Source organism: Pieris brassicae, chromosome 6 (genome assembly GCF_905147105.1).
Source record: "Pieris brassicae chromosome 6, ilPieBrab1.1, whole genome shotgun sequence".
Classification (NCBI taxonomy): Eukaryota; Metazoa; Arthropoda; class Insecta; order Lepidoptera; family Pieridae; genus Pieris; species Pieris brassicae.
Window position 1 is genome coordinate 5,911,956 of NC_059670.1, and position 72,089 is coordinate 5,984,044.

General features: G+C 31.8%; 1 protein-coding gene across 1 annotated transcript; it reads right to left on the bottom strand.

Annotated features, from left to right (window-relative positions):
- Nucleotides 1-418: 418 nt before the first annotated feature.
- LOC123711090 lies at nucleotides 419-52,224 on the bottom strand. Its single transcript, XM_045663500.1, has 7 exons — nucleotides 52,161-52,224; nucleotides 9,224-9,432; nucleotides 8,457-8,592; nucleotides 3,567-3,700; nucleotides 2,032-2,147; nucleotides 1,421-1,524; nucleotides 419-1,159 (listed from the first exon to the last, which is right to left on the bottom strand). Exons 1-7 carry the CDS (start codon nucleotides 52,219-52,221, stop codon nucleotides 1,059-1,061), a joined length of 861 nt encoding a protein of 286 aa, XP_045519456.1. The 5' UTR covers nucleotides 52,222-52,224; the 3' UTR covers nucleotides 419-1,058.
- Nucleotides 52,225-72,089: the final 19,865 nt, after the last annotated feature.

The window sequence follows — 72,089 nt, forward strand, 5'->3', positions numbered from 1 at the left end:
ATTAATATATGAACTAACAATATATAAAGATAATTAAAATAATTACAGATAATATATATTTACAGATCATCCACAATTTATTCTAATTGTAAGCCCATTAAATCTAAGACACTTAGAAATAGAATAAATACTAGTACTAAACTGACACCTGAAACAAGGACCAAATATAAGAAATAACTCAGTCTGTTATCTAAGTCCTTTACAATTAAAAGGTTTAATTTTATCAAAATGAAAGTTATGACATGCGATTTGTCCTGTGTAGACTTTAACTTTTTAAAATTTATTACAAACAGCATTACTATATGTATAAAAAAAATTAAGCCAAAACAGAGTACATGGCGTATCAATTATTTTTTATACTGTAACGCACCTACGATCATCTTTTCGATTTTCACATACCTCAAACATTGTTCCTTTATATGTGTGTCAGATCAATGGCGTTCCTGTCAGCTGCCTTTGTCATTATATGTCATAAAGCTTATAAATTAATATGTAATATGCCAAAATGTAGTGTTGGCTTAGTTGGTTTCACGGTGTAACTGTCATCCCAGAGATTCTGAACTCCGGCCGTTCACCAATGGACTTGCTGTGTGTGTACACATCGAACCTTCAGTTGTACGGTGAAGGAAAACATTGTGAGGAAACTGGCTGCATATCTCAGATCCAAAAAGTGTTGACTTATTATGTTTGATATAAGGCTGTCTATAAAATAAATATGATTAAGAGTTCTCTGAGGCCACCCACACAGGGTTGTAGTACCACTGAATTATTATTATTATGCTACTATTGGCAAACCAATAGTTTTGAACTCACGTTACATTTACTTACTGCTTTATTAATTGTGTTAATAAGATTTTAGTTACATGCGTTTAGTCTATTTTGTTTAAAATGTTTTTATTTTTAATAATAGATCTCAGTTAAGTTTATAAACTTATATTGTCATCAAAACATCGTTAATAATCAACGTACTTAGACATTTTTACAAATCTACAAAACAAGCATTATGAACAAACAAATTATTTTAAACCCTGATTTCTACATGTATAACTAATTTGAAGCTATCTTATTGATGTTTCCGTGTAATTTTGTAGTAAAAACTGTAAAAACGACTGCAGAACTAGAACAAGTATACATGGTATACACGTTTCTGTGGCGCCACCTGTAGAAGAAATATTACATTAATTTTTACAAATTGTTAAAAATAAACCGATTTATTATATAATAAGAATGTTCAGAAACATTTAAAAGTATAAAAAAGTTTGTATCATACTAGAAGGCTGCATAACTTATAAAAGAAATTATTTGAGTCAAACAAACCACTTGTAATCTATAGCTGGAGTACACGAGAAATTCTACGACGTAGCATGACTTTCTTGTAGCACCTCTACGTCGCTAAGGCTCACATAAAATTCCAATATACCTGTCAAACTCCGTCCCAACGCTGAAACCGGGTTCGCGTTCCGTTCCCTCAGGACAACAGCGTGGCTTGCTGATTTCCACACGTCGAATATTGACGCTTCGCAACTGCAATAATATTATTCTATTCATATTGCATTCAAATTGGAACTCAGTGAAACATTTCACGCACGGCGATAGGTGTGCGCCGTGACTGAAATTATTTGAATTGAGATCAATAGGATTGAACTCTTATTGGTATTGTGTTGAATATTTGTTGTTTAGTATTGACATAATGTTTCCAATAGTTCTGTTATTCTTGGAAATTGTGAGGTTTATAGTAACACATATACAGATGTATGACGAAATTGACAAACAATAAAAGATCTTTTTAATCTTTATGACATAAAGCATTATAAATAAATATAAATAATCATTTTATATCTAAAATAAAAATTACTTGTTGATGGTTTGTTTGTTATAGTAGTTTTATAGGTACGTTGTAAGTAAATATTTTAACGATAGGACACCTTAACACCCATTCCATGGTTATAAATACGTAAATATTTTACAGATAGGTTCAATATGGCTAAGTTGAACAATAGCAAAGCTAAGATAATAATGATAAGATCTTACCGTATCATAAGCATAGGAAGAGGAGATAACACAGCTGTCTCGAGCTCCAAAGTAGACAAACTCGACGCATATCCGTTAGTAAAGTTCGTCACGTGGTTCGCCGTGAAACTCGGCACCTGCGGCAATTTACACCAATTAGCTTAAGTTTGGAATATACGCCACTTATAAACTCCTACACTGCTTTAGCAGGGAGATTAGCAATCGAACATTTGGGATTGTTTAACTAATATATAGTTCTAAAATTTCACAATTCAATGTATATGGACACTTAATTTTTCTTGATCTACTTCAAAAATTTTAAATGTAGAACATGAAATTATTACTAGTCCTAATAGATAAGTATTTTGTACGATTCATTTAAAAGGCTGCACATTTTGCTCAGTCATGTTTTTTTCTTCTATAAACGCGGCGATTACCTAAATCGTCGGAGTTACGCCCCACGAGTATAGTGAGAAGCAGGCACTCTCTTAAGAATTTAATAGCATTTAATCATTTAGCATTAATTTAATCTTTTGTTATACTGGAGTGATTAATATAGAGCGAAATTTCTCTATAATTTAAATCCCGTTGCCCCGCAACCGTACAGTCCTTAACTAAATAGGTATTAAATTGCGTTGCCGAGTTCCATCCCTATTTAGGTAAATGTGTACTTTGATTATTTCAACTATGATAGCTAAAAGGATAATATTCTTAATTATTTAAAGAATCCCATTGAGTCAGAAACCGTACAGTAAGAATATTCAAGAATTTAATTTAATATAATGACGAAAACTATAGTATTTTTATTAATATTTAAAGTCAACTATAACTATACTTTAGTAGAAATATTTCATAGAAATAACACATAAAATCGTCAGTGTGGTTATAGGTACCGGCTGAAAATTTAAAAACCGCAGTTCGACCTCTGTCATACCTTACGTAACATTACGTTTCCATTTTATTACGTTAAAAGTGTGCCAAGTATCATTAATTGTTAGAGCCTTAATTATGAGTCAGCATAATTTTAATGTGGAATAATTCTCGAAAAAGCTGGTTTAATTACTCATGTCATATACATTGTCGTAATGTTCGTTATTTTAGTTATTTTGTTGACATTAGACGATAAACGTGTTTATTATGTATTAAATATTGTAACGAGAAGTAAATTACTTTGTTATTTTTCAGGTTCTTTTATAGGTACATTTTATTAAAACATTAAATCGCGAATTTTTCACTGTGACATGTTTATTACCAATATCAATTTAAGTTATATTTAAATGTAAATTTGTTTTCTATACCAGTGTTAATTTTTACTTGATATATTGTATTGTATGGATAAGTTAGTTTGAAACTTGTATTTTACGTAAATAACATGTGCCAGCTAAGATAAACATTGTCTTAAATGCGACTTAATGATGGTAATAATTAAGGCCGGCAACGCACCCGGCAACTGGCATTAAGTGTTCATGGTCGGCGTATCACCTAACATCAGGTGAGCGTCTTACCCGTTTACTCCCTGTTCTATAAAAAAACCTTTATTACTATGATACACTCACCATTTGCTCATTCACGTACCACGTGATGTTAGCTGCGGGTAGCGAGGGTGGTGATGAGCAGTTAGCCTGAATGTGATCTCCTCCCACATATGTCATCCTATCCGATGTTATGTTCGGGCCGATTAACGGAGGCTCTGTAACAATATAATTAATAGCTATATTATGGTACGAGACATATAAAATAAATAAATATATATATTTAGATATAGATGATATATATAGATGCACGCAACACTGGAAGATGACTGGACCAATTAGAGTTTTTATAGCGGAATATCGAAGAGCCTCTATGCAAAATGTTTCATATGTAGCTATGAACCTACTAAAAAAGTAGGCTAAGTAAAAAAACATATTAAGGCGAAAGAAGTTCGCGAGTGCAGCTAGTTTAAAATAGATAAACCTGACCTATTAATGATGTTAATGGTATGGTGATGAATATGAAGATACACAAATGTATGTATGTAGTATAGCTCTCTTCTGTTATGTGTTGAAATTTCTGCAAATAAATGGAACTTTATTAACGCAATGGATGTTTAAAAATATATATAATGAGGAGGAAGGACGTTTTACTGTTCTTCCAACCTAAAGGAAGAATCTTCCAACAGTTTAAAGATTGACTGGTCGGCGCTGGAAGGACTGGGGCTAAGGTATTCTTACCTTCTGTTCTGAAGAGAACTTCTGTTCTATATATCCGTAGCGGCCGGAATAAGTTCGTTAGCGCATTTTAAGGTATGACAACGTCGCTGTGATTTAAATGGAGATTGTCGCTATCGGAACAATAATATCCTCTGTATACAATATTAAATAATGCCGTTTAAAAACCCGATGATAGATACTTTGTCAGACTTTGACTTTGTCAGTGGCTACTTCAAAAAAAAACTTATTAAAAACCCGTTTTTTTTTTCACCAATTATTTTAATCATGAGTTCCTAAACGAGGAAGCACAGAATCAGCACGTACAGTTTCATTTTAAAGGAAAATTTCAGTAAAAATCGGAAAATACAATGGCTTTAAACCTGGTTTAAACTTTGTAATCCCGTCGATTCGTTTATCTGGGAAGCACGTTTGCACGCAACTGTATTTTTTCTTGTTTTTAAAACGGTCATCCCATTGTCGATAAAGACAATACCTTGGGGCTATACATTTAAGTTTTGCGATTCCGGTTTTGAATAATATAAAGATGTTAATAGTCAACAAATTGTTTATAGAAGTTAATTATTAAAAAAAAAAATCTAAAGCTTTATTTTTCTCTCTACATTTCTGGCTAAACACTATGTCGAATAGTTATCAATGTGTAATGGAGATATATTTTAAATAAATTAAAACTAACGTAAAAGTTGACAAACTTTGTTTTGGATGGTATCAATTATGTATTAAAACCAGTATGCAATTATTGTGGGACCTGGGACTTTAACCCAAAGATCTCAAGAACTACTAAACCACGGAATATGTCTTCTAACAATATTATTTATATCTCGCAGATTCGAAGCGATTATTATTAGCCAGATAGTTATCACTATGATCATCTTACATTTGGATTTTATTTTAAAATAAGCACATCCGGCGCCGGCGCCGATAAGGGAGCAATTGAACTCAACGATTGATCCAATGTATTACTGACGAATTTACTTTGTAAGTATTTGTATCATAGACATCTTGCAGCGTGAACAACCACATTAATAATGACTGGATATATAAGAATGAAAAACACGAAACCAAAAAGGTCTTCATTATAACTTAAGTCTGACCGAACTCATCCGTCTTTCGTTCAGAAAACCGTACAAAATATATCTACTAAAACAACATAAAGTTTCCCTAAGCATTTTCTGAACAAAGAAAACGAATGATTTCCATTCAAGAGTGGACTGTATTGAGCGAATTCGCATGAATGAGTGGGATTGAATGAAATCGGACCTTTTAGTAAATTTACGAACAAATAGGTTGGATATGAATTAAGTTGCCATAGTGATTAATTAATTAGTATCTACATTGTGTATAGTTAAACACATGGATTAAAATTAGTTAACTGTAAAAGGGTTTCTATCAAATAAATGAAACGATTGAAAAATACTGGATACACAACCAACTCTCTTTCAATATTTTCTTGTATTATTTTTAATCTGTACCACAGATATGTATTCCGTTAACGTAACTTTTATATAGTACTTGTATACTGTCAGATTAAAAAAATATAATATTTGATTTAAAACTTTCTTCCAATATTAGTCAATAAGAAACTGCCACATCAAGTTGATAACTATTTGATTTTACGATTACAGTACAGTGAAATAGAGTGTACAGTGAAGAAAAGTGGGTACCAATACCGGCCGGTAACACAGGCTGAGACCTCTGGCATTAAGTGTCTATGGGTAGCGTATCACTTAACAGCAAGAGAGTCTCCTGCTCGTTTGCCCGCTTTCATAATTAGTGCCAACGATAGTCGGGAAAATGCAATATTCCGCTGGAGTCTTATATATTAAAATCCATTCGGACTTAAGTTCGGAAGTCATGCTTAAGGCCGGTAACACAGGCCGAGATATCTGGCATTGAGTGTCCATGGATAGCATATCACTTAACAACAAGAGAGTCTCCTGCTCGTTTGCCAGCATTCATTATTAATTGCAACGATAGTCGGGAAATTGCAATATTCTGCTGGAGTCTTATATACTTAAATCCGTCCGGACTTAAGTACGGACGGCGCGTCGGTCGGAGTTTAGATATATAAGGTAGGTAAATATATAAATATGCTTAAATAACTTTATTTCTCATTACATAATTGTATTTTATTTACATGAGAAACATTACGTATATACGAGCGAGATACACGTCCCAATTTCAGTCTAGTAGATTCACTCTATTATTAATGCCTAATGGGTAGTTTTTAATCCCTTTGGAATTTGTTAAACGCGCTAATATTGCGAATTAGATGGTAATTGATTAAATATATCTATTGGTATGAACCTAATTGACCTCTTCAAATAATTTATGCGCGGCTTCTGAAAGATAAGCAAACTCGCTCGACGAGTATTGCGTGTAGTGGTGTGTTTGATTTTTTTTAAAGATAAGCTGAGTGACTATGGAGAGTTATTTTTTTTTTTAAATTAAGATACAGGTGCTATAAAGATATAGTTGTTTAATCGTCATAATTTTGGTTTCTAAATATATAAGATAGGGATTAAACCAATATTGTTAAGAGACATGGTGCGTTTCCAATCAACAACATATTCTATTCAAATTTCGTATTTAAGGTAGATCGGTCTAATAAAAAATATATAAAATCTAAAGCGTATCGCACTGCTTGTCAAACCCGACAAAGGCTAGTTGAAAAACAAAAACAGATTGAAATCGAGCCGGCCCGTTTGTTTTCGGAGGTTCGACAAAATGCCAGCTGGTTCTGAATATGCAATATTTCACGTTTCTAATAAAAAAATTAGGTAACGACGAAACTAGGAATTCAATCGTATTCAATGAATTTCAGATTTTGTCGGATTTGTTCATTAATATATATTATTACTGATAAACTTAAAGTATATTATTCCAAAGAGTCATTACCTTATTGAGACTTGTGGAGACTTAAGTGGTCATTTTATACAATTGCAATTTTAACAAAATTGTATTGGTGACCGAGTGGTTAGTAGTAGTTGTCATACACGTGCCGTTACGTATTGCGTTACAGCCAAGACGCGGTATTAAAGGGTTTATTTTTACTAAGAACGCAATAAACACTTGTTCGTATTGTGAAGAAAACCTTAGGATACAGCCACAGAGATTAGGCAGATATAGAGAGCTATGCGTACTAATATCTAATATATAAAATTCTCGTGTCACGGTATTTGTAATTAAATTCCTCCGAAATGGCTCGACCGTTTTTCGTGAAATTTTGTGTGCGGTTATGTTTGTGAATCGGGTAACATCTATTTTGCATCCCCATAAATGTTAAGGGTGTTTCACGACACATTTTTTTATGACACCGCATACAATAATAAAACCCTTAATTTTTACGCCTCTACGATTAACCCATATTTTTATTTGTAATTTAAAAACTTATGAGTTGAACTCTGAGGGAATAAAGACAAATTCACAGGAAAACCTAAAAAGTTTTCATTCCGAAGAACCGAATAGTCTCTAGGGTAGCATAGCGAAATGTTCCATGTTGGTATGTACTAAAAAGGTAGGCTAAGTAAAATGACATTAAGGAGAAATGAAGATCGCGAGGCAGCTAGCTAGCTAGACACAGAAATGTATCATCCTCTTGCCTCTGGGATTTCAGCACTTCAAGAGTCCGAGACATTTATTCTAACGCTAAGTTAGAATAATAAATTTATTATTTAAAAAAATCAATGTTTCGTTGCTACTAAAAATCATATCGAAAACATACTTGCAAATAAAAAGTTTATACAAATTAAGCATCCATATTGTACCAGTTTTCTTTTAATAAATCAAAATTTAATAAGCAAGCGAACATGAAATCAAAGAAAAACAAACAAATCGCGAAGCCCATTAAATCGAAACAAAATGAAAACGATTTAGTATGCACAAGTCATTCCGTACGAACGTAGAGCCAAGTAATTATTCATGTAAACACTGTTGATTTTCTTACGTTTTTTTCACTCGCAAATAGATTAAAATTCTCGACGGCGACAGGTGCTTGATTGTCACCGTATATAATTTCTTTTATAAACATGTATTACTCCAAGTTTTGGATTTTAACTTATTATGCAAATTATTGCATTTTAAATAGCAAATTATTTCGTAGGATTTTTTCAACAATCCATATAGTCAAGACTTCTCCAGTTAGACGTTGGCCGTAGACAAGCGTTGGTCATTGGAAACTAGTGAACCTTTATTTTTTATGTACTTATAACCAACTTCAAAAATAATTTTACATACCCACAACGACCATTTCCGATGCTTTGATGTCTGTATGAAATAGAGGTGCGTCAGCCGAAACTTCACACTGGTACTCGCCAGTTAAGGTTCTGTCAACTTCTGTTAGCACTACGCGATTTTGATCTGATCTTGCCACCTATAAAGAATAACAATTAAATTACACACAAACAGTAACAATACTTTTTGATTTACACAAGGAGCTTAAATAATGCTTCAATTCATCTACATTATTAAATAGAAAGACATACAATACTGAAAACGCCAAGAAGCTACGATCCCATTTACATTATTCGACTTTATTAGACTTCTGTGTTAATTAAAGATCTGTATTAAAATGAAAACGATTATTGTTTTGACAGGAGGCGATACTCAAGTGATGGGAGGATAATTTACCGAGGGGATACCGAAGGTAAACTCGAGGTAGCTCGTAGCAGGGCCTACGTCAAAGGACAGCCTGACGAAATAACCTTTTCTAGCTAAAAAATATAATAATTTTATTCTAAGAAATACAAAGAGTTGAATATACAACATTAACATTCAGTTTTTCTTTGTATATTTTAAGTAGACAAAGGTTTATCTAATATTGGAGATCCAGATTATGTACTTTAAAACTAAAGCGTATCCCACAGATAAAGTAAATAGTATAACTCTATAAATCGGCTATTAACTATTTTAAAATCCATAAATTCAACCACTTGAGTCACTGTTACAGTTCAAACTAGCAAATTATTATACGTTTATATAATATATACAATACATGTACTCACATCGACTTTGATCTCAGCAACAGGAAAAACCTTGGTCGCAGGCGACTCCTTGGGCACGTACCGATAAAATTCTATCATATTTCTATACCATCGTATAGAGTAAAGCTGCGCGCCTTCTAACTCGTAAGTGCACATGAGTTCTACGTTCTGCCCAGTTAGTACTGCCTTCGGTACGTGAATTTGCAAGAACTTTAGCGTGCTAACTGTACCTGTAACAAGGATTTTATAGCATTTACATATTTATTTGTAGAACGTACATATAGAACGTTACTTTTTATCCAAATTTTGAATAACTGTACATCGATAATAATTAAACATTCGTATGTTATTGAAAATTTTATTTAGTAGGTCATCAGTCGAAACTCGAAAATCAGTGAGTTCATCACTGATTTTCGAGCCTAAGATGTGTTTGATTTCTTACGACCTTTAATTAATTAATTTATTAACACTTTGTTACATTATAATATATAATAAAATTAACATAATTAGTTAAAAGGAGGCCTAATCGCTTTCGAGCGATCTCTTCCAGGCAACCACTGTGAGTAAAGAAAAAAAATGTATTAAATATGCCATGATTAATGCCTATGGACAGAAAACAGTGTGGTTACGCCTGCAGACTTACATTGGACGACATTAAGATTAAGAATTTCATGCTTATCCACTAAGCTAACACTTATCTGAGTAAACGATACTATGTTATTTTATAAAACAATGTGTTTATTTTATTCGTACTGTATATGGATTAAAATAAGCTCAGATATAAGAAAGGACCATGTTATAAAATTACAATTGCTGTAAGTTCAAATTAAATTTCAACAGAAAAATTTCACTCATGAAATATAGAAAAGTTTGAAAACATATCAGTACATTTTCACGATAACAATCCGTAAAACGTTGACAAAGAACTTAAATTCGTATCAAAAGTTTGACATTTTCGACTTGTTACACTTTACGATTTCGTGCTTCGAAAGGTAAAGTAAATATCGAGTTTATGATCCTCGTTAGAAGTTCGCTCGTAACGTTAAACGGCAGGTTATTATGGCTTCTCAAATCTTAATATTCTTTGCAGTTATTATCGCCTCGTACTTAGTTCAAGTATGTCAAGCCCTCCGATACTTTTTATCAGGAAAAATCACTAGGGTTTAATTTGTTTATTCTGGTTTAGTCATTAAAAATGTAATAAAGGTAAACTTCTGGTTTCGAATAGAACCTAGACTCAATTAAAGAAATATATGATCCTTAGTAACTATCAATATTATCATATATTACCTAAATAGCTATCAGTTCGGTTTATATATACACCACACTAACTTATAAACATGTTAATATAATATTAACAATAAAGCTAATCTTTATAACAGTAACAATACCAAACAATAATTAATCAATTATTGTTTGGTATTGTTACTATTATAATTAAATAATTATAATTAATTATAAGTAAATTGCATAATTATGTATGGATTGTCTAATTATAGGTTGTTTTAGTATAAGCTTGTTTATGTTACATAATTATATACTATAAGGATTATAGTATGTGCGAGTCTCCACTTAAGACAAACACGTGAGACCGTGTTGATCAGAAACCGAAAAGGAAATGTATCGAAATAAATGAAATTATTCGATATAAAATAAAGGATACCTCGAATGCTCAATGACGCATTCAGAACGAAATAAATGTCACATTCAATTGTTAAATTCTTTCTCCTTTGTTCGATTTATAATCCATCTTAAATGACGCCTTTGTCGCCTAAGTCGATTCTGAGCTTTTATTTTATTTTGTGCTTAATAGTGAGTATTTGGTAGTATTTATGTATGTCAACGATTTTAATATCTTTAAAAAAAAGTTTATAATTTTACATGCATATTTTTCTATTTAGTTATTTTATTATCATTACTTGAATATACATAAACGGCATTAATAACCTGACTGTCTTCTTGATATATGTATAATTAAGATTTTTGTAAATCATTTTGTGTGTTCTTTAACAATGATATATAGTCATATAATATGGACATATGAAACTACATCAACATTCAATCATTTAAGAGTGTAAGTGAACGAGTATAAAATGAAGCCAATATTCCGTAAAACCGTACTATACCAATATTTACATATTTCCAATACATTTGTCTTCATACTCATGTTTACGACGCTGTGGACAGCGCGGCCCACATTTTTATCGCATTAATACCAATAACACCCGAGAGATTAATTAATATGCCAACGAAAAACAGCTTTATGAAGATAATAATGGTTCAATTCCATACGGATATTACTGTTTATGTTTTTCGTTCTTTATGCTAGATTTTATCATAAATATTTTACATATAATGTTTTATTTGTTGGGTGCACCTTTTTAATCTCTTTCGCCTGCCTGAGTTTGTGATGAAATACATAAGGCAAGCACATCTTGCTTCAAATATTTCAGTAGTGATGTATAGGTTATGAAAATTGATAAAAATAAGCTTCGGTATTTATTTATCAAACGTGAGCTTTGTGTTTCCCGGTGGTTATCTCTTTAAATTTAATAGTTTAAAATTGTTATATTTTTTAAACTCTTCGATATCGTTCACAACAAACGCTTTATAAACCTATATATATCCAATCAGACCCGATATTTTCAGCAGTTTTCACGATTTCAACGCACTCAAAACAGTGTTGTTCTACGTCGCCAGATAAAAGCGTTTTAAATCTTCAAATTTATGGTTTGTTTGTTAAAACGGAATCGTATTTGTGTAGAGGGCGTTATTTAATATGGAAGAGCAGTTTATGCACGCTCACGGGCTTGGATCGGTAATGTTTACAGATTTCTTACATGAATAAATGTATCAGTCTCGAGATGGTTATCATAGTTTCCTGGTAATTTTATGCGACTCCTTCTTAGATATATTTAATTCGTTTACTAACAGGATTTTTATATATTTTTTTCATGAATACAATTCATGGATACTGGTGCAACTGCGCTTACACTGCTGGTACATCAACTAATTTCGTTTTTTTCAAGTATACAAAGCAAAAAGTATCAAAAATTTGGTTATTACAATATACACGATGTACTTTTTACATGAATATAAAATACAAATAAATTAATAAAAACATCTAATCGAACAAAGAAGTCTTGCACAATTTTGAGTTTTTAAAAGCGCTGTTGGCTTCGCTAGGTTTAGTGAACTACGTTAGACATTGTTGATTTATTCTACATTGTAACCCTAACTTTTTAAAAAGATTTTTAAAGAAACAAGTAAATTTACTAAAATGCGGTCTTACTATACTACTATAGTACACTACTAAAATCGTAATACTGTAACCCATGAACCTTTGAGCGCCAAACAAACGCATACTAACTATGCCATGGAGTCACATATTAGTTTGGAAAAGTAGAATAAAATCCTTTCTCTCTTGGACAAGTAATGCTTATCTATACGGAACAAAACTTTTGGCAATGAAGTTGGTATCGATATACGAAACTTGCAACATCGTATAATATCCAAAACAGACAACTGTATAGTTTTATCAAACTAGTTTTTTCGGCTAATACAAGCTGTATTGTTAGTCTTTATAGTGTAGTGGTTGTTTGATTGCGTACAAAATTGTTAACTAAGATAAATTTAATTTGCAGATCTTTTATTAACTCTTAAATTTTACAGTGCATTTATTATTTGGTTAATAGTATTTGTTTGCGCTAAATCGGTTAGTCAAAGAAGGATGACAATTGTCGAGTTTGACTTAGTCGAACGAACCGGAGGCCTACCGGCTAAATGGCGCTAGGATATACGTATATAGTTAAATTTTTAACCGAGTATATACCACATACAGTATCTCATTTACTCTTATTCCTTATTTAAGGATCCAGTGCTTGGATTGGGACATACCACAGTTTATGGTAAGTGCCAGTCTTAGTCTGGTCGATTATTGGATTCCTTTTTTTACTGACACGTGACAGCCGAACCAACGCATAGTAATTTACCGAGGGAAGAGAGCATCCTGGATATAGCCTCCGGATACCCGGAAGTGACTCTTCCATTTCCTTTCTATGTCTGATTTTGGTTTGGTGCTAATCTAGAAATGTCGTTGACATTTATTAAAATATAAACGATCATCGTGTACTTAGTGCCTTTTTATTATAAAGAATGTTGTTACATTAGAAAAAATGCTAACATTTATATTCACAAAGAAATATTGAACACAAATCTTCAAGACTTACAGAAAACTGGTTGAACGGAAAAATTAATTGAATAGACTTTTTCAATTAAAATAAATCACTAAATAAGCCTTTGACCGCATTTCACGGAGAAATTAAATACTTTATTGGCATAAAATGCTTCAAAGTAAGGACGCTTTGAGCGATATTCTTTCATATACTTTTTTATTCCGAATGTAAATTGTGCTGTAGACATTTGCTATTGAAAACATTATTTCTAGAATGCTTTAATATGTTAATACGAAGGGGAAAATACTATCTTTGAAATACAATTTTAACGACTAATCTAAGTCGATAGACTCATACAAAGTTTAGAGTAGAAAAATTGTTGGCCATTCACAAAGGCTGCCGTTTCTCTACTGTTTTATCTTCTGCTTTATATTCTTAAAAGTGGAATTTTTATAAAAATTACGATGAAATAATTACGAAAATGTGATAATTTATTTGCATTATAATATTATATTTGGTAAGCTAATGATTATTTAAACGGCAGTGTTGGCCTAGTGGCTTTAGCAAGCTACTCTCGTCCTAGGATCGTAGGTCCCATAGATGATAATAAACAACAACGTATCGTTTTATCGTTTAAAAACGTTGGCTTGTATAAAATATAATTTATATTAATAAACTATCTTAAAGGGAAACGATTTCTTTCGAAATAAAATAAATTATAGATCCATCTCAGTATTCCAAGTCAGTGAGATAGCACATCCAAGTGTTAACAAACAACTAGTGAAGTTAGAACTTGTATCGGACGCAATAAATACCAGTTAATGCCGAGCTTTACTGAAAGAGTTCAGAGCGAGCCCCGGTATAAGCTTTGATTTAGATTCGCAAGTCTTAAATAAAAACTTAAGCATTTGTCGGGAATGATTTTGTTTTATATATAATATAAAAACAATTTTCATCAACAATCAACAATTCAGCAGTGTTAGCCTAGTGGCTTCAGCGTGCGACTCTCATCCCTGAGGTCGTAGGTTCGTTCCCGGCTGTGCACCAATGGATTTTATTTATGTGCGCATTTAACATTAGCCCGAACGGTGAAGGAAAACAGGAAGGTGGGGAAGGTGAGGAAACCGGCTTGCCTAAGACCCAAAACGTCGATGGCGTGCGTCAGGCACAGAAGGCTGATCACCTAATCCCTATTCGATCACTACCTATTCGATTAACAAATGGTCATGAAACACATACAGAAATCCTATACAGAAATCCTATAAAGGTTGTAGCGACAAAACAATTTAGATTTATTATATAAAATGTTAGTATTAATGTCATCGATATTCAGATTGAGCATTCTAATGAACGAGCTAAGTCTGCATATTCATAGTTTTCTCCCATCACACTTTGAAATCGATTTCATTTTAGTTTTTATAAGTCAATTGTTTTGTTGTATATTTTTATTATGTCTTCGTGTACATACACGAAGTTGTACATTTTACGTTTGCTTGTCAACTTAGAAATTGTAGTTTATTGTTCTTGTAGTTAACCAATGAATCGCGCGAGGCGTTGGCGAGCTTTTATATATAAATTATATTGATGAAACATAATTAAACAATCGTCCAAAGGCTTGGTTGAGAGGAATACGTAACATTTTTAATACATATTTTTAGTTGGATTATTATTTAAGCTAAGTTTCTTATAGTATATACCTTTATAGAAAGAAATAATACGAAGTTAAATTAGGTTAAAATTGTTAAATATATATCTGTTGTTTTCCTGATTTGTCTATTGAATACAATAATTTTAGAACGTATTATTATGTTAAAAAGACGCCTTGTTATCTTTGACATTATTTAAGCGATTATAGTTTATATCATATAATTAGATTTTTATGTCATTAAGATTACGAGAAATATTTATTAAAGTCCTCGTAAAGTTAAACTTTCTTTAAGAGTCAATGAAATATTTAAAAATACCATTAAATCAATAAATTTTTAAGAATAATCCTAAGTATGGCTGTTAATATTTTTGTAGAATTCTTACGCAGTTGATATGCTTATTACGTTATAAATAAAGAATTCATACATTTGAGCTAAATCGATGTGGACGGTATTAATATGATATTCATTGAACTGAAACTGATAACTCACGGGAAAATAACGTGATATTATTTTATTGGATAGGCAGTTTCCTATTCCTAATTATTATAGCCGTTTTCGTTGTTTTTGTGGTTATCGTACACCGCGTATATCTCGGACTTAAACTGGGTTCAATTTGCAGCAACAAATGTTTATTCGCTAGAGGGTAATACTTGCTTTGAAACATATCAATGAAACGAAAACAAAGTGTGTGCCTCGTTCGAATACATTTATATTATTTTACAGTTTGTTTTGTCCGTACTTATGTGAAACTTCATAGTAAATTCTACTTGTAACAATGATAACTATGATATAAAATGACTTTGTATCTAACGGGAACTCAGTCGAATTCTAGATATTAATATTAAGTATGGAATTAATGCTGGAAGTTAGCCAAAGGACAATAAAATACTGCATAGGCGTGGCAACAAGACATAACATACAAGATGTGTATAAGTTATAACATAACACACAAAAGTGTATGTTAAAATGACAGTAGCGCTTCAATCTTTCAGGCCTTAGATTTATGCATCTGTTACGGGATTATTTGTTTTTTCTAATAGGCAAGAAGTTGATTATCGTTTTGTACGTTTTACACGCTGTCGACTTCTTCGGTCCGACAACCTTCTTTTCTCGGTTTAACTCAAATATGAATCAGTCTCTTTTATGTGTTAGCAAAACTCATTAGCCGTTAAAATAACTTTATTGAGTTAGTAGAAAACTATCTACTTCAATTTTAACTGCTTGATAACTAAAAGTGAATAATAGAGTGAATATAAAGCATCCAAGTTACTTTGAAAAAGATTCAAACTAAAAAATACTGAATAAAATTTGCATCATAGTGAGAAAAAGTTATGAAAATATAAGTGAGATTTTCAGTGACTTAAAGAAATGTGAGTTGTTTTTCGTCTTGGAAATCGATAGCTGATGTCTTTTTCACAACGTTTGTATTTGTAGTTGTAAACAGTATATCATCAGTAGTTGTAAATCTTGCTTAATTTATTTTATTACAATTGAACATTATTTGGTTTAATTGAAGTTCTATTTGGGTGCGAGTCAGATAAGTTTATACATATTTTTGTACACATACAAGATACGTATTGATAAGATACCCGTTAAAAATGGTTTTCTTTCGAGATGCGTATTATAAACTAAATACCTTTCTTCAAATTTAAGAATATATTTAGTTACGGGATTGTTTTCTTTAATCTTACAACATGTATGTATTTGTATGTCTAGTAAATGACGTACATTTGTATTTTAGGCAAGTAGTCTGTTCAAGTTCTGTCAAGTTCTGTGCCTGTATACGGATATCAGGGATTCGATTTATGGCTAAAATAATTCTAGTTACTTTAATACAATATGTGTACCCACTATTGGGTAGTAAAAATCAGCAAGCAAAATGAGCAGAGTTGGCCGAATGGCTTTAGTGTTCGGCTCTCATTCCTGATCCTGGTCCTGGTCGTAGTTTCGATCCCTGGCTGAGCACCAAGGGATTGCGCACACATAAATAATTCTATGTTAACGTTTGCTGGTACGATGAAGGAAAACAGACCTGTTTACTGACTTTTTTGCGCCTAAACCTTTCTGAAATGGCTAGGCTAGACTATTTAATATATACATAATTTTTAATATTAAAAAATTGAATTGGTCCCTTAAGAACCTGAAGTTTAAGGAAGAAATTACTAGAAGTTTTTTAACGATTAACGACTTATGTCAGGCACCGGAGGCTCATCACCTACTTGCCTATTAGATTGACATAGACCATGAAACAGAATCTGAGGCCCAGACCTAAAGAGGGTTGTAGGGCCACAATTTTTTTTATTTAATGTAAAAAAAGATGGAACTTTAAATATATTTTCTTATTCTTCGACATGGGCGACAAACTGAACACAATATTAATTATCTTATAGTTTTAATCAATATATATTGTAATAAAGATTTAAATCAAATTCTCGCCTTTGTTCCTCTCAATTATCGGTAATGAAAATTATTGGACGTGTTCAATATTCCGAAATCCACACTTGATTGGTTTATTCCAACTGTCAATTAATTACGATTAATCAGACAACAAGAGAAACACAATGAGGGAAATATGAAACGGATTGCTGTGACTTCGTTTGTACAAAAATAATCTTAATTTTATGACAAATAAAATATTGTTTGACAGCTCATAAAAGCTAATCAAAAATTTGGTTTTAGAATTAGCACACGTAATAGAGATCTTTTAGCATTCTGAGGTTATTGGTTCGATGCCTGGCTGTGCATAAATTGACTTTTTGTTTATGTGCGCATCTAATAAGACTTGCTGGTACGGTGAAGGAAAACATCGTGAGGAAACCGGCATGTCTCAAATTATAAGGAAGTTTTTTAGACATTGCTCCACCACGATGTATGCAAAAACTGTTACGCCATGGTTATAAAACCATTTAATCACCTTCCTAGAAGTTATAGATCACTGCCGTGTAATTATTTCAAGGGGAATAATTTTTTTAAAGACAAGGTGCCTCATTGCTTAGGCGAGTATTTGGACCATAGATTTGACACCAAATGTTAAGGTTAAGGTATTTAACCTTAACTTTGACATTATTTTATGTTCTTATTATAAGACATTGTAAAAATTGATATAACATTTGAATGCCTATTGTGGCTGATTGTGCGGATATTTGTAATTGATCGATCTCACCACTGTACCACTATCTTGGCAAATAATTATTATTATGCATTTAGAAAAATATTAAAAAATGTATATCGCTTGCTTTTCCGCAATATTGTCGGATTATTTTAATTCGACGTTTAGCCCAAGTCCTGTTTCTTAATTGCTCTAAATCACCTATCATTTATACGTAATATGCTAATAGGAAGGCCACTGTCAATACATAATAAATTACTTCTTTATTTTTTTATTTCTTTAATTGATAATGCCTGTGTAGACATATGGCATTCAGCTTTGGGGCTGTACAGCGAAAAGCAATTTAGAAATAATACAACGGTTTCAGAACATGGTCCTTCTAGACATCGTCAATGCACCATGGTACATTAAAACTGAAAGTATCCACAAGAATCTTAATGTATATACAGTCCTAAGTACGGCGAAACGGTTTGCCTTAGCTCACTTAAACAGGCCATATAGCCATGTGAATGCTGAGACAATCCAACTTCTAGACACGACAGGAGTAAGAAGCCTAACGAGAACTAAACTTTTTGAGTTAATAGACTTAGTGTTGTGAATATAAGTGCAGGTGCGGTATATCGGACGCATGAACTAGTGTCAAAACATTACAGAACACTAAGACTAACAGTCTGACATGAACATTACCTTAGTTTAAGCTATTCATTAGCATTGTAGAAAATTAAGTCAACATAATATTACCTATTAGCCATAATTGTTGTATATGCTATATTGTAATGCATGTAAAGTCGCACTCTTTTTATGTAAACTTTATTGCAATAAAAAAAATATAACTAAAGGAGAGTTATCCGCACATAATATGGTGATCGGCACCTTTACTCTATAACTTCCAACAGCGACTACCGACCCGATTGCTAATGTCGCAGCTTTAAGATCACACGGAATAAATGCTCATTATTAGAATTGGTAACGCTATTGACAGATGACGCAGTATGCATTAAACCATGAATAAGCCTAAATCGCGCTTTCATAGACGTAATGTAGCTTGAATTGGTACTAGTTTCATATTGATAGCAGTGTTGGATTCAGCGCGCGACTCTCATCCCTGAGGTTGTAGGTTTGATCCCCGGCTGTGCACCAATGGACTTTATTTTTATGCGCGCATTAAACATTCGCTCAAACGGTGATGGAAAACATCGTGTGGAAACTGGCTTGCCTTAGACCCAAAAGTCGACGGCGTATGTCAGACATAGAATAGGTATATTAGATTAACAAATGATCATGAAACAGATACAGAAATCTGAGGCTCAGAAAAGGTTGTAGTTCCATTGATTTATTAATATTTTATTTTATTTTATTCATATTGATACTTGGCTGAACACATTATCTACAGTACCGATGGTAACCGGATACGGTGTCAGTATTAGAAAGTGAAACAAAAAATCATATTGTGAGAACTAGAGATGTACACTCTGTTGTCAATGAAGTAAGCGAACGCACAATTGCTTCACTTTTAATCATGAAGCAAGCAAGTGCGTAGGCAAATATTCAAGCATATACAAAACATAAATCAGTTTTATTCGCATAACACACAGATTAAAGAGATGTTTCGCAAATTCTGGTGACAAAGAAAACAAGAAATTATATAAATTCGCTTTTCCGAGGTTGAATCGTAAATTTCATATTCCATTTGGTTTAGCGAGAAATAAAATTTCAACTTCTTTACAACATTCATCAAGCCGTCATGGGCAAAGCTTTTGAATAATAAAATCTTCACCGCTAGCCGCCAGCGAAACTCAAACCTGGACCACTTTTATGCTCTTAGCACAGACTAACGAAATCAGTTCATAACACTAAACGTAATACGTTTCTATCTTATTCATAGGTACAGCGCCTGTACTCTGTAATTTCCACATGACAACGATGCCAATCTTTATCTCAATAATGAGTTTTGTTGCGTTTCGTTGAGTTGCGATATCAGCGCTACGGATATTGAGAGAACTTCACCGAACTTTCATATAAAACGTCTGGCTATTGGAAGTAATAGAGAATGGGCAGGTTTGTGTTATAATATGTTAATAATACAGAAGTGGCTTACGATGAAAATAAGAAAGGAACACTAGCTTTCACTTACAGTTAAAAACATTTCAACCTCATACAAAAAATTACTCAGTACAGTACAAAAAAGAGAGTAATTTTCTATGTTACCCAACATAACAAAGTAGTATTTTAGTATGCTATATATGCAACTTGAATACTGAAAGTCGAAATAGCTTGCGATGGCATATATCAAAAATATAAAAAGAATAAACTAAGTTTGGCTTTAACCGTTATTGGTAACGGTTTGCTAGTGACAGTTTACAGACTTTAAGAGTCTTAATCACTCGTTATGTATATATGATTCTTGTCCATATATTCAACTGTTACGTTTATTCTGTGGGTTTTGAAATTCTTTTACGATCTTAACTTTAAACCCCATTCGAATTTACTTTTTCGGAAAACGTATTAGCTTTATTGAGTTTCGCTGTTTGCGCAAAATTTAATAGATGATAAACACGAATATATAAATTGGATTAAAAATAGTGCCGTTTTGGTCCATTCCTATGATGTTATCTCCATATAATAAATTATAACCATGGTAACGAATACCGTATATAAATCGAATAAGACCATATTACGTTGCAACCGTCACTGGCCGATGATAAGGGCATAGCCCACGATGTTACCCGGCGACACTCGGCCTTCAAGAGCGAACACTGTTATTTCATCCACCGTGGATTTTTAGGTAGTACGGTACAGTAAGTAAATCCCAGATATTCCAGACATGTAATTGCGTCGCCTTTGTGGACTATAGAACCATACTTTACACCAATTCTAATTTTGTTAAAATTTGTAATTTTGATTGTGTGTAGGCGTGTAGGCGTGTTGTAAACCTAACCAAATAGAACTTTTATTTTTTCCGTTTTTAGTATTGCTTGATTTAATGTAAATTGATGTATTTTGCTGCGACCAGTTCTAAAACTTAGGCTGTAAGAAAAAGGACTAGTTTACTACCATTATTTTCAAGCGGAAGATTCTTCGAAGAATTTTCGACGTCAATATAATTCATAAAATGCAACGGACTCAAGTGGTTCAGACAGGTGCATCTGACGACAGAAACTCAAAGTCCTGTGAACTGAACCTGAACCTACCTGAAAGAGAAAACTTGGTTAAACCGAGTCTGTGCTGGTGAGATGGAGTTGGAGGGCCTCTAAACGATAAGTATTCGAAGTTGGACGCAAGAAGGACGAAATAGATTGCGATGACGAAAGCCTACAAGGGGCTGTATAGCAATTAATGATGATGATAAAATGGATATTATTTTTTTATATTAAGAAACTGACTACCCTGTGCGATGTCGTTATAATTAAAGAAAATATTTTAACAAAATATTTCATTTTCTACGAAATTCATATAGCTTAGTAAGGCCGACTTTCGGGGCTAGTAATTTGTATGGACAATAGTATAGACACGTGACTGAGTATTTCATATATTATTTATTTCACAAACTAAAAGAAATCATATACAGCGTTAAGAAGCTCCATATAAATTATGAGAGTGACATTAGCACCCCAAAATATTCGGATCGTAAAAGTTGTTCGGTGTTCGCAACTCGTGAACAATAGTTAATCACTTAAGTTCAGATACTGTCTCTATGTATTATTCCTTATATACTACACGCTTGCCATTAATATGTTTAATTCAAACAGTGTAAGAATTCAAATTTTGGTTGTTATAAATATTTTACGTTAAACTATAAATACAACATTGAATACAATATTGTTATTAATAAAACAATATTGGAGATGTTAGGACTCTTAAGTATTTTTAGACTCAAAATATAAAAGCATTTGAAATAAATTTGACATTTGACACATTTCAAAAAAATAGATTTAATATGCAGTAAATACTTACGTGTTACGTAAACTTAAATTTAAGATCGATTATACAAAAGCAGAAATGGAAATGCCTTTCCAACATCAAAATATTAAAGCGTTTCAGCTTAATTGAGGAGAGTATTCAATTTTCAACATTTTCCTTGTAAAAACATGAACTCAGTCCAGGAAGTGTATGTTTCTCTCGGAGTTTGCGACAATATTTTTATGTGAAACGTTAATTACACGCTCTGCAGGAAGCCACTGTCGCTTTTGCGCAATTTATTAGCACACACTGCGGCTTTTCGCTATTATTATGGTTATTTTTTTGATGTAAAACGCGTGACATAATGAGGATTATGTGTCGGATGTGAAAGGTTTTTCTGAACAATTTAGAAGGATATAAAAGCATTGTTGTATTTGTAAATATTTTAGCCAGTGTTGACCATGTGGCCTGCGGCTATCACCTTTGAAGCGGTAGTTTCGAACCACGATTCAGAATTGGACTATCTAAGTGCGCAATTAATAGCTAGCGCGGTGAAGAAAAACATCATGATGCCAGCATGCCTTAGTGAGTTTAAGATTATATGTGGGCTCAGCTGATCATGCTTGCCTATTTGAAAAAACAGACCATTTGTTTTAAGCCTAAAAGGTTGGCCCGGTTGGAATCCTGTAATTACCGTAACTTTAATTGTTTTAAATTCTGCTCCTGTGATAAAGAGACGCATGTAACATATTCAGGGCGGCAAAGTATTTTGGGGTTGATAGAAACAAATTATTATTTATTAGTGAACTAATTGTCTTAAAATATTTCAGCAAAATAGAGTCCATGCTCATTGGAAAATTACGAAACATCTAATGTTATCAAATCATCTGTAAAACGAGTTATTTTCTTCCCTATATAAAAAAAATCATTGTACAATTAGTAAATATGTTTTAAATCTAAACAACAATAATATTCCCATAAATCTACACACAATCATAAATTATCTGCACATTACAGAATTTAGCAACAAATAATCATATCATATTGAAAAATTCTATAATAAAAATATTAAATTTATTTCTTATATAAATATTTTGTATTACCCTGTCAATGGTAAATGGTTTTCTATTTAAAATTGTTCGAGAAAATTCGAAAAATAGAAAGTTGGTATAACTTTGTTAGCCGACTAAAACAGTTTTTCGCGCCATTTTATCGGCTTGCCTCTTTTGGATGCACGTTTTTCGAGCGAACATTTTTAAATAAAATTGTGTCATGCAACAAAAATAAATGTTTTGAGTTTTTCGTTGGCTGGTTTTTATCTGAGGTATCATAGAGTAAGCCGCAATTTTTTTTTAACATTTGTGAAAAATAAACTCTCGTTTTTCGTTTTATTACATGTATCATTATTGAAAATTTGTCTACGAAGAAACAATTTTTTTTAAATCCTTTCGCTTTAATTAAACACTTAATACTTAATCCCACGAGAATGTAAGTGCGTGCTCCTATTTAACCATACCTCCTGTTGATGTCATGTGGAACATGGTATGATGGTTGCAGCTCCTTACAAACGTTTTGTGTAATACAAAAAAACTTGGCTATTAAAAAGAGTGGCGGAGAGTTTATTGCCAGTCCTTCTCTTCCGTTCTACGCCCTTGATTTGAGAACTGGCAGTAAATATAAAATTAGAAGCATTTAATGTATATTTATTTTTTATTCATAAGTGTACATTGTGTTACTAATATGAATAAATGATTTTTGACTCTGACTTTGAATAACATATATAGGGAATAGATTAAAAAGTAAGAGCCACAGAAATGAGCAGCTCCTAAATAATTGTGAAGGTAGGCAAAGGATTCCATAGAAACTGACGATGGACGATAGGAATATTGTAGTCTAACGACAGGAAGGCAAAGACAGGGGCAACCTGTTATTGAGAAAAAACGATAACCTGATAAATGAATCGAAAGAACGACCTGAATTTTTAACAAAAACAGGACCTGCAGATAAATTATTGAAGATAATGACATCAATTGCTGATGCCAAAAATTTGTTTGTTGGTATCAACTAATTAATTTCGACATAAGCGTCTAGTTTTTAAAAGCTTTTGCATAGCTATTATTCAATCGAACTGAGGGCCACATTCTTTTTGTATTTTGGGATGGAATCTTGCTGTTGGCCTTAAAGACCCTGACAGCTAAGCTCGGGCTGCTTTGGAGAGCGTGGCTCACCCGGAATGTGCTTTTACCCGCGACTAACGCGAGATTGTCTCCTAATCTGATTTTCATTTTGTCATTGTCTACGGTGATTGCATTATCTGGATCTGTTAAGAGATATCGGGGCCTGCTACGGGACTCGTTTGTCGGGACTTGATGTTTTTACGTACCACCGAGTTAGGATGAAGTGGCATGTCGAACTTCATTCATTGGGCTACGGTAGGGCGGCCGTACCAACCAGTTACTGTATTTATAGCCACCAGAATTTGTGATAAACAAGTTTTGTGGCATTTCGTGTACTCGTTCCGTAACTGAACCTGAAACAGCTACAGAGTCAAACGGCAGTCATAGAAACAAGTGTGAAGATTACTTTAATATTGATTGTCTTTAAGTTTTAAAGTTATGAAAAATTACTTTTAATAATAATAAAGACTTTGACGTCAATATTATTATCAACCATTGAATAGTCGTTAATTAATAGATCTAGCAACATTGACAAATCAATAAAACCACTAGTATTAACGTATTTGAACTAATAGGGCTTTGATGTTATTAAATTATAGTGTCAATGGCAGCTGACAGTAACACCCCGACATTAATAATAATGATTATGAAATTACTATAACTAGACTATTAAATAATAGATAATATGTAGATCTCGTAGTGTATGTAGTTCATATTGGCAAATATCGGAATAAACCACAAATATTAATGCTTATAAACTGTTTAGAGTTTGACGTTGTTAATTTACGAGCTCTGTGACATATAATGCCGATAGCAGCCGATACCAGAGACGATTACTCCGATATATTATATCATACTAGTTTATTATTCAATACTCATTGTATAAGTGACAAAACAATTTTAAATATTTGATATATTTTTTAAGTATTTCTTTGCTTACTAAACTAGTTCTTCTTTATAAAAAAAAACGATCAAAAAATAATTTTATACAGAAATTTTAAATATTTCAAACCAAGATAATTCAACGTTGAGGATAAATTGCTCAAAATGAAAGTGTGTTAGCAAAATTCAAAGTATTAAGAACTGATCCAAGCCCCAAAGTTGAGGGAGGAACATTAATCATCCTGTAAACTGTCATAATCTCCATAAAACAAATAGCCCTTATACGTAATAGGTAATATAAGAAAGCAGTCTAAAGAATAAAAGACTTTTAAAAATAGTAAATTGAAGACACTTTCAAAAAGTCAAAAAGACTTTAGTCTTTGATTATCAAAAACTTTTTATACTGACGTCTCCATCATATTATATATTTTTTTCGATCAGTTATAATACCGGCAAAGAATGTACATTCAAATGATAATTCCCCTTAAATAAAATCGTTCACGTACTCAAATATCTTATCAAAGTCGCGGCCGAATCTATAGTTATTTTTGTCACACATAGTATACTTAATGATGTTTAAGATTAAATAATAATCATAGTAATTAATTATGGGAGCAGTTGCAAGCTATCGCTAGCAATTCCTCTCACTCGTATTAGTAACCTACAATAATTATTGTTTAAGTTGTGCTTTGCAAATGGTAATAATCTTTAACAAGTAATTTAAACGATTAAGATTTAATCACAAGTTGTTAAAGTTATTCTTTTTTTTTACAGAACAGGGTGCAAACTGGCAGACCACCCAATGACACTCGCGAGGCCAGAGGGCTCGCAAGTACGTTGCCGACCTTTTAAGAATTAATATGCTCTTTTCTAAAGGGACCCTAAATCGAGTTGGTTTGTTTGAAATACTTAAGGGTAGCTGAATGAACGACGTCGAGATGATTTGGTGACGGTGACACGGGCGCATTGTCAATCATTTTAAAGGCTAAGTGCCTTTATAGCGTAGGCGAGTATTTGGACCATAGATTTGACACCGATTGTAAATAACTTAACTTTGACAATATTTTATGTTCTTATTATAAGACATTGCAAAAATTTATATGACATTTGCATGCCTATTTATGTATGGATGATTGTGCGGGTATTTGTAGTTGATTGATATAACCACTGTACCACTATCTATCTATGGGCCCGTTTTACCCAGAAGGCGTTTATTCTTACGCGCCGTATTCAATATAACATGTTCAGTTTGCTCTTGGGCTTGGAAAGGTTCTGCAGAGTTTTCCAAAAGGGTGGCATACTCAATGAATTGTGTTAGGCATAGCTCCAGTGGTATCCTGAATGTGTTGATCACAAAGAACACCTAATGTTATAACGTTGATACGCTGTCCATGCCCCACTAAAGGAGTTTTAGTTTCTTTTTGTTTGGTTTACTATACAATACTACGAATATTAAGACTTATGTCTTAGTTGTTATGTTAGAATTGAAGTTTTAGAGTAGAAAATAGTTGGAGTTAGTAACAACTAATTGTTAATAACTTTAACAAAAAGTACATATGGATATAAAGTAAAAAATATAATCTGAAATAAATAAGTTTTCATTACAATTATGAAACATTTATAGTTGCATACTAATGATTGACGCTGGAATTACATTGCTGAGTTTGTGCAGACACACCAGTAATTTTAATGTAATTGAAGCTTTTTAGAATACAAAAGTAGATGGAATTATAGGTAAATAATCACCGACGAATCCAATCGGTTTTGTCAAAAAATTCAGAATCCCATACTATAAACGTTGCCAGTGGAAAAGCAATTTTACAATGTTCCAAACTCATTGGTTTTAAATAAACTATAGACAGGGACATGTTGACAAATATCAATAACTTCGCTTTTTCAATATGCGCTGAAGTTGCGTTTGTGATATAGTTTTCGACGTAATAAAAAACTGTGAACATATTTGATGGCTTTTCGAAACCTTGTTATTGTAATTGACTGGATTATAAGGCGTTTTAATATTATAACTTTTAATTGAATTTTAATAGTGTGATATCCGAGAGAAAATTATATGATTGATGTTATAACCTTTAATAACTTCAGTATTTGTATTGATTGGGGCAAAGGAGTTTTGTATTCATGATATTTATGCCTGTGCTTAAATTTAAAGGTCCTACAAACCACTACGAATTTCTATTACCCAAATACAATAATTTGTATGGGAAAAAAACATTATACTACATTATTCCAAATTTAAACACGCTACCAGCTACACTTCTTACTAATATAACAAGAAATAAATTTAATTTAAATCAAAAATATTACATAAATCTAACAATTACAAATTATGCATAACAAAAAATATGCTTATCAAACATAATCGTCATTGAATACATATTCGAATATAAAAACTCAACTGTATTCGAATGAGAATTGTCGACAAAAACAGGTTTCTTGCATGGGCTATCTCTGGCGCGTCAATGTTTCAATTAGTTTATGACGTTTTACGTGCAATTTTAATCGTTTGATTGTTATAGTTTATATGTCACTGGCCTTAGTAAATATGTTAATGATTTAAATATGTTCGACATCCTAATGGAGAGAAAAACTGAGTACAGTTTGTGTTTCCACCACACCAACTTCCTTTCTATGAGGATCATTTATATAATAAATAAACCTACCTATATAAAACGATACATTTTGATTCTCAATTGTGATTTATTAACACCGTCTCTAGGCTAAACGTCTCATGCTAGAAGTCATCAAAGTACAGGTTAGTCAGTACTATTATCTACACTTCCTTTAGATTTCTTGAACCAAAAGCTATTTTCAGCTAGATGTCATGCCTAATGAGACGCCGACACCATTCTGAGCACGTATATGTGGGCACAAATCTCCAAAATTCGATGCTACCAAAAGGCATACAGTTGTCCACATAAGCGAATTTAAGCAAATTTCCTCGTTCACCCGAACGGCTGAATGAATATGCAAAGTAACCTCTAACGTATGACATTCTGTAGCATGGTAAATTTACGACTCTATTTTAAACCAACGTGTAATGGGTTAACGAGTGTCGTTTTTCAAATTTAGAATTATATTTTTTTAAAATAAGAACTGAGAATAAATAAAATAAGAATATTTGAATTAAGAATTTGACACACAGTGACCATAACCTATAATAAACTCACTTACTTACTCAAGTAGATCTTTAATGGACAGTATATGCTTTTTTATAATGGAGCGTAAAGTAATTGTTACATAATATATAATTGTAACTAAATATTGTATTCTATCAAAAAAACCTGAAATTGACCCGTTCCGATGTAAAACCTCTTACCCGCCCGCTTTTATAATAAGATAGTTTTATTGTTTGAGTAATTTGTTAGATAATAGCTATTAATAACAAATCATTATGTATTTCCCTCTTATATATAAACTATACACTAATCCTTTATGTGTAATTAGTGTATATTTTATGTATATCTAGATGTAAGATTGAAATGCTTGTTTGATAAACCGTTTGATTAAATAACAATGTAATAAAAAATCTAAAAAACCCAATTCAATTATATGAACTCTCAATTTTTTATTTTATATAAGTGCATTTTTGTGACGGTGTAACAGACGCCCACTTAAGCGTCCCGCATACATACGCTTTCATCCGAAGTGGGTTAAAAGCAAGTTGCATTAAGGTGCGAGGTGTGCTCTATACACGGATTATAAGCGGGAGATGTTTAAGACATGATATTTTTACTTGTAACACGATACAAACTTGGGCGTACGTGGTATATGGTAACTAAATGAAATGAAAGAATTTAGTGGACATGCTTACACGGAAGACGGCTTAGACATTTATTTCCAACAGAACAGGCAGTCTTCTTAAGACACCAAGGTTAATGATGGCGCTTAACCTGGAGTTTCTCGACATCAGCTAATTTACTTTGTTTTACCAAAGAAACAGATTGTGTCCTAAAATCGCATCATTAGTTGCCACCGCGAATATATAATTATCATTTTAAATGAAAACAAAAAGCATTTCCAAATGTAGCAAAACAAAAGCTTGAAACACTTAAGGAAACGATTATCAAAAGGTTCCACGTAATCCAGTAATGTTTATTCGTAAACTGTTCCCGAAACGGTGTGCAAAATTGTATAAGAATCTTTATCCTGGATTACAGGTGCCCATAAAACATCCTGAGCCTGTGTCAAGACTCAAGGCATTTCCATTCTATTTTCAGTCGAGTAAACAAGGACAATTATAATTTATTATTTTGATACAATTTTATATTATTATACGACTTTATATCATCGTTTATTCAATTCACCGAATTGATAAGGTATACAGAAATTCTAAGCCATACAAAATTAGGATATCTAAAAAAATATTACGATTGAAATAATAATCAGGGCCCGATAACATTTGTTTTTTAATACTTCTTCGCACTATCTCAGTCGGGGTTGAGGTCAGTAATCTGAGTTATATTTTGAACATAGATTCTAGATTTAATACGAGATTTGACTTGAGATTGTGTTCTAAAAAACTTGATGCTCGATTTGACGAACGCTTCTCATGTGATCTGCCTTATTCCAAAATATCATTGAAGTCGAAATCTATACCCAAGAACAGATTTAATTGTCTATAAGATGGTTCCCGTGAATAGGTTGAAAGGAGATTCTTGCGTGTATATATTTTTTCCAGTTTTTTTTGCTATTAAGTTTTATAAATCCCGTTCTTTGTTTTGTTAAGTTTCGATATGTTAGTTTAATTTTTAAAGTATTTTAAGACTCGTAAGACCTATATACAATGAGTCTATATGCTTTACTAGTCTTAGATGCTTTTAGAGATATAGATTTTAACAGTCAGTCGATTTATCTACTAACATTTCATGTAAAAATGACAAGAAAGATGACTGAAAAAAATTTGTTAAATTTATTCGTAATCTTCTTGTGGTGTACGTACATTTATTAACATGATTTACTTTCATAGATATTTTAGTTATTGGCTTACTAATTGGTACATACAATTTTAAATACATAATCAAGAAAATAAAAAGATATCGACGTACGTTCCTTGTTACGCATTAATGTTGATTATATTTTATCATGTTACGAAATAAATAAATTTGAAATCTCAAAGCCGTTCAAAATTAACCAAAAGCAATAACGAACAGTATGCATGTTAGTTTCTAAGCTCACGAAATTTCGCTTTCAATGAATTCCCAGCAAAACACTTTATCTTCGTATACAAAACCTCCGGGAGTGTAGATGAAATTATGTAAATTAAGTTTTTGATCAGCTATTGTGCTGGCTTTTGTGTTTGCTGATGACGTTCTAATAGTTATGCTCCGGGATTTAACAAAATACTCCCGCGTTGTCAGGCAAATTCGTGCTGTCAATCTGTCAAGTGTGTAGATGTCATTACAATTTGTGGAGTCATTTAACTAATAATTTATGCTTTGAAATGATTTTAATAACGCGGATATAATAATGTGTGCTCTATGAAATGTCATAAAGATAAAAAAAAAAATTAAAATAATATAAAGATTAGAAACTTATTACACCTAATAAGTTTCTTTATGTTATTGTTCACCTATTACTTTGCTAATTCTAAAATTAAGTTACGTAATTAGTTCAAATACGACAAACTTACTTACCTAAAATAACAGTTGTATAATAAATAATTGAAGAGAAACCATTATTGGCCTAGAGACGTGTGTCAGTCATTCCCGAGGTCGTAGGTTCGCACACCAGTTCGCCACCAATGGAGTTCCTGTCTACGTGCGCTTTTAACACTTGATAGTACGGTAAAGGAAAACATCGTGAGGCCATGCAATACATGCGATAGACTTAAAAAGTTTGCAACGTGTGAGGCACAATGGTCTATCACCCGAATGCATATAATAAATATGAAAACGATACAAAAATGAGAAAAATTTACTCTCTCAGTAAAAAGTTAAGTTATCACGCCTTAAGATTACTAGATATTTATAAATAGAGAAAATATGTGTTTATGACACACGTTGTATGGACCTGTCGTGCACGCATATTTCCCGATTTAATTATTTTATTTATTTCGTAATCCGTTAAGAAATAGAAAGTTGAGAAATAACTAGATCTTAACACTACTAACTTTTTGAATTTAACTATTTAAACACACCAACAACTACCACATGCGTTAACCAAAAAAACTAAAATACTAATATATAGTTTTAAACACTTTAGTTCTCAAAAAAGACAAAAATGTCACTTACATGAGAATAATACTTTACTTTAATAATACTACCTTAACATTAAATTGTAGTCGTTCTTAAAATAATCACAATAAAATGATAGTCGTACATGCAATAAACTTAAAAGTAACCAAAGACATATAAATAAAAAATAATTATAAAAAATAAATTTTTAGCTTCGATTTGAATGAATTGAAAGAAGTAATTTTTTTTATATTTGTGGGCAGTTTATTATACAGCTGAGCGCCTTTGTAGGTAAACATTTTTTTTGCCGTAGTTCGTACGTATTTTAGGTAACGCATGGTAGGTGAAAGATAATTATAATGGAACAGTATTTTGCAATACTTGAATGTTCGTTAATTTAGTTTTGGCGGCGCTGCCCCATACTTCAATTAAATAAAGTAAATGTGTCTGGACCAACGAGTTGTAGATGGTATAACGTGTCTGTCGTGGGATACACCAAGCGATGTGTCGAAGTGATCCCATAAGTGGACAGAGCATAGATTTTATGTGTTCAATTAGTGTATTCCACGTCAAGCCGCTAATCTAAGACCGAGATATTTTATGTACTTTTTGTTCTATAATCGTATTATTTATTTTTAAAGGGTTTCGTGGTAATACTTTTTTTATTTTTAGATTAAAATATAATGTAGCATGATTTCGACGCGTTAACAGTGAGTAATTTATATTGAAACCAAGTGAAAAGTAGATTCAGGTCTTCTTGGGCTCTGCTAAAAATATCTTTGATTGAACTGCCAAAGTAAAATGAATACGTATCATCTGCATATAAAGTAAGGTGACCATTTAATCCAATTTCATGCAAGTTATTTATAAATCTCTCTGCGGAAATTTTATTGTAAATATAGAGTAAAATATTAAATATTTTAATTTTTTTGTGATTTTTCTGCATTCTATACTTTATTGAGAGTTATGTTACCAACACTGACAAATCCTTGAAGATTGTATCACATTCCAGGCGCCCGAATAATCGATTTTGTAACAACGTTCAACGTAAGTTAGTAAGCAAATTACCATAGTTGTAAGTGCCAATTCAGCGGTCACAAGTTCAGAACTTTGCCTCACTTGGGTTATATTTAATTTGGCAACCATATTGTTACATGTATTCTCTGTGGTATTTAGGAATTTTTCTTTTGAATAAAAGTTCAAAGAGAACTTGCGCCATTTTGTAAAGATATAACATTATTTTAAATATTATTGCACTTTAAATACATTTAATAAAATAAGAATAATATTGAAAAAGTGAAATTAAAAAAAAGATTAGATAAAATCCAAAAATATTAATAAATAAAACCTAATGGCAAATGTCATTTTATTTTTATAATAGCGTTTCTGTATTAATATTGATGTAAAATAATATATGTGTTTAGCAAAGAACAAAATTCTGATATCGTATATACAATACAATACGATAAAATCTAAATTTCACCTTCGAAAAATGTTACTAAATTCAAAAGTTTTTCTCAAACTTAAATAAAAAGGACTACAATCAACTATTCCATAATCTCTAACCCCGACTAAATACTCATTAAAGTTGTAATTATTACTTTTAAAATAGTCAAGAGTGACGGCGACTGTCCTCATCCTCTCAGTTACATCAAGTTATTTCGATTGCAGAAGCGTCAAAAAGTATTTTTTCTCATATGTCTCTTAAGTTCTACAGATCCTCTAAATTTAATTAAAAGTACGTAAAAGCTACTTGTGACTATTCAACCAAAACGTTGGAAAATATATACACACGTAAACTGTCAAACTTCTTTATGACCTTATTTTTCGAAAAATTATCTACTATATGCAACTTTACAGAAATTGGTTAAATAAAGTTAAATTAGATAAAGTTTAACAAAAGGCTTTTATTATCATAGACATGAATACAAGTAATACAAATATTTCATTTTACCTTATTCCTACTAAGATTATTACCGAATTTCATTAATTTTAATAGAATTATTAGTATGATACTACGTTATCGTTATTATATATTTTAGTTATTAATGGCTTCGAATCTCTAGGGACAAGAAAAAGATGGCGTTTAACGGAAAAATTGTGTCGGTAATTTTTTTTCCAACACCGATAAAGAAGTTTCACTTCAAGAAATTGTTGTGAAACTGTGATAAAGAAGTTAATCAAAACTATTGTCTTTTGAATAAGGGACATATCATATGCAGAAGATTATCACCCGCACCGCCTCACACGATTAACTTTACTTCACAACTCGTGGCCCAAACTAGTATGATATAAATTGCTACTTAACAAAATGGAAGGTAAGATTACTATCCTATACAAACATGGATCATTCTAAAAAGGTTCCGATCACTGAACTTAACGGCATGGACCCTTCTAATCCTAAGTAAAGCTTTTTTCGAAAAGCCAGCGCTGCGAGGCATATTAATTTATAGAAACAGTTTTGTAAGGTGCGAATATCCTTTTATTTTTGAAAACAATGTCTAGCCTAATATTCAAAGATAATTTAGGCCTTATTTACATAATAGGAAATACACACCCACACTGACGTAGATAATATGTTATTACCTGCATGTGTGTTATTGGTTGAGGTAATTTGAATACATTATTCATAGAACACAATATTAGTTTATTTCAATTTGTATACTCGATTTTTTGTTTATTAAATCGTAGAATACTTTTTACGTAGTATACATTATACAATTTTGCGTGTGTTTAATTTGTTTTTTTTTGTTTATAGGTATAGGTAAGCAATCGGATTTCGGTAGTGGTCTGATAGACGTTGTAGGTTGGTTCAATGATATAGCAGCCTCCTAACGATGTTGCCTGGTCTAAAAAATAATATAATTCCGAATCTAAAAACTTTTATTTTTAAACCAAAACATTATTATACAAGATTATTAAAATAACTACCCAAAAAGATTATGGAACCCATTGGCGCTACAACAATCTTTTAGGTCTGAGCCACGTGATGCCTTCACTGTGCCAACGAGTGTTCAGTGCGCACATAGAAAAAATCTATTATGCACACCTGGAACTCGTATGCACAAACCTCATACCGAATAAGGAGGCCAATACATAAATTACTTATGTCAGAACTAAAAAGCTATATTTCCAAGTGGGCTATACTTGATTTTATTCGTGAAATACAACACTAAATTTCCTTTAAATTCGGCAATTTTCACTGTGAATGGTAATTAGCAAACTGCCAAATTACACAGACACCTGATTAATTGCAGTTCAAATTAACAACGACTATAATACCTTTATTCTGAAAATTATCGAGTAATCTATAAATCCTGGGGAAAACGTTTTAAAATATATTAAACTAGCGGACCCGACAGACGTTGTCCTGTCTTAACTATGAATATTAATTTCGAATTGGTATAATAACTAAAAAATATTTATGAAACAAAGTGTTTATTATTAAGGCTTTATGATAAACAACATTCTTTGTTAGTTTTCTGGCACGTATATAAATAGTTTTGTTGGTATTCTGACACGGAAACAGGCGAAATATAACTGGCCATGTGAAAATCGTGGATTTTCAAGATAAGTGCCACAAACAATTAGCGACTGTAATTATTTTATCAATATATTACTTCAGATCGAAGCATTTATTTTATATGATATTCATTTTTTTACATACTCTTTGACGATATTTGCAGCACGCTTTCTATCAATGTCAAACACCATAAGGTTACATGAAAAAAGTTTGAAAAGGCGCTATGTACTGAAAAAAATTGCTATCGTAACGAAAGTATTCTTACATTTTCTAATTTTCCGCGCAATTTCATGTTTTTTTCCTCATAAGAACCTTCTCCTGACGATAATAAACACAACAACAAAAATAATTCGGTTGAAATCGGTCCAGCCATTCACACGTGATGCCGTGACCAAGGAAAATAGGGATTAATTTTTATATATATAGATGTTGTTAAGACTAGTATATTAATCGGATAAGACTAAAATAATTTAAATAAAACAAAATAATATCTAGTAATTATCAATTTGTCTTTCAAGTATTTTCCTATATTTATTTTTTATTTATTTATGATGAATTTAAATGAGATTTTGTGTAACATAAATAATTGTGAAATTGTGGCAAGCTCAGAAATGTAATCTAATGTGAAATACTTTTGTAAATAAAACGCTCAATGTTGTCTCAACATTTATATATGTTGCCCTAAAATTTTCTATAACTGCATTTCTCATATGTTTAAAAATATATGCAGTTAATTTAAGAATTTACCTTGCAAAAAATTTCATATTCATTTAAATTTGATTTACGCTACGTAAGCTTGATTTTAAACGAACCAACAATAGTAGAAATGAAACGAATATTTAAAGTTTTGTAATTTAATTTATATACTGTATCATATTTAGAAATAGATTATCTATTTTTGATGTAAATTATCTCTCTCAAAACGCGCGTCTTTTGTTTTACAGACACATTCTGTTCTCTATTAGTTAGTCGTTTTAAATTATTTACTTTTGCAAACTTAATCATATAAACACAATTCATATGTAACTAGTTTCCATCTCTCTAGAGTGAAAGTTTAACAAAGTGTAGTTATACTTAAATTGCATGCTGCATTGGACTTAATTTCAACTTACAGTAAGCTAATCCATAGAAGTTTACAAATGTAACGAATAGAATTGAAATACATTAGCAGTGATTGTCTAGTAGCTAAATGGTGCTTTCTATCTTGAACGCGACACATATTGGCGTCATCTGCTTTCAAGCATTGTAAAATTCTGCTAATGTTTACGTTCTAAGAGTTACAGGGTACTGAAGTTGTGCATTAATTTTTTATAGTATTTTGCTCTGTGACAAAGGGTGGACATGTCATCCATCACTCCCGGGTTGCAATTATTAACTTTAATCAACTACATTAACGTCCCAGGATCATTAAACAATAAAGTTCTATTGATAAAATTTGAAAGTAAAGAAAATATATTTTGTAATAATTCGTACGTACAACACATTGTACACCTATGTATGTAGCCCTCAAACAAATACGGCTACATCTAAACACGGGTTTACTGAGGGTGGTCATAAAATACAATATCTATATACTGTCTTTGATTAATTCGTGTTAACTAATCAAAGATGATTCGTTGTAAATATCTTTAAATTAGATATTGAAGATTATATCAAAAAGAAAAGATGTAACAATTTGAGCAGTTGATAATTATATCTTCATAAAAGCATTTACCGTTAATTAGTATCCAAAGTTAATTTCCTAAAATGTAACAATGTAACAAAACAAGCGTAAGTTACGGATAACACAATTATGTTTATGTTTAAAACTAACTTTGCCAGTTCCGAAGCGAGATTAGCTAAATACGTGGCGCACTCTTGTTAATTTGCAAGTAAGCCGGTATGATATATTATCTCGTGCAAGTGCTCCATTACGTAAACCAGTGCAATTTTTATCTATTTACAATATTATAGCTTAGATTAGTTAAATTATGTTATTTCTTCAATACTGAGGACCAAAATAGCTTTGAGATTTTTAACATGTTTTAGTTTTAATTGAATAACAAAATCAGAATAAACCCTTAAGGTAAAACCCATATTCTTCATTTAAAGTCAAAAATAATTTATTCATATAGGTAATACAATGTACACTTATGAACGTCAATAGAAATATACATTAAATGCTTCTAATTTTACATTTACTGAGAGTTCTCAAATCAAGGGCGTAGAACGGACGAGAAGGACTGGCAATAAACTCTCTGCCACTCTTTTTAATCGCCAAGTTTTTTGTTTTATACAACGTTTGTAAGGGGCTGCAACCATAACACCATGTTCCATGACATCACCAGAAGGCATGGTGAAATAGGAGCACGCACTTACATTCTCGTGGGAACAACACGCAAATAAATAGACAAAAATAACTAACATCACTGCATACACGAATTCAAGTACGACCAATCACAAGTAGCATCCTTTCACGAGTATGACGCATGGCAAGCCATCGGCCCCCTCGGACGCATTACTGTAGTCTCGTGAAGCGTATCTTGCCCTGCAATACCCGTCCACTAACGTTACGAAGCCACGATTTTCTTTTTACCGATACGAAATTTATCTTGGATTTTACTCATTGCAATTACTTGAAGGTAGTAGCGGTTATGTCGTATCACATGCCTAGGTACGCAACGTTCATTACTATTTAGTTCCCATTAATTTCATATATGTACATGTAGAAACATTATGAGACCCCTGAAGATTTATTTTTCATATATAATAATAATAATCAATGGCACTACAACCTTTTTAGGTCTGGGCCTCAGATTCTGTATCTGTTTCATGATGATTTGTTAATCGAATAGGCCAGTAGGTGATCGGCCTTCTGTGCCTGACGCACGCCGTCGACTTTTTGGGTCTAAGACAAGCCGGTTTCCTCACGATGTTTTCCTTCACCGTTCGAGCTAATGCTAAGTGCGCACATAGAAAGAAAATCCATTGGTGCACATCCGGGGAGCGAACCTAAGACCTCAGGGATAAGAGTCGCATGCTGAAGCCACTAGGCCAACACTGCTCTAGAGCTAATGCTAAGCGCACATAGAAAGAAAATCCATTGGTGCACAGCCGGGGATAGAACCTAGTTTTTATTTTTATATATGTATATTTTAATAAATAAAATAAACATTTTTATTACATATAAGAACCTGAACGAAGTGGCTCAGCTTGATGCATTGAATATAATATGATAATTAATGACAAGGCTAGGCTTCTTTAGACACTGTCCTATACATATTATCGCATTATTGTCGCACAAAGCCCTTCATTCCGGTACAATAATGTTTTAGATTTATTTATATAACGCTCATGATCTATTTGCGTTAATAATCAATTCTAAATGCAGAAACGTGCCCATACTCTACACCCGTTGGACAATAAACTTTCAACAACAATAAAGGTAATTATTAAATATACTTAAAAATTAAATAGTATTTATGTGTTAATGGGATAAAAGGAAACGATTGGTCTGCCTTTAAGCGGCTTACGTAATGAATTTATTGTGAATATAAAAACAAATTAATGAATGAAATTGACATACAAATTCAGTACCTAAAAACAATTATCTAGGTCTCTCTGGTAGCATTATATTAGATTATTATTATACAGTAGCATATTTAGGTACAGAACAATTTTTTCAATAAGCAAGTAGATGTTGTTTTGATTTATGGGCCTAATGGAAATATTAAGAGACGAGACTTGCCTTGTTAGTGTACGTGGGCTTGACCAACTTAAGGGTGAAAAATATTAAGTCAGGAATCGCCTTTTATATGCTAGAAAACACTGCTCTATATTACCAGGGTCAGTAACTAACAAGCATAATTGAACAACTAAAAATTTAAGTTAGATAATATAACAATAAAAACCAATATCAGAAGTAATATACATTATATAGGATTTCAAACTTCATTGATGAATTGTAGGATGATATTTATTTGTTGTAAATATTAAGTCAACAAAGTATTATAATATATCGATTTATTAACAAAAATCTCAAAATTACAAAACGAAATAAGATTGTATATAACGGTAGACTACATAAGAAATATGGTACGTTGTTCGTAGTCTCATCATACCTTACAGATTAATAGTAAAGCCACCTACGCTTAACCTTTGAAAACGGTTAAAAGTAAGAATGGACACATAAATTTACCTACGTATATCTAAATTTGTAAAATTTAGGAATTTTGTTACAGAAATAGCTCAATTTATCGAACTCAATATATCTCGTTCGCCCACTCGTCGGTTTGGTTATGAAACTAAAAGTGTAAAAAATACATTGTTGAAAAAAGCCTAAGACACACAAGCTTTTTCGTTCCAGCGTAACGAATTTGTTGGCAGTAGCCTTTCTTGAGAACGCAACGTGAACTGTGTAAACGCAACACATTTGCACAGTTCTACTTTATTTACTATAAAAATAATAAAATAAATCAGTGGCAGTACAACCTTTTTAGGTCTGGGACTCATATTTCTGTCCTACCTGTGCCTGACACACGCTGGCGACTTGCTTTTGGGTCTATGGCAAGCCGGTTTCGTCACTATGATTTCTTTTACCGTTCGAGCGAATCATAAATACGCACCAAGAAAGAATGTCCATTGATGCACCGCCGAGGATCGAACCTACGACGCCAGGTATGAGAGTCACACGCTGAAACCACTAGGCCAACACTGCTTTTATATAGACTAAAGATACTCAACTGTTAATTGATACTTATGAAATCCTCTACACCTACGTTATACATAACACTCAATGAAGCGAAAACATTCATACTCTTATTCCAATTACATCGGAAAAACCTCAGCACATTCAACAACCAATAAAGTAAAGTTTTCAAATGAAGATATTACACTAATGGAATGGCTGGAAAAAAGCCCCAACGAAGTGAATGACTTACGTTAATGGAATTGCACTCTAGACACTGCTATAGTGTAGCAAGTAAGTAGACGTACTGAATGGGTTTTCTTAGTGCTAAGGATGTATGACTGACATTAACAACATACTAATTGTATTACCCATAACTCTTTAGAAGAAAATCACATCAAATATGAATAAATTATGTTTAATGTCACATGTTCATCATTCATGATAGAATGAATAAGAGATGAAATAATTGAATATGCTATGACAAATGTAGAAAGCTATCTTTTAAGTCTTTACATTAAGGGACCTAGAGAGATTTTTAATTTACATTAAAAAAAATTATGTGTAGGAAATTACTTGTGAAACCAACAGAGAAATTGTCTCTTTAGGAATTATGAGGGACTTTATATTAAACCAAGATTGGATCAAATTAAATATTACAATACTAATTAGCCCATAGGAGTGTATGTCACTGATTTATCTTGTAATTTATTGCTCCATTTAAAAGAAAAGTAAGTTCTATAAAGCATTTATTTAAGAATATTACCAGTAGCCACATAATGTTAGCGGACATTTACTAACAATAGGTGTAACAAAGCAATCTAAACTGTCTTATAAAAGCCTAGTGTCCTTACCATGTTCGGGTAGAATCACGGTGATAGCGGATTAGCGGAATAATATGTACGATTAAGTCATCGTTATATTGATTAAGAATTTTGTGATTCTAATAATACAAATTTCTGTGTAAACCTGTTACTTATTTTAAATGACAATTTTTAGAATATTCATTAATTATACGCCATATTGCTTTACGCAACGATCGTAAAAACATACAAGTACATCATTACCACATAGCTACTTATCATACACTACAGACGTATTCATTTACTATGTAACTAAAGAAAACGAAAACTCGAACTGTAAGAAGAAATTGTATTCATTTTAATTATTAAACAAATGGGTAGGATGATTTGCTATTTTAAAAGGGTACCGAGCGTTTTTACACCTACACCTTTGCCGATGAGTAGGAATACAAATTTAATGACGTGGAATTTTTTTTCTATTTTTTAGGACGTTCTATGTAGTTCAAACTTTTTATAAAGATAAAACGATAACGATCACTTCCTTATAAAATTAAACCAATTTATAAATAATCCTAAGCCACTCCGCTATCGCTACCTTACCCGCTACGTCATCCGCGATTCCTGACCCTTAACTACTACCCTCGACCCGAATATTCAACTGAGTTATGAGTTAATTTATATGCGGAATATGGTGGGAGTTGGTTATATGTTGAAGAGGATTGTTTGCTGGTGCTGTTGACTTTGCATAACTTTATGTTGATTTTTTGTTCTGAACTAAAGAATGGTTATACATTCACGTCCATGAAAGTATTACAGTAGAATATATTATAGTATGCTGCGTGTTATGGGTTATGTGAGCTACGTTATTATATTTGCAAATAAAAGTTTTACAAACGCGACAATTGAACGTCGTTAAGTATGAATACCGAAGAAATGCTGTCAAAACTTTGAGCAAAGATGGGTTTAACCGAGACTTAAATGTCACTTTATAATTCTGTAGAAGCTTCAGTAAGAAACATAATTAACTAATTTATGTAAGGTCCCCTTAAGGTACTTGTGATTAATTTCGCGACGTTTTGATACCTTAAAGTTTGTTATGTTTGTTTAGGAGTTCAAAGGAAGGCGCGATGTTACAATTAACCTGTAGATCTAGCGCCATAAATTATGCTACAAAAATAACTATAGGATTGTATTTTTTTAGTAGTAAGTATACATAGATTGTATAAACATATATTTAATATTATGAAATAGTTAAATTATGTTCAATTTTTATATTGTGATACAACGAAGTGTTAATAAATAATAAATAAAGCAGATATTAAATATGACAGTTACGATATGATGATTAACTTGACAAGACAGCGGCAATTAACGAAGAAGCGACGAAGCTACTTTCCAGTGGCCATTTTAATAATTTGTATTTTTTAAGTTTGCGATAAGTTCTAAGTTATATTTGTTAGTTTTAGTTTGTGAAACGGAACATAATTTAGATCTTGAAGAAGTACATTAAATGCAAGCAAGGCAAGACATACGAAAGCATTACATTCACTTAGTGAGAATATTTAAAATAAAGTTAGGTAAACTATGTACCTTCGTGTAAAATTTATTCGCTAAAATCAAGAAACAAAAATAATAAAATGGATAATATTTTTAACAAAAATAGATAATTGAATCACATAAATATTTGTGTGTTTCTTATCGTAGCTGTCATTTCCGTTAGTATTAAGTAAAAGCAAGTCAAGTATACTTTTACAAGAACGTAAACAACAAACCTTGGAATTTTAATATAAAAAAAAATAGTTCATAAAATCAAAGCGCAAATGCAATAAGCCGATAACACAGCAATAAGCTTTATTCTAAGTAAATCAGTTCGTTTTCCCCCTGCCCCTAATAACTTATACTTATATTAATAACGATTTCTGTATTCTGATGAAAGTATCGTATAGTTTGACGACCCCTCAGAGTACAAACCAGTGCTCGAGCGCAATATTTGCAACATAGCTTACTCATTGTTCCTTTGAATAGAAGCGTTTTTGTTCACAAGTGACCAGCAATGAATAGCGAACAAAATGGCTGACTGGATTTATGTTATAAAAGTATAATGATTTTTATTCTGAACGATAAGTGTGGTTGTAAGTTTTCAACGAATGCTGTATATATATATATACTTATGTAGAGGCTCTGTATGCATGACTTGCTAAGCAATTAGTATTGTTTCTTTCTAATTTTTTTACAAAATGGTGTTTAGTTGATATTCACGTAACAAAACAGGCATGGCTTAGATCCAAAAAGTTGACGGCTTCTGTCAGGCATAGAAGGATGATCACCTGCCTGCTTGCTAGAAAAAATAATTGATCACGAAACATATAAACAATCTCAGGCCCAGAAGTAAAAGTTTGTGGTGCTACGTTTTTATAATGAATATTACAGTCTAGAAATTTGTATACTACACAAACAATGAAAAACAAGGTTTCATTAGTACTCTGATCAGTAAGTTATTTCAACTTTAAATCTTGCAAGTTTGTTAGAAATGAAGCAAAGTTTGGAGAAACTAATTGACTGAAATGAGTTGGTTTTCACTCAACAGAACGGCTCATTGGTATGAATAACTTTAGGCTTCCAGTAAAAACATTAAACCTTATTATTCTTTTCACCTTGAAGTGAAAAAAGAAACAAATTTATTCGTTCCCTATTATGTTATAGTCACAAAATCCGTGGTCTCGCGATGTGAACTTTTTTAATTTAATGACCTTTTTGGATTTTTATTTGAAAGATCTAAAGCATAATCCTAATTAATGAGAAAATACTTTTTCACAAAGAATTAATTTGCGTAACTATTCAGGGGAACAATTTCTTTTCCGATAGCTCGTTAATCGTTCTTACAACGTTATAAAAATCCAAATCAACCGTTTTAAGAATTTTTAATAGGAAAGAAAGAATTTAATCTAGCCACTAGCGGGTGAAGTAAAATGAAAAAATATTTAATGTTACAGATAAGAATTTCAAAAATTTACTCAATTATTAACTCATTATAACCATTTCTGCGCGAGGAAAATTCTATTAAATGCTAATCTTTATATGGCCTACGCAATATTGCTGGGTAAAACTCCATTGCAATACTATTATTAACGTAGATCTATGCTTCGTAATTTAATAAAGTCTGAACTTGTTATCGCCATCATAATCTGTTAAATCAAAAATCTATAACAAAGGTATCGTTATCTGGATCGCTTTTGCGATATACCTTTTTTAATATAAAGATTTCTTAATATACATATTCCGATGCAAATTTAAGTGTTTTAAAAAGCTATTTCTTAATAATAAAAAATCCCCTCACTAATGAAATCTAAATGCAACTATTTCTTATTTTCAGTCAATTTTAGGTAACGTGATGGTTGGGACATAAATAAGTTACAAAATAAAAACATTTATTTAAACATCACTGTTATTCTTAGACTCCAGATAGACTTAAGAAGCTATTATGTTTTTCTATTAGGCGTGAAATATCATATACAAGTTATACATTACGTTCAATATAAAATGAACCTTAAGAAACTTCAGTATCATTTTAATATGATCGGTTAAGGGAAAAAACGTTGAGAGCGATAAAAATGGATTCTCGTGTCTTGGAATTAATGAGGTTATTTGTCGGCAACGGAGTCGCTTTTAAAACTGAATGGATTTTTGTAATCGTTTGAAAATTTTATTACAGATCAACTATCCGTAGATCATAAATAATTAACCACAATCGGATTGGGGATCGTGAATTTATTGCTAAAATTATTAGGCTTTTGTTTAGCGATTGTCATTTATTATGTTGTGGTTGTGACTGTCAACCAGAGCATTATGTGGCGTTAGCCTAGTGATAAAGGGTATGTCTCCCAGCTGATATAAAGCGTTGAAATCACTGCAGTGGTCAAATTGCTTTTTTTCTTTTTATATGAGCAAACAACAGGAAAAATTTGTGAGGAAATGTGTCTGTTTCTGTCTGAAATAAAAATGTTTGTTTACGATTCAGCACTACTGTTTTGAGAGTAGGTTGTTAGGTAGGTAGGAGGCACTTTACATATAGTCTCAGTTTAATCTATGCTTTTGGCCTACATTTATTACACCGAGAATACCTGACCTGGTCATACGTTCTTTCTGTTACCACAGCGAAACTTAATACGTAGGTTAAAATTTGAATATTCATCCATTCTTTAATAATACAAAACAATTGACATACTCCCCATTCCGGGCACAAATAATCCAATTATTTGAACACAAATTGTGCCATAAAGGCGGCTGACAAAAACTGTCAGCATATTTCTTTTGTGACATAAATCCCGGTCCGGTTAGATTAGTGAGGTAAAATTTGCGGTGCCATTATTCTTTCGAATTGAGTAAGGACCACGCTCGACGATAAATACAATTTTTATGATGCCTTTTATTATTATTGGATCCGGAGTTTGAGCGCTTGTTTGTCGTTACTCAGCCAGTGGATTAAAATGAAGCTGAGTGGCGATTCAAAAAAAGAGCTTTATTTTGTTAATAGAATGCTCTTTTTTGTCTCTAGATACGTAACAATTTTCGGTGCGTTGCTGGGTCAAGTAGTTAATTTTAAATATAGTTTACGAAAAAAATCACTCGGTGTTTATACGCGATTTAATTAGAAGTAAGATCACTAACATAGCTAAAAGAGCGGATACGGTTATTTGGCAATGAGCGGGGCACATTGCCCGAAGAACAGAGAGCCGAAGGGGCAAAGAAGTCCTGCAATGGAGTCCAAAGACCAGGCGGAGAAGACGGCTAAAGACTAGGTGGACAGATGACCTAACGAGAGTGAAGCCTAATATTATGGAGAGGTGCCAACCAGTCCAACAGTGGACTTTAACAAGCTGAAACGAACGATACACCTTCATTCAACTAGCAGCCTGTATATAAATATAGCTTATGTTGCTCAGGGATTATGTAGCATTCTAATGGTTAATACTAAAAAATACTTTTTATAATATTTGTATAGAATACTTGTTATAATTATATCAATCTGTGTTCAACACAATGCGAGACGAAAAACCTAAAGTAAACAATGAAAAATACTGCTTCTTATTAAAAATATAAAAAGGGGATTAAATTGCCTACCAGAGATTAAAACAAAGCAATAAGCGAATGTTTACATCCAGCATGTATTAGAGGCACTGAGACCTCATTTTGCAACATATAATATCCCTAATATCCAAAGTAAATAAGATGTTTCTAATAAAGGGAAATTGGGCCGAGCTACCTCAGAAATAAACATCGTAAACAAAGTTTTCCCTTATGTAAGTTTGTTCATTTTATGAATATCTTATGTACCTTGAAGGTTTTTTGCTTTGTATATATCCATTACTTACGGATTTCTATATTATATAATTAATGAATTAGTGTAGAGAAACTGATAATATAAAGCGTTATTGCTTGTGTTTGATTGAGCGCGTTAAACCTACGACTACCGAAAACTGTGGCGCTACAACGTTTCAAGTTCTTTGCTTCAGACTTCTACGTTTATATCTATTTCCTGATCATTTGTTTTTTCTAATAGGCAAGTAGGTAATCATCCTTACCTGACTCATGCCGTCAAATTGATATATTTATTTGAACTGTAAAGTATTTTATAGGGAAAAGCTTCAGGCTATACAGCAATGAACATCTAATTAAGAATAGGCGCCAGAGCGGAAACACAGCTAGGTTAAAAACAAAATATATTATATATATTTAGCTGTTTATTGAGAACAAAAGACAGCAAATATAATAGAATTATAGATGATACTCGATATACAATTGAAATCTAATCTATCCTTGAGATCTCATCACTAAGGCGTAAGGTTACAAATCGCAGAGCCTGGGAATATGACTTAAATGGGATTCGATTTAAGGTAATTTTCAAGACATTTAGACATCATTGTATGTATTAAAAATTACTTCATTTATTAAGTTAAGCATGTACAATGTATAATTGTTAAGTCATTTAAAAGCTTAAATACACCATCATGGGTTATTAGTATTTATTATGAACAGTTATTTTTAGTACATCATGTGCCTGATCTGCATCCTTATGTGTCTGATCCTATGTTTCTAGGTTTTTTGATTAATAAATACAAATATTTTCTATGATATAGATAATATTAGACTAATACTATATATATATATGGACAGACTAAAATTAATGGAAGGTAATGCCTCTTTCATATTTAATGTAAGAAGTAGAATCGTGATGAGGTCAGTAATTACTTTATCCTTACATTAAGATACTGAGAAATAATTGGCCTCGCTTTAACGAATAGTATTTGTAATCATTTTCTTTTTGTCACGCCAAAATATGCCGTACCACATATATACTCTTGAAGAATAGTTATGAACTTATTGAATCATTTTTGTGCAAAGTGCAAATCTATGATTTTATGTATCATATGGATTTGTTATTGGTGATATGGGCAAAAATAATTCACAATGCGAATACGCTCTGTGCGTTGATCCTTATCAAAATTATTTACCTTATACATGCGCATACAAACCATAATAAATATTGTAAGCAATCGAAGGTGTTTTTACAAAATTTTCCACATGCGACGTTATTCAAAGTTTTATTTTATACTTACAATAACGGGGAAAACACACAGTCAATAAGGGTAAATCATATTTTTTAAATGTATCAATTAAACAAATTGCCAATTAAATGTAAAAACTCATTTATCAATCAAATAAAACTGTGACTTGTATTGTACCTAATAATAGGAATTGTACGTAAATTTTTGTTCATATTGTTGAATTTAGCTGGAATGATTGATGAATAGCTTTTGTGTGCTTTTTTTCCAAATTTCAGTTACACATAAAAGTTTGGAATCAATATAAATCTATTATATAATATTCCAATAATAAAGACAATAAAATGTTATTTTATATTTTTTATTGCATAATATATACTTGTTGTAACAAGTTTCAGGCTTTTGTGATCGCAATGAAAACTTTTGTACAGGTGACCTTTAGCGAGCTTTAAAAGTGCACGGCAGTAAGCACTGAATACATAAGATCTACTTTAGAGTAGATCTTATCTAGTAGATCAAGCAGATATTAGTTAGTGATTGCCTTAGAGAAATAGATGATTGGTTAAACCCTTACTTAATAATTGGTATTTTCATGACGGTATTTTCTTTTTAAACCCGGGACTTAAACTACTTGAACTCAAGTCAAAACTAACTACTTTATCAATAAGCCAGTATCGTAAAACGCAGCAACGCATTTGCTCCGAGATATGTGCAATATAAACAAGTGAAAGACCTATTCACAAAACCAATTAGAACGTTCAATTCTATTAGAAATTTATTAATGAGTGTTGTATCGTTTTCATATTCATGTCAGAATGATTGATGAATGTGTTGCTATAAGTCATAATTTTCGCTTGTCATAACGCTTACTAACACGTAGCGTTAAAAATAGTTTCGACGTCGGATTATGTTTTGAAATGGAAAATAATTTTCCGTGACATATATTTTCCATGCTTTTGTTTTCGCTGTTTCTATACAAGCCTTAATGTGACAGAAGTTTCATAGTTCCGATAAAATAAAGTAATAGGTAGCTTTTCTGCTACCCACTGTTGTAACGAAACATATATTGGTATGTCATATTTTATATATTATTAATTTCCTAAGCTCGTTGAGTTAATTCTATCTAATCTCAAATACATTCTTTTACAAATTATTCTAATATGACAAATATGGTTTTATCATTGGTTGGTTATATCTGGTTTGAGATGGAAAATTATTGTTGTTTTGGATATCCTACTCATCAAGAAAGGCTATCGACAACATAGTATTATTAAATACACGTCCGCAACCTAGGTGAACATATATTAAAGTCGCTTAAAACAAATTAATTTATAAATACGAGTAGTACATCGACCGTCAGCCAAATTGATTAACTGTTATATATAATCAAATCACCTGTCTACCCCTGCCGTTCCATCTCTCAATCCCGATAATCCCCTCATTTGTCTTCGTCTAATGTACTTACGAACAATCGAGAATTATTACTTCTATAGAATGTTTAGGTCAATATTTATAGGGACGGACGGATCCAAGAACGGATGACATAATTACGAGTATAAATTCAATGAAAAATATGAACTTTTTAGGGTCATAACTGCGTTGTATGTGTTAAAAGTTAAACAATTTCTAAGGAAATAATTAATTTGTTCAGGAATCATGTCATTTTTAAGGGGAATTGGACGTATGCTATTGTTGTTGACACCCTGCGACTGACAATATGTAGTCTTATTTATACATACTAATGCAGAAGTGAAGAATTTGCCTTTTAAATCTTTTTAAAATGTTATATATATCTGTTTATGAAACATGTACGTAATACAAATAAGGTTCAGTAAGTCATTATTATATCTCATTAGGATATCTTATAAAGATGTTTAGATTATTTTTTTTATATTTTATATAAAAATAATAGATATTTATGTTTTCATAATCCATAAGAGATCTTGTTTGAAAAATATTTATCAATAAGACCTTTCCTAGCTATGAACTTAAAATCATAAAATACATTATATTTATGAGCAACTAAGCTTATTCTCTTGTGATATAAAATAAATTGAAATAACTAGTGATGCGGACCGGATTCATGTCGGTACTCCGCTATTGCGGACCTTTTTCTATAAAAAAATAAAAATGAATACATATGTGTTATAGGAAGAAGTTTCAAGATTCTATGATGTGCTACTGTTAAGATACAGGATACTTCTAATGGCAAAATTTTGTCTTTCCCCAGCAAAATATATATATTAAGCATCTTATCCAATGTTCAAATCTTGTGAATGTATGTATAAAACTTATTTTCGATTAAATTTATTCCGCAAAAGCCTCTTTATATTCCAAGGAAATCAAGTTCCCAAGTAATTTAGGTATTAACTAATTTCTATATAAATAAAGAAACATATTATTTCGATGTCGAGTTTAACAAGTGCCTGTGGGAATTTACGAACCCATTTCTTTTGCTTCAAAGAAGATAAATTAGACATCCACGTTTCATGGGAGTTTCATGTATTTGTAGTATTTTGCTGACCATTATTAGTGTGATTTCGCGATTTAAAAATGCTTCGCGGTTTCACTTTCGAATTAAATTTTGGAAAGAAGTTTACTATGAATGGTCACTAAATTTACAATATGGATTGTGTCCTAAAATAAACTTAAATGAGTTCTTAATCGGCTAAATTGTTTTTGTTGATCTGAACTTTGACCATTGACATGTTCTCAAATATATTGTTTCTGCTTCACATTTGAAATGAAAACCTATCAAGTAACAACGTCATCTGTCAAGTAAATGTTCTATAAATTGCGCCAGAATTGACGTAACTACGGTAAATCACTGACCTGGGATCTTAACAGACTAATAATAAATTAAAAATAATCATACATTATTGAACTTTACTGCTATGTGCGACAACATACAGGGAAAATCTCGTGAATGCTAAAATTGTGTACCGACCTCGAATTTTACGACCCTCACACAAATATTCTGTGAATATTTATATCACTAGACTTTCTACTTAATAAAACTGACGCAGGAATTCTGTAGGCATCTTTTATGTTAATATTGTTTAAGATAATCAAATCTCAGATAGTAATTTTGTCAAAATAGCTGACCCCGCAACTTCTTTTCATGGAAATTAAATCTTTTTATGCTAAAGCAGTACGGACAAACGAGCAGGGTCATTGAATATAGTGCTAACCGCTGCACATGAACACCTGCAACGACTGGAGGCTTATGGAGGCAATGCACCCAATTGCCGATATTTGACGGATTGGTATTCTCTTTTTCTGCAGGCCGCTAAGTCATTTGCAGCTGGTTCTACAGAGATGCATAGCAGAAAGTGCATTAAAAAGCGCATAATTAATTTTTTATGTATATATACGTAATATTTTGGCATTTTTACTATATAATTCATTTGAGTATGTGTACTCGACTCGAAAGAGGAGGATTTTTAATTCGACGTGTAAATTTTTATTATTTATGTATGTTCACATAAATTCTTAAATTGAGTAATATAAAGAATTAGTGGCCAAATTACATAGATTAAACATACCATATGTTTAGTATTGTAAACTAGAATGAAGGTGCTTTATTCGATCATATTTCGTTAGGTATTAACGCGCATTTGTTACATTTACGTAACCCATAACACAGTAGATGACACTTTAACAGGCTTAAACATTAAAATCAAATTGTTAATTTAATAAGCTTACTGTACATGACTGCTGTACATCACTCCAATGTCAAGATATATAAAAACCACCGCAAATATGCTGAACATTTAATAACTACTTTGTTATTATTTCATAATTTATTATATTATATTAAATGCAATATATCTGCGACATATATTTCAGTATTCCTGACACACACGTATTATAAAGTATGGATATATTTTCTGAGACTCATTACGCAGTTATTTCATATTAAAAATTTCGTAATAACGTCAAATTAGGGCGATTGTAATTTATTAGCGTGATGGCGTGATATCGGGCATTACTTTGGAATTTATTAAAATCATACCTCATGATTACTGCCCTAATATAACATATAATTATACAGCTAGCTTGCTACTTGCTAGCTTTGTATGGACTTTTTAGTAATAATTTCTAAATAGTCATAGACCAGACGTTTTACGCTGTTTAATGTAGAGGGAATCGTAATCGTAAGGCCATTGGGTTTGAGGACAAAAAACAAACGTAGGATGTTTATACGTCTCACTTAAACACGGTTAATCAATACAAAAAATATAAACCCTATTTCTATCCAAAAACGCCGACGATTACAAGTTTATTTATTCTTATCTTGGGTTCAGTTTATTGAAACACAATATTCTTAATACCTACTACTTCAAGGTGAGGACTGCAATAAAACAAATATTAAGACCGCATATACGTGTCTAACAAAAACTGCTGTTTTTTAATAATTTTTCTATTCAGTAAAGCCACCTACATACTGGGTAATACCTTACACAGCGGGTATACTCTTTCAAAAATGAAATGGGAATTTCAAAGAATTCGGCACAGAGATCAAAAGAATTCCGGGGATCGCATTGTTTACAGGTTTACAAGTCACATTTTATAGAGAGGATATTGTTGTGCAAGAACTGAATTATGCTTTGAATATGGAAAGAAACGTAGGCCAAACGCGAGCAAAAACAATGTCACCTATAAGGTAACTAAAGTTATTTAATACAAATAATGTGACGCACACTGTGCGATTTAAATGGTAATTTTAGAAATCTTCTGACGTCAAAGCAGAATACGAACTCCTACTCGCATCAGCTCGATGTCCGTTGTTCTACAACCCAGTGTTTCTTAAAAGGCCTCGAATGTACTAATCAGCATGCTGGTAATGGTTAAATATATTATAAGTTGTAGTCGTTTGAAAAATATACAAAATATTATGTCTATAGTATATTTATAGACATAATTTATCGATACAAACGATACAGGTCTCTCATGAATTTCATTATGTACACTCAAAATCTTTGTATTTTTTTCTGAGATATATTTTGTCTCGGAGGATCTATTTTTATTGACAAGTCGGTTTTCATTATTGAAAATTTTGGATAAGAAATGTTGAAAATATTTTTTGGTCTATTATATTATAAAAAAACCTTGAGTTTACTGTCCTTACCACTCACCCATAATGTAACATGTGACCAGCACATTTTGTACGACTTTTTCTAGATATAAATATAGTTGATTCTGATAAAAGTAATGATAATTTACTTAAACCCATCCATATAATCCGCTAGAACTAGTTTCACCAAAATTGATCCCAGGCAGTCTTGAATATGCGCTTGTAGATATAAAAACTACTTACCTATAAACTGGAACATTGTGCAGATACAAATAATCACTGCGTATAATGTCATTTTCACCATTTTCACTGTTCACATTGTATTTCACTTTCAAAACTTCGACTAACAGTTAGTTAGCCCCAGGGTAGCAATGATTTGTGACATGTTTTGTTAAGTATTTCCTTATAAGATATAGGTCACTATAGGATATTTTTATATTTTATCTTCACCAACGACATCTCTGGATGATGTTGAACTTCTGAAACAAAAATTATTTATATAAGTATTATATTTTTAGTTATTAACAACTGTCAGTCAGCTGGGCTAGCTAGTCGATTTTTTTACTGAGACTAAGAAAAACTCACGCTAAAAAATTTCAATGCATTTGTAGGTTGTAAATAATTGTAACTTTATAATAATAATACATAGCTTCAATCCGTTTAAAAAGTGTTTTCTTAAAGTTTTAATATTGTTTAATATATTGCACGCGAAAAATTTAAATTTAAAATTATATGAATAATTACAAGTTTATAATAATAATACATAGCTTCAATCCGTTTAAAAAGTGTTTTCTTAATATTGGTTTAAATCTATAAATGTGTAGGACGTCCAAAATTTGCAAACAGCAAACTGTTTCATACCGAAATGAATTTTTTATTTCTTAAGCACTGTAAATTGTAATGTATCCTAATCAGTATGGGTAAATTGAACTAATCTTAATTGTAACGGTAAATTGTACAAATTTGTGTACTTTATTAATGTTTTGATATTATACAAAATATATTTCTAACACTCAGGTTTGTAGACTCAGTTTCCGCACTTAGACTCTCAATAGTTGAGCGTAATTTAATTTGATTAAAAAACGACGTCAGAATGTGTATGGTTCTATTATTATTTATACGCGTAGATGTGCTCTGCGGTTCCACACGTATTAATTCGGTCGTAGCACGATGTTCTATAGCTTAAAGCCTATTTTGTATTTATTTAAAATAATATTTTTGTAAGATATATGATCGCAATTTTTTTTGTATTGATGTCTTCTATAATATATATTGTCATAATGTAAACAATAGCATAACAGCAAATGTAAATAACAATGCTTAAAAATCTTTTTTTTTTTGTAGTACAGGGGACAAACGGGCTGGAGGTTCATCTGAAGTTAAATGATACACCGCTTATAGACTACTATACTATGGCGTAATCGCAGGGACCGTTTTCATGAAGTCATACGCTAAAGCAAAGTCGTGAAATCATCACGCAATCGGCGTAAAAAATTACTCGAGGTATCCATAGTAGTTTGATCTGAAAGAATATTTTTTTGGTGGCAATTTCAGACGAAATTTTCTAGCTTACAACTGTAGGAGGTATATTAATAAATGACAGAGTCGCTACTAATCCGTTTTTATGTCCTTCAAAAGTGACAATTTCTCGCGGAGACATGAAAATTTAATCGACAATCTCGTACGAGGTCTAAATGTTTTGGAGACCATCCAAAATCCGGATTACATGTGATACGGTCTTTTGTCTCCGGTTTACTGGGCGGTGGCGTATACGTGAGCAAAGAACAAAGAATAAACTGATAATTCAAGAAAATACTTATTATTATTAGACCGCGTATACATATCTAAATCTAAACTTAGATGTGAATACTGAAATAATTATTAAAATTGATGCAACAGCTTACATCAATTAATAGCAAACTTAAATAAGGAGCTCCACACTTTTAATACTATGCACGAGCCTTTATTTTTGGAATGTAGGAGTGCACGCAGTCTTACGTGCTAGGTTAGTATTAGATAGTAAACAAAACAATAACGAATGGTGGGGCCCCAGTGTTGGAAATTAAAATAACTATTTTTGAATTTATACCTCTTAAGGAAAAATGATGAGAGTATTTTTTTACGATGCGCGCGCACACCGTCACAAATAACCGACACCCTGCAGTTAGCTACAGTCAACATTTTATCTTGTTAATGCGTTATAATAATACATATTAAATACCTTTTTTCTATTGTTAGTATCGTTTTTTCTACAAACGTAGAATACAATTTTTAGTATAACAAGTATAACTTCTAATGCGTGTACATAAGTACACACACGGTTTTTTTTAAATATTTATCCTTGTTTTGGGTTTATCGTAAGATGTCATTAAGTTGTCGTTTTTAAGTATTAGTGATTTGATTTAGGTGGCACATTGAAAAAATTCTGACTTCTAATAAATTAAGAACTTATAATTTAATACAGTAAACTTTGAAAAAACCAAATCGTTTCAGCTGTTTCTAGTTACGGTTATCGCAGAAATGAGAAAATAAAGTTACAGCGTTCGTGGAAATCCTTTTAAATTTTTCCATACTGACAAAACGAGAACATGTTTATGAGTGGTTTAACGTGATTTTTATGTTAGCAAATCTACTAGTCGATCTCCACCGGCTTCGTTTGTGGAGAATTTATCAAACCAAAAAACTGTAGCTTAAATATTTGACAAAATTTTGTTGAACATCAATGTTATATGTGGATATATATCTATATATCATCTTTATCACGTCGGAAGTGCTATACATTTAATAAAGAAGGGTAGAAAACGAAATTAAGCTTAACGATGACTTAAAACGTGTTTATCTGTCCTGTAAAATTTTATTACGTTGTAACGAGCAATGTCCATAGTTTTTACTATAAGATTTTTATGAATAAAGAGGTGATCACACCTTATTAAACAAAATAATTTAATTAAAATATGGTATTTGTAAACAGTGCAGTGTGTTTTAATCATAACAAAAACAATAATTTGTGTTTGGTACAACTAAGTAATCTAAGTATGCTGAGAGAAAAATAAGTATAGTTAACGATTTTTATCGTTAAGGTGTTTAATAATCTCATTATGTTATTATCACCAATTCTTAAAAGTCCGGCAACGCAAATGCGAGCTGTCTGGCAATGTGAATGTATTGGCGGCGGGGTATCACTTAAAGTCAGATGAGCCTGCCCTAATGCCTCCTATTACATGTAAAAATTACGCAACATGGTTATATTATTTAAACAACTTAAATAATATTTGTAATGTTCGTTACAAATGATACATATATACGCAAGATTAGAGAAGGAGGCGTTTTACCCGTTTCTTTATTAAGATATAATCCATCTTAAATTTCAATGAGTCAGAGAAATTTATTATAGTCCTTATTTGACAAAAGAAAACTATTGTGAAGATGGAATACCGCACTAATATTGAAAAATCGTTTCTATTTAATACCTGAAGGCAATCTTGTTCAGCAAACAAGACCGTTGATTCATCAGGCTTCTATTCCATTCGTAACATTACCTTCGTTCATTCATACATTTATCGTTCAATACTCTTTGAACGATGTTTACGCAGATAAATTGAATCTAATATTCTTACTAAAGGAAATTGTGATTGTTTTCATAAAAAAACATTATTGAATCAGAATATTTTCGTTAAATAATATTTCACTAGTTTTTCAATCACGTTAACTCGATGGACTTTATATTAAAGACATTGAATACTTTCTTTTTTAGACTTAGTTTCGACATTTTTTTTATAATAATATGTTTAATAATAGAAATTCCGGTATTTATTGCACCTATTATTAAACTGACAATACTCGTATAGGTAACAAACAAAAAAAAATACTTAAGTTTATAATACATTACAAGGACTATTTCAAAGTAAATTAAAGGGTAAGTAATTGAACAGTTTTGTATTATTTTTTTTGCCGGTAATGTATGTATATAGTCTAGCCAACAATACCGTTACATACAAATCTTTTTTTTCCACCAATTAATTATTTAAAATTTAGAACACGTATATTATTTTAAATACTTCTTTCGATTTTGCGCCATTTCAGATAATTTTTCGTGTTCGTATGGAATGGGGTGTTAAACAAAATAGATTGCAGTGATCGCCTTGCACAAAGTGGCTTGGGAGTCGTCAGTCATATTTCAGACCCTTCAAAGCCTTGGTATTAACCGTATGTTCGTATATCGTACTATCAACTGATAAAACTACACTTCGTCTATCGACGACCAGAAGAGATCTTGCCGGCCGTGTGCCTTTAGAACTACAAAGGCTGTTAATGCTGTTAAAGCCAGAATTCGTCGAAACCCCATTAGGAAGCAAATAATCTTATCGCGAGAAATGAAGATTTCCAGGACTCTGTAGCTTATTATAAAACAAGACCTGAAACATGGTGCTTACCGTCGATATACAGGACATGCACTTAATTAAGCTTTACAATTAAAGAGAGTGGATCGATCAAAACGCTTTCTGTCGCGATACGTAGGTGAAAAGCTCAGAAATATCATATTTACCGATGAAAAAAATTTCACAATTGAAGAACACTACAATAAGCAAAATCATAAAGTGTACGTTCACAGTTTTAAAGAAGCTGCTCAAGCGGTCGGAAAGGTTTAACGTGGTCGTAATCCTGCGTCAATGATGGTTTGGTGGGGCGTGTCTTATCAAGAAGTCACAAAACTACATATTTGAAAAAAGGGTGAAAACTTTATCCAAAGTGTATCAAGATACAATGTTGGATCAAGTCGGCCCCTGGTCACAAGGTACGAACTACCCAAGCCTAGCTTGAAACATTCCGGACATTATAAGAGTTGAACTGGCCCTCATTTAGCCCTTTACTTAAAATTATGGTAATACGTAAATCCATAGACTCGGCCAAACAAATTAAAACCAAATTAAATCCGAACAGATTTATTTTTTGCTGAGACTTTAATAAATATGTAGATATTAATTTTAATAATGTAACATTACTTCACTTACAAAAATGCATTTTCATTTGTAACAGAACTTATGGCTGGACTAGGCATATGCTTTACTACGCCTACGGTAGAATTTGAATTATTATCCTTAAATTTGATTTAAACAAAGACTATTACGCCAATAAATGCTCTTTTTATTCATCTTCAGTTACTAGGAACTAAATGAAAAACTAACTTCAAACTCCAGTATAAAAAATTCAAATTCTTTCTAGATCGTTTAAGTTTAAAATACTATTTTAACCTAAAGTTTATAACAAGTTGTATGGAGCCGAGGCACCTGCTTAAACAGGAAACAATGTCCTTTGAGGGCACCGCGTTTGAGGAAAATTATACAGCACATTAGGAAAGTTATCTTGGAAGCTCTATACTTTTGACATAGGGGTCCCTGGTTGCTCTATTAGGGTGACGTATGTCAGATGTCACCCATTTATAAATTTTAATAAATTTACGAACTATGTTCATAGGGCCATCTTTAAGATATATATAACGTATTACTTTTTCAATTCCTCATGTGCAACAGTAGAAATACATTATATAACACCACGACTCTTTTAATTAATTTGTGCTTTTCTTTTCAATGTCGTTTAAACACACCCATTTGCTTGCATTCTTTGCTTCTTTAGTAAATGTAAATTAAACCGTGAGTCAATACAAAAAAACTTTATGTTGTGATACGCGTATAGAAATATATTAATTTAGTTATTAATATTACCAAGTAATAAACAATGTGTTTATAAATTAGGTTATTTTATTACGTGTGCAGTAAGAGACAATCTTTATTATTAAAGTTCAGATAACAATGTTGCAGTAAAATCCACAGAGTATAAACAGCTTACAATAAATTGTCACAGAGCACCGCACAATAGTGCGAAACCAGAGATTATAGAGTTGGCTTTGTACACGTTAGTTCAGCTTCAAATGGTTCATATGTTCTGGATATTGGTTATCAGCCTAATTATACTATCCGGTTTGATACATTACCGAAGGATGAGTAACCATTCTCGATTTTTAATTTTAAAAAGAACCATTCACAAAAACGTTTTATAACAATTTATTTGGGAAAAAGCAGATTATCAAATTGTTATGTAAATGTCTTAGTTTGTATGTTTAAAGAAAAATATTTTTACTAATTGCAACATGTTTAATTGTATAGTTACCTTCATTTAAAATAAGCTATGAAATTATTTTTGATGAAGGTAGATATTTATTCTCAATGTTGACAAATTTAATATGTCAAACAAGTAGTTTGTCGTGTCCAAAAACATTATATATTTATGTATAACATTTACAATCGTAAATCGTGATATCTGGCTTGATAAACAGTAGTCAACAAAAGTAGTCTAACGAAAATGATGAACCGACATGGCACCGACTTTTATTCAACTCTAATGGGTAACAATTCGTGAATAACCTCCAAAATAACTAAATATGTAAAACAAGTATGGCCAAAATGATCTAACTGAAAATTATGTAACAACCTGCTCACTTGTTGGTTTATTTAGTGGCAAGAGTCAAATAACACAGGGATATTTTAAGTAATTTTATTCTTCAGAATGAAAGCTAGCATGAAACAAAAAGGCAAAAGCGGTTAAACAGAAATGAAAATTATTAAACATTAAAACTATAACGTGATAATATTCAGCAATTTTATTTATTTTCTATTTAATTATAACTTTGGTGACAGTTGTTATTTTTATAAACCAAATAACATGTTTATAATATAAAAAATTAAAGTGACCGATTGAACATTTTGTTCAGGAGGTCTTAGAGGACATATGTTTGAATCTTGACTGTCCATTTTGTTCTTGGCAATCGTACTGTAATGAAAAACATGGTGTGGAAACCGTCGTCACACTTGTCTAGCTTAGCGGATATTCCTATTTCGTCCTAGAAATGTTATCATAGTATAATGCCGTTAACTTTGATGTAGGAATTAAATAATATATGTTTACATGTTGATTACATAAAGAACGTGTGTGTACTTACGTACACACGTTCGAAGTTATACTACTTTGGCGTAAGAAGATAAAAATCTCTTCAAAAGTTTTATCTTTCGTCTTATTCTACGTTTGTAGAAATAATACATACCGTCAACTAACCCCAAATTCTACAAACGCTTATCACTTATAATTTCACAGTAAATTATTAAAATATTATTTTATTTTAAAATATATTATAATATTGGTTGAGAAGATATATATTTGTAAATATTTTATTCGGACTGATACAAAACACGTGTTGTAGATTCAGAGACACTTAAAAAACAAATATCGTTAAAAACAGTTGTCAGTTCTCACGCAAACATACGTAGAACATACTTTTACCTTGTTGGTAACTTCTATTGAAAGACTTAAATGTTGATTATAGCTAACTTCAGGGTGTCCGATTTGTGACGGGGTGCGCGCTTCGTAAAAAATACTCTCAATTTTTCCCCAACGCGCCAAAAGCAGTTTAACCTCAAAAGGATATATTCAATTTAACATAAAAATTAAAGATTTTAACCAACAAAATCAAATTATATTCATCCTGCAATGAAAAAGGAAACAAAAGAAAAGCGGATCAAATCTCTAGCTTAACAGTGAAAATAAATGTTAGCTTTTGAAATGGGACATCGATGCAACAATTGAAGAATGAACTTACCATCTAACTGTCAATCTAGCTGTAGTGACACTGTGGGTTGGACCTTTATTTTCAACTAATGATTATTATTATATTTGAATTATTATGATAACTTCGTTATACCAATTTTGTCAAACCTTATCAAAGATCCCTCCGATGTTATAGGAATACGTGTGTGAGGTAATATGTCGTATCATGTCGCATCTGGCACTTGTCATGTAAATAAGCCTTCAGTGTTAGAGCGATTTACATTTTCAAATATTCTGAAAGCAGTAGTGCAGCGTATGTCTATGCTATAAACTAAAAGGCTTTTAAAAGGTAAAAATGTATCGAACATTCAATATGTTATGGAGAGTATAGTAGTTAATCTTTGTTTTATTTGACGGCCTTCCATTTTTTTAAAATTACAAGGCCTTCTGAAAGTATAAGTTCATCGGTGTTTTACTTTCCCAGGCAGTCGACTAAACAGTAGGTAAACCTGCCACACGTTTGCTAAGTTAAAAAAATATCTAGACTGTAATGACGTCATAGAGAAATAATGTTATAAATTCCCAATTATTGAACTCTGTATTGGAACCAATGTCAATATGTCTTAATCTGTAAAAAGTCAACGCCCCGGAATATTTAGGTGTTTACGCCATTCTTATTATTTTATTCCGATGTAAGAAAGATATAAAAACGAATTGGTCTCGTTTAAAATAACATAAAAATATTTTACATAAAAATAAGAGAAAGCGCTCAAAGACGACTAGAACCAAAAACTCTTAAAAGGAGAATTTATGCTGTCTCCATTATGTATCATTATAAAGTATTGTTTATATAACTTTTGAGGTATAATAAAGATTTTCTGTCTGTTCTGTCGTTTAAAGTTGTAAATATTAATAAGTTAATCAAACTTACAATATAATGTATAATGTTCAATAACTATCTTTTGTCAAGTATATGATTATAGCTGGATTAATCCTTAATCATAGATTGTCCAGCTGCTTAGACGTTCGGTAGATTAATACTACCTATACTTGCGCTATACATCGAACTCATACACGAGCTAGGTATATGTGTGTGTAAATGTCAATCAAATATGTTAAACATTCTGACTAATAAATTAAAAATTTATTTCACATTTTATTGGGTATTTGTTGTTAACATATATAAAGTATACCTACAGAAAACATACATTAATATAAAAAAAAGATTAACTAATTATTTAATAATTAGTCGCTTCGTCGTCGTAGGAGTCGCTTTAGCCAAGGTTCCGAAGATACTGGCAGCGTTTCCCCCTTTAATAACTAGACTTATTATTTGTCCGACCCAGCTCTTCGGTGTCCTAAGGTGTCATTAGCATCGATGTTTTTTAAGGTAGCCTTTAAATAGAAAAACTGGACTTCTACACGTCTCTGACATAGTTCAAGTATTTACTCACCTCTATGTACGTTAGTAATTAATTGATATTTGTTCCGTCGTCGAGGAACGTTGCATCAATTATCTGCTCTACGGATTCCATTTTGCGTTACGTTACGTTATAATGATAACATATATTAAGTTTACATTTCCGGTCATAGCTACCCAATTTTAAATCGACTTCAAATCGAAGGAAAATTCACGCAATTTCACTAATATGGGTTTTTTTATAGAACTCGAGGCAAACGGGCAGGAGGCTCACCTGATGTTAAGTGATACTGCCGCCCATAGACACTCGCAACGCCAGAGGGCTCGCGAGTGCGTTGCCGGCCTTTTAAGAATCGGTAAGAAGTTTTTTATATATGCTCAAACATAGCTACTGCATTAGTGAATCGATCTGGCCAATTGGTTTAAAGATGTTAGGCTTCGCTTTGCTGCCATGGATTCCAAAGATTTCATACCAAATATTGAGAATAATAGAATTTTTATAACTCTATATAGATAAACTACATATTCAGTAATACTCTGTATTAATCCATTACATTTTAAAGTCAAAAATTATTTGATTTGATTATTTTTTTGATAATGTCTTTGATAATAGCTATCTTTACCTCTCAATTAATAACAAACGAGCTGTCAACGTAAGCTGTACCTCTCGAGTAATTATATCTCGTCGTCATAAAAATATTTTTATATATATTATTATTATGTATATCCATGACTTTAATTATTTTAATAATTGCCATATTACGATTTTATTATATCTAGCAGTTATCGTAAAATCTTGACCACAAGTTAAGTGTGAGCATCCCTGAAGTCGTGCTTTTGATTACTATTTGTGTAGCAATATATTTTTCTATTTATGTATGTTTAAGTGCAATAATTGCTCGAAACGTATGGAAATCATCATAGCTTAGTTAATCGACGTGCATCAGGCATATTATAAAGGTTTGTTTGTATGTGTTTACATGTACAATAGAATGTTTTATCAAGATAATACGCGAACTTTTCCATGCCTCGGATCCAACATTTTCCGTGGTGTGGTAAAGTTTACTTAAGTGTCGAAGCTTACTACAACTATACTTATATTTATATTGCCTTTATTGATCAATGGCTGAAAATTACAATTTAAATTCAAGACGTTCCTTGAAGACCTGTTATTCAAGATAACACGACCTATACCCAACGTTACGAAGCAGTTATCTAAGAATAACACAGTACATTAAGCGTTATTATTAACATTATATATGATAATTACTTATACATATTTTAAAATAACATTTGTAAATAAAATCACACGTTTGATACTTGTGACAAGCAAAAAAATTATGTTTCCGTTTTACCAACATGGCTAAATAAACTTTGTATAAGATGAAACAGTTCTTTGGATTGGTTGTGGTAGTTGAATTGGCAGTTTTATAGAACGTAACAAGTTGTGTAATTCTCACGGTTCATTATAGTTTGGTCCCTATTTAGACCGTACATCTAGAAGACGTTTAAATTACATCCCTTCTTGAAAAGAACAACATTTTAATCACGATTTATGTGACTTAAGTCTTACTCAGGGATATTTTGACTATTGAAAGTCATTAACCAGCAAAGTCCAAGCCACAGGCCAATTGAGCATTTTGGGTCTATTAACTTCTGAGAAATGTCTTATGGACTGAAATTAAACTTCAGCTATAAGCTGCCATGTGAGTTTACCACTAAGGCAAGACTGGTACGTCATTTTAAAATCGCGAATAGGCTCTGTATTTGGCTAAACTATATAATAATATCACTTTGTAAAAGAAGTGTCAATTTATAAAAATAATCTATTATTCAAACAGCACGTTCAATGGCAAATTCATATCAAGTACGTCAGGAGCAAAAACTTTTGATGAGAGCCAATTTTGGCTCCTTGGCACAAGTTTCATGAAACTTTACACAAATTACGCTAATCGCGCAGCGAGAACTTCCAAGGGGCAAACGATCTAATATTTATATCACAATAATAATATATCAACAAAGCATTTACATAAATTTATTCCGAATGTAATAAACAAGAGTTATACTAGTAGAAATACTACCAGTAGAAAGTGACTGATACTATAGATTAACGGAGGTCGTTCGAGCCCCGGCTGTGCAATGGGTTTTTTGTCTAAGTACGCATCTAACTACCGCTAGGTGAAGGAAAACAGCGTGATAAGGTGTCAAGATGTCTCATATAAAAAATACCCTAATGTGAGACTTATCAGCTGCTTGTATGAAATATAAATGATAAAAAGTTACGGAGACCAAGACCCATTTAAGGTTGTACGCCACTGGTATTATACTACTTTAATGTGGTGTTTTTGATGTCAATCTCTTAAAATATCAATGTATTTTAAGAAAGTCTAGAAAAATAACATAAATAATTACTGAAAGTACCTCCACAACAAAACACTTATTTTCTTTTTGGCGTAAAAAATGAACTCATTGACCTCAGGATAATGGAGGTCCTTGACTCTCGTACAGTTCAAGAAGGTTTTATGTAGCTCAATACAACTTAAGTTTATACAATGCGTGGAACTCAACTACAAAATATTTCCTTTAGAGCAAGATATAGCTATACTTTTGACTAAACTAAAAAAAACTGAAAGAGATGACGCATATGTTATTTTATTTTAATTTACTTAAACATAATAAATTATATTTAGCTGGTTAAAAAATGCTTCTAGTCATAAATTGTTTATATTAAATACATGTTTTTGTAAAATAATATGTAAAAGTATATTCAGAAACACCCTTGTGAATCTTACTCAAACGATTCCCGTGATCTAGATAATCTATTTACTATGATACAGTTTTTGATGCGTTAAAAAGTACATTATATTATCAAATTGTAGGCTTCCCTACATTAGATTTAAATACGTAAACGCCATAACACAATAACTCGTACTGAACGCAAAAATGTACAAGAGAAGGACTTAAAATTCAAAACATGCGGACGTTTTAATAAAAGAAATTCGCCCATAAATTAAGTTGACGTCAACTTGTTATTTTGTTGCGAGGAGTTTCTTAGCAAATTAAAGTTGTAAGAGGGATTTCAATTAGTTTTTTGTGGACTGAATCGATCTACCCTGAAGTTTAGGTCATTAAGTATCTAACATGTACCCCTTATATTTTTATGGCTGTTTTTACTAACAAAACCTTAAGTGAATTTTATACAAATTATATTCTGGACAAGAGGTTCTCATTTTTGTTTTCATATGAAACAAATCTTCCTGTTTCCCTGTGGACCGCTGCATTTCTACCACTTTCCAAATGTAAAGATTAGATCTATTCTTAAATTTGAGATACAGCGTAGTTTTTAACCACGAATTAACAGTTTGCGAAAAATAACACAAGCAAAAATTCCCATTTGTTTTATTTAGAATTTACCGTTCGGCAAAAACGTATAATTTATTGTAATTCAACTTTCGTGGCTGAAGAATACGAATTGTGAACCCCCGTTAGTAATTCACGCTAAGCTAACGTATACCCCCGTCGAGGCACCCGTGGACGCTTGTATACCTTGCATTCAGCATGACCACGGTTATAATCTGTGATTTAGAAAAAAAAATATTTACAGGCCTAGAACCTCTGCTAGAAAATATTTTTCATAATTGTTAGGGTTCATAGACGAATCTGATAGAAATTACTCCGAATCTGAGTCAAATGGTCTTAATATTTCGATATTATATAGTTCGTGCTATATATATTTATCTATGAAACTTAAAAAAAAATATTTGTCATGTGTGTGTGTAACATAAACATATCATATACAACAAAGTTACAATAATACACTTCTTCATGCTATTTCTATTCCAATAGATAAGTGTAGCATTAAAATTAAATAACTCTGGTTAGTTACTATTTCACATTCTAATTAACGTTATGTCTATTGCAGCATAATAAACCTTGTTATTATTAAAATTTATCCAAAACTTTCATAACAGCGTATGGCTAACAGCATAATATCGATTGTAGGAACTTTATAACTTTGTTGTTTCAAAGCTACAATTACACGAACAAGCTACAAATTCAGAAAGTGCAACTATGAAACTCAATCGTTTCGTACTGTATAAATAACCTATACCTTTGGGCATTTTGTATTTATAATTATTGCAATTTTGTTCATAGTTCTCGGTTCAAATTACTCATATACATAAAGCTTCTGTAATATAAACACGAATTTATTACATTGCTTATAAACTACACGTTTTGAGTGAAGCAGTGATGGCCTAGTGACGTCACCGTCACTCTCATTCCTTAGCTTTGATCCCCGGCCGTACACCGATGGATTTTCTATACATGTGTGCATCTTACACTATCACTTACACACACACTTCGACAAGTAGCAAACAGAACTCCTATTTGTCTATAAAAAATATATCGAAGAAATATACGCAAGGGCTGTATCAGCACTAAATTATTTATTATTTTCAGACGTTTTTGAGTGATGAAAATGAGAGGTGGGTTCGCCGACAAGAATAACATTTTTATACGAAATATCGGCAGGCAATAATTTTAATATATTCACAATCAGTGACGATGTATTAACCTTTTTAAAATTATAATAAATGTTAAATTCATAGCCTCACTCAGCCTTTATAAAAATATCTGGGCTCTGTTGAAATAAATCAAAACTCTTCGAAGATGTATCCGTAAACCCCCATAAAACAAAAATGGGATGCTAGCTTCGAACCATGGTTATGAACGCCATTATTTACATATCCAAAAACCTTCACAAGTCTAATACAATATTTCACAAATCCATTCCACGCGCCACAAATCCAAAACGATATTCAATTAACGCTACCGAAATTTTTGTAACAACAAATCGACAGGAAACATTCGCAAATCGCCTCTTTTGTTACCTAATTCCGAGCTTATGTCCGTAGCACAGCTGCGACCGATTTATAGCTTAACCTTTCCTTTTCCATCGAATTGAAGATAATAAATTATACTTGAAACCCAAATAACGCCGCTAAGTTACAGAGGTCTGTCCGATCGACCGACATAGATTAGATAGAAAAACAAACTTAATCCGAAGACTTCACGTATCAGGGTAGTATAGCTTTTCTTTGTATTTCACCAGCATGTTGAAATTAAATACATTTTGCGAAATGCTATAACACGAAATGAATAATTCTAATTTTGTTTTAAATTTTCAATTTCATAAAAGACAATTGATCTTTTGGGCATTCTTTTCGTTAGATGTAATTAAAACCGGTATGGCCACGAATATATTCATTGTATTGTGTAGCATAACTTTATGTTGAATAGTAATTTATTTTCAAATACATCTAAATACATTGTATAGTTATTATGTAATTGTTGAATTTTAATTAAGTTCGAGCAAAGCTATTAAAATACCTCCAATAACAAGTAATTACACGCAACTCCAAACTTTTGTTTTCGGTATATCACAATAAGAATATAACAAATACTCGTTTCACGTTCGGGCGAACTCGTTCTATTGTCTCTTACTGAATTGTTCTAACAGGCTTATACATTATCGTATTTGTGAGACCAGAATAATACTGTTTTTGATACACCCGGGAATGGGGTGGATTAAAGATCTTATATCTATGGGACTGTTGTTGTAATTTTGAATTGGATTTTTTTAAGAAAAATATTGATATATTTAGTAGTTATTCGTAGATTTATATATATACGCTCATAAAATTGATACAACCAGACATTTCGGTCTAAATGCTGGCTTTTGTTTACGTGTTTTGTTTTGTTTATAGTCCATTGAAATGTTACAATTGCTGAACATTTGATAGAGAATGCAATTTTATTTATGGGACATGTAGGGGGGGGGGGTCAATACAAGCGTAACCTCAAGTTTGTGGGGTTGACGCCCTTGTCCCCCGGCCGCCATGTTGGAAAAAGGGGTGAAAACACGTTTTTGGCTATATCTCCTAAACTAACTAGATATATAATTTTAAATTAAAAACATTTATAAAATTATAAGATTTTATTTCTGTCTAAATAAAAGCCATATTACAAAATGTAAACGCAGTCGCAGCACACTATAGCTGATTCAATAAGTTATCTAAACATAGACGTATGCAAGCCATCGTTACGAAAGTAAGTGGGTTCAATTGACCTATTTTTTCACCGGTACTAATGAAGTTTGCTCTACCGTATAGCATCTGTAATGAGAGGATGTTCGGATTGTTTTTGCATTTTTTTTCACAAGTAGTTTGATTAAAGCCTGACTTTTAACTCTTTTAGAATTAACTTTGGGTTGTTTTAACTCGATTAACATTTCGATTTGGTGAAATACTGCATATATATATATATATATATATATAGGGTTTTTAAGTGTATTTAATATATAAAACGTTTTTTGAGATAGAAAAAATCTCTGGACACAATGGCAGGAGAGAAGAGAATTATTAAATTAAAAAAAAAAACATTTTTCATTCATTATACCACCATTATGTAGTTACTGCATCCTTAAAATATCCTTAACTAATTGAAATAAACTTGAGCTTAGTTTCTTTAGATTTAATATAATAATGTTAGTTTAACTGACATTAAAAAAATCACAATTGATTTTGTACGGTATATATCTAAGTAGTACGTTTCCAAATGATTTGTTTAACTTTTAATTAATAATTTCAGCAAAGTTTGAAACGCTGGCTGCGTGGTTCAAAATTAACTTTATTTCGATATAAAGTATAATATAAATTACAACCCAGTAGTGCTAGATGAAAAATTTATAAATTGCATCAGTTTTCTTAGAATGTAATTATCCCTCTGCGCCTGACACATTACATTACGGTTTCTTCGCGACGTGTTCCTTAGACGCAAGAGACGCAAGGCGGTTGAGGTAACGTAATATTACGGCTCATGATGTCAAATGTTAATTTTGGTAAAAAAATCGAAACAGAGAATCGTTACCCAGGTATTAGGATATCTATTGGTACTCTAAGAAGTTCACGACATTAGTTTATGAAAGTAAATATAAGTTGAGTATGAGACAAGAAAATTTGTACATGACGTCATAAAAGTAATTTATTACGTCGTTATCCAATTTTTATTTTGTCAACAAGCCTTTGTCATATTATATTTCTCTTTATTATGCTTTGAGGAATTCGTAGAATTATATTATGAAACTAAAAATGGAATAATATTTGACTTTGGACTTGGGTTTGACTGGGGATCCATACGAATATTTAAAAAAATCAATGGGATAAAAAACCTTCTAGGATTAGACCTCAGATTTTTGTATTTGTGATCATATATTTTTCCTAGGTATACGTAAGTAGTTGGTGATCAACGGTGTCTGAAACACGCCACCTACCTTTTTATGTCGGTTTCCTCACAATGTTCTCCTTCACCAACGAACATGTAACAATGAAGAATCCTTCAAAACATACTATTCTTGAGTAACAAAACTTTATTTATTTCCAAAAATTTGATATCCAGCTGTGCAGAGCTGGTGTCGCTAATTTTTATTTCTAATTTTTAATAGTGGTTTTCTTTAATTACTTAGATTCAGAATATAAATATACATTTTGCCGATCTTAAACGTATCATTACAATTTTAGAATAATTCATTGAGAATTAAAAACCATTAAAATTATGATAATAACGATCTACGAGAGATCCAAATGCCTGAATGTCAAGCGGTAGCACGCGCATTGGCCTCCTCTCGTTTTGGAGGGCAAAGCTCGGCTTTGGCCGCTCCGCCAGTGGAGTTAGAAATAGAAAATAGAAGTAGACCGTAGAAAAGCTTTCTCTAACGTCATACCGACATACTAACGTAGCTAATTCTCTTTTGAACTTACGAATTTAAATAACTGTGAATAAAAAGTAGCAAAAGTCGTTGAATCAGAGCTATCTGATGTTTGTCACAAGTAGCACGGTACGCGACGTGCACGGAAACTAATATGGCTTTAAATGGCATCCACTAAGATAACCGGACGCCAGGGACGGCTTAACACAAAATTTTCATAGTATTGTCTTTTGTTAAAATAGCTTTTACACATTAAGAAAAACAGTTTTTGAACCGATTAAAGCTATGTCATCTTTTAGTCGATATCAACTTCGGGATAATAAATACAGATAAAACAACTTTCTCTGCAGCTGTGATACTTTTGACATTTAACATCTTTTGTTTTCAGTCAACGCACGCTGAAAAGCACGCGAAACGTCGGTAAAAATTTAAAAATTTATGTAAATAATTATAAGTTTTAATAATAAAACATAGCTTTAATCCGTTTTTACTAAATTTTCACTAAAATAAAACATAATAGCAAGGGCAGCATATATGTTATGTTTAAATTTAATGTAATGGCTAAATTTAACTTTTAAAATGTTAATTTGAATCATAATTAGTATACATTCTTATAAAAATCCTTAATGCATCAAAAATATATATCATTATTCAAAATGTATTAGTAACATAAGTCGATCGAATTGTTTCATGTTTACAAACAAGGATATTAAATTATTATTACTAACAGGAATAATTATTATGAATTGTTAGTCGGTAATTTAATTTTAGGTATACGTACGCTGATGTATCATAAGACTTTTCTTTGGCTTAATAAGCTGTGTTAATATTTTAAACAATGTTTAGCATAAACTTATCTTAATATTTTTATGCTAGCAATGTCATGGCTTCAAAATCACGACGCTTAAAGCAGCATTTAATCAAGTCCATCCCTGACAGGAATACGGGGAGCGCTTAACTTTTTGTTTCGCGGACACAACTCCTGTTTGGACTTGTTCCAATGGCAATTTTTATATTTGTTACAAAGCTGAACAAAACATATTTCATATAATAGAAATAACGTTATGCAATGTAATGCTATTTTATCGTGCTTAAAAAGTCTTTTGAATGCCATTTGTATACAGATGATTTCAATAAAAATTCTTTGATAGAAGTTTTAAATAAATTTACTTTAAATGATGCCGTGGTAGGTGGGAAAACATCGCAACAAGAAGACATAATTAATACGGGCATTTGATTATTATCTTATTCGTCTTAGGACCAGAGTTCGAAAACATAGAAACAAACCCGTGGCGCTACAGCCTTTTTATGTCTAGGCCTTGAATTTCTGTATCTGTTTCATGATGATTTATCAATCTAATTGGCAAATAGGAAGGATCAGCTTTCTGTGATTGACACACGCCTTCGACTTTTTGGGTCTAAGTACGGTTCCCTCACACTGTTCTCCTTTATGTTTAGTGTTAAATGCGCATAGACAGAAAGTCAATTAGGGCATAGCCAGGAATCAGACTGACGAACTCAGAGATGGGTTGCACCCTGAATGAAGGTCAACACTGCTTGACAGTTCGACAACGTGTGGGTATAAAATGGCAAATACAAGAAGGAGTATTACGCCTCTAAGTAAGACAAGCTTATTGTTTAATTTATCTTTAAAAAAAAAGAAATAAACGGCTGCAGAAGTCTTCTCCATTCATTGCGTTTTACTGACACGAAACGTAGATTTAATTTTTTCTTATATCTATTTATTTCTAACCTAACATTAACTATATTGTTATCTAGGAATTCATTCTCATTTACGCCTGTATGAACTAAAGATTTATTATTATTATGTATTGTATGCATTATGTATTTCTGATGAGCTGCCGAACTAACTTTCAATTTAAAGCCACTCCACTTAAATAATAATGATTATATAGTACAGTTTTATTGGTTGTTATTCAATATATGTTTGTTGTGGTAGAAAACATATTATGTTTGTCGACCAATGCGTCAATTGAAAGCCCCCATACCGAAATTATCATTACTTTCATAAAATGAAAATAACAATATGCTCACCTTTACCCACCGTGTCCGAAAGATTTATAGGACAATTTTATCAACAAAAGAAAATATGTCCAACGCATTTTGCGATATCATAACACAGTTTTCTTGTGAAAAGGTTTCAGTCCGTTTCATACATGAGAAGTGAACATCTGTGTAGAAAAATTACCTTTTTAAATGAGATCTGTTGGATTTCTAGGTTTATTTGTGAAATATCTTCTGCGACTTCTCGGAATTGGGTCATTAAGTGGGTTAAGAAGTGGTAGGTGGTGTTTTCATTGTATTTATTGTAAGATATAGAATATCATTCATATTGCACATAAGGCCTTTTAAAAATATAATATAAAAATGAATGTGTTGGTAAGCGCATTACTCTAAACGCCTGGAACAATTGTACCAATTCCTTTTTTTTCATGTTCGTTGAAGTCTAAGGATGGTTTTTACGGCGAGAAAAATTCGAATAATTTCCGGGAAAACCATAGAACAGCCCTTTTCTTTTTCCCATACAAACGTTTTGTAAATAAAATGTAGAGTCAATTTGAACTTTATTGCTATTTCATAAAGTTCATATTTGTGGTTGGCTTCGCGATATTATTTCTTTTATTTTAGTTTCGGCATGCGACATAAAATGCATATGTTTTCACGTCATTACATCTGTCAAACTAATCGCGTTAAAAAAAGGATTTAATTTTTGAATTATTAATTTAATATCCCTATCTGAGCAAAATTATTTGAATACATACTAATAGTAAAATATAACAATGAGGCACACAATTTTAAATATTTGTCACTTTTAGGTTCCCACTATCCTTTTAGATTATTTTCCAATCAGGTTTGAACCCTAAGTTCACCTCTTAGTTTAAAGCCCTTTAGCAGACATCCCAGTCGGAGTTTTTTAGTGGATCTCAGAAGAGTGGCTAACGTTCGAGCGAAGATACTTTGGTCACCCGAGCTGAACCTCACACATCGGCCTATCATCAGGGTGATGGTTCTGCCATGAGCCATCATGCCATGCCGACTATAAAATTGGTAGGAACAAAAAACTACCACATTTCAAATCTTTTTGACAGAACGAAGTCTGTGGGGTCCGCTAGTATGAAATAAAAATAATTTTAAAAATAAATCCGACTTTAAATACCTGTCAACCTGGATACTCCAGAATAGCGTTCATATCTCAATATTGAGCGAATTGATTTTGATGATACTGGTTATTATTAGGTCTTAATAATATAGGTATACGAGTTGTATAAAATCAAAAAGTATTAGATCGTATAACTGAGTCACATATTTGTGTAGAAACCTACATTAATTTACCATGAAGAGTATTCTAAGGAGTTGTTCGGAC

Excerpts from the sequence above, each read along its gene's own strand:
- LOC123711090 (XM_045663500.1), bottom strand. The coding sequence starts at position 52,221 with ATGGTGAAAATGACATTATACGCAGTGATTATTTGTATCTGCACAATG. Across the intron at positions 2,148-3,566 it reads GGTACGTGAATGAGCAAATG|GTGCCGAGTTTCACGGCGAA; the intron begins GTGAGTGTATCA and ends AAATTGCCGCAG. Across the intron at positions 1,525-2,031 it reads CTTCCTATGCTTATGATACG|TTGCGAAGCGTCAATATTCG; the intron begins GTAAGATCTTAT and ends ATATTATTGCAG.